The sequence below is a fragment of the Vipera berus genome (genome assembly GCF_964194415.1).
Source record: "Vipera berus genome assembly, chromosome: 3".
Classification (NCBI taxonomy): domain Eukaryota; kingdom Metazoa; phylum Chordata; class Lepidosauria; order Squamata; family Viperidae; genus Vipera; species Vipera berus.
The window spans coordinates 124,508,321-124,580,409 of NC_138204.1; the positions used below are offsets into that span (position 1 = coordinate 124,508,321).

General features: G+C 40.9%; 3 protein-coding genes across 3 annotated transcripts in view; all 3 read right to left on the minus strand.

The window, feature by feature from the left end:
- Positions 1-9,375: 9,375 nt before the first annotated feature.
- Positions 9,376-23,876, minus strand: CD93 (CD93 molecule; the record flags this gene model as incomplete). The annotated part of the gene is made up of 2 exons (XM_081325574.1): positions 9,376-14,475; positions 23,585-23,876. The coding sequence occupies 2 exons, from the start codon at positions 23,874-23,876 to the stop codon at positions 12,557-12,559; spliced, it is 2,211 nt and encodes a 736-aa protein (XP_081181700.1). The 3' UTR covers positions 9,376-12,556.
- A 21,077-nt stretch (positions 23,877-44,953) lies between these two features.
- Positions 44,954-55,234, minus strand: LOC308664868 (cystatin-2-like). Its single transcript, XM_081322413.1, has 3 exons — positions 54,950-55,234; positions 53,034-53,147; positions 44,954-45,895 (listed from the first exon to the last, which is right to left on the minus strand). The coding sequence occupies exons 1-3, from the start codon at positions 55,166-55,168 to the stop codon at positions 45,818-45,820; spliced, it is 411 nt and encodes a 136-aa protein (XP_081178539.1). The 5' UTR covers positions 55,169-55,234; the 3' UTR covers positions 44,954-45,817.
- A 7,041-nt stretch (positions 55,235-62,275) lies between these two features.
- The window catches only part of CCT5 (chaperonin containing TCP1 subunit 5), a 20,085-nt gene continuing 10,271 nt past the window's right edge, over positions 62,276-72,089 (minus strand). The window contains exons 5-11 of the mRNA XM_081322768.1: positions 70,695-70,887; positions 70,379-70,528; positions 66,911-67,030; positions 66,640-66,825; positions 64,894-65,031; positions 63,979-64,159; positions 62,276-62,516 (exon numbers count right to left, since the gene is read on the minus strand). Of these exons, the coding sequence (XP_081178894.1) occupies positions 62,389-62,516; positions 63,979-64,159; positions 64,894-65,031; positions 66,640-66,825; positions 66,911-67,030; positions 70,379-70,528; positions 70,695-70,887 (1,096 nt within the window). The 3' untranslated portion in view covers positions 62,276-62,388. The remainder of the gene's footprint in view (positions 62,517-63,978; positions 64,160-64,893; positions 65,032-66,639; positions 66,826-66,910; positions 67,031-70,378; positions 70,529-70,694; positions 70,888-72,089) is intronic.

The following is a 72,089-nucleotide window of genomic DNA, read 5'->3' on the forward strand; positions in this document are numbered from 1 at the left end:
TGGGGTTGCTTTTAAAACAGTATTGTAGAAATCACGCGCTTGCTTCACAGTAATCAACCGATACCTTTTGCCTTCATACATCACCATCAGCCCATCTGGAATCTCCCATCTGAACCTTATATCTCGTTGCTTGAGCTCTTGAACAAGAAATGTGAAGTCTTTCCTTCTCCTTAAAATCTTTGGAGGGATTTCTTTTAAAACCAAGACTTCTTGATCAGCAATCACAACTTTAGCATCATAGGCAGCTTGTATAACTTCATCTCTAATTTCTCTTTTTGCAAAGTAAACCACCACATCTCTAGGCAACTTTCTCTGTCTGGCAATCCATGAGTTAACACGGAACACTTTATCCATAGCTGCTCTTATTTCAGATGCTGGCTGGTTCAACACCACTTCAAAAGCCTCAGAAACCAGCTGCTTTAAATCTTCCTTAATGTTCTCTTTTAAACCTCTGATTCTAACAGCAAACTGCATCTGGTAATATTGAGCAAGGCTTAACTCCCTTTCCATTTTGTCTCTTAAATTTTCATTCTCCCGTACTTTAACTTCTAATATTGCATTCTTTTGAGTCAGATCATCCACTTTTTCATCTAAATCCTCCACGCATTCCGCCACTTTATGCACTGAGGACAAAATGTCTACCTTCATCACGCTGCACTTCTGTTCCATCCTCTCTTCTAATCTCTCCTCCAGTTTCTCCAATTTCTCCTCCATCTGTGCAAATTTATCAGCCATTGATTGGTTAATTGATTCCAGAATTACCTGGGCATGTTTATCCAGCGCATCTCGTAAATCCTTCGGTGTCAGTACATCAGGAGGATGCAGCACCTGTAACGATGATTGTTGCACCGGAGAAGATCCACCACTCCGAAGAGTTTTAGGGGGAGGTTTAGCCGCCATCTTTTACTTTTCAATTGTGACGCACTTTCACTTAAAGTTTAAAAAGTCCATCAAGCTCGAGAGTATAATAAAATAATCCTCTTCACCTTTGCCTCTTGTACCGCTCTGCCTGCTCCTTTAATCCATAGTCCTTTCTTCAGGCAGGGGTGGTCGCAGACGGCTGGCTCTGCTCCAAGAAATCCGGAGCAGAGACGCTGGCCAGCTGGGAGCAACCCAGGCTTCGGGGGAGTTCAATCCTTCAGCCGCCCAAGCTCCAAGCTCAGGCGGCCCCGGAGAACTCTACCCCTACCTGGGGCCTCACCCCCTCCTCTTCTCCCGAGGAGGGGGCTTCTAATTCGCCCGAACAGCTGATCGGCGCTGTTTCGGGCGAAAAAACAACAGCTGAGCCGCGGGCAGCCCGGGAAGGCTGTCTCCGTCGCCGCGGAGCCACCGGAAGTCCGTTTCAGTAATGTTTTGTTAAGTTTTGTATTTTTAAGCTCTTTGTTTTCCCTAGATTGAGTAGAAGTACTTCTTTGGAGAAGTACTAAACAACCCTTGGGAAGTCTCTCAGAGAGAATTGATTGCTCCTGGTTACTAACCATAACCCTAATCCCACCGTTGCCTTCTGAAATGAGACAGAGGGGACCTTCCAGAAGAAGGTTGGGTGGAGTTAAAGGGCTGAAAACTAAACTCCGCCAGATACGTGTATTCATGTGCTCATTGGCATAGCAGAAGATATATACTGTGAGGGTATAAGATGTAGATGAAGTAATGGAACTTTGGAGGATAGAAATTGGTGGTAGAGCTTTACACTCTTTTAAAGTCTTATTTTATTAAGTATGTAACCTTATTGTTTTCACTCAGGACATGATGAAACTATCAGTGACAATGAGGAGCAATTCCTGTCATGATAGGTTAATAACGTTTGCACCAAGAGAAGGGGGTTACGATGGCCCTTCCCAAGTCTGATGAAATCAACTGTTGGAGGCTAAGCGTGGAAAGATTAACTTCCTTATCTTCCCTTTAAAAAAACTCAGGTTTTAAGTTAATCAACTGGCTATAATATCTTGCAAAACAGTTTAATTCAACTGTTAAGAATGAGACACTGAGAGATGATGCAGAAGACCAAATGGTAAGAGCAAGTATTTTTCTCCCAAAATTTCCACATCTTTCCAAAATGTTAGGAAAGAAGTGCAAGGATCACTTTGATTTTCTTACTGGTTTTTCACTTTAAAAATACTTTTTTGGTATAAAGGAAGAAAGAGGTGGGGGATATAAAATAGAAAAAATATACAGTAAAAAGCAATCCAGTTTTTAAATAGAGCATTAAATCTAGAATAAGTGGAATAATATTGATCAGTCTTTTATATTGATGGAGAGAGTGTGTTTATGAGGTGGGAACCAATGATGTCAGTCCTGGGTTGTAAGCCTAGATTGGCCATATGCTAGATATATTATTCTTCATATTGATAAATTCCAAAATTTTGGTACATAATTTATATGATATAATATTATTATAATATATTTATAATGTATTAACAAGCTTACCATTATTTTATCAAAATAAAATAAAATAAAATTTACAAAAGTTGTAAATAACAATATTCGTCTTAGTAATTCTCTTTAATTGTTTATAAAAATATTTGGAATCACCCAAACAATTTTAGTGCTGATTTAATTCAGAAGTTTTAGATGCCACTAATGCATGTGACGGGTGGGGGGGCATGATGGCCGAGCAGTTAAGATGCTGAGCTTGTCGACCAGAAAGTCGGGAGTTCAAGACCAATTGTCGCACGATACAGTGAGCTTCCATTATTTGCCCCAACTACCAGTTTGAAAACATGTAAATGCAAGTAGATAAATAGGTACCACTTTGATGAGAAGATAATAGTGTTCTGTGCGCCTTAGTGTATACTCATGCTGGCCATATGACCATGAAAGCATGTTTGGACAACTCTTCGGCTGTGAGAATTGGACATAACTGGCAGGGGAAACCTTTACTTTTTTAACGCATGTGGATTTTGTAATTGAAAATGTTTTTAATTGTCTGCAGTTTTCAACAACTTGTTAAAAGTTTGATTGAGAGTGCAGTGTAAAATATTAATAACACTATTATTAACCCATGAATTCCTTCCAAAAAGCTTCACCTGAAATTTTCAAACTGTCCCTAGTATGATATTGCTGACAATATCAAATCAAATCAAATCTTTATGAATTTATTACAGTCACAGACCAATATATGCTGACAGTATGCATCCCAAAGGTGCTTCTTCAAAAGGCAACTTGAGTTTGTTTTTCCCTTGAAGATGTTTCGCTTCTTTTCCCAGAAGCTTCTTCAGTTCTGATTGAATGGTGAAGCACGGAAGGGTTCTTCTCTGTCCAAATTTGAAGAGGGCAAAGTCCACATTATGGACAGAGAGGACTGCTGGGTTGAAAGAGGGGTCAAAGGGGCCATTGTGTTAAGATTGAACAGCCCTCTCTCAACAGAGGGGGAGGGATCTGACACCACCTATCTCCTGTTTACAACACGGTCCTTTCAGCAATTCCCCAGAAGGTTCCACATCCATTTGCACTATTCAGGTAACGCAGAGGGCACAGATAAACCTCCGAGCGGTCTCAATGACTCTTAACAACCAGGCAACTGCAAGTAATATAAATCCTTCCATTCTCCACCAACCAGTCTGTACAGAAGAAACTTCTTGGAAGAGACACGAAACATCTTCAAGGAAAAACAAAGAAAGTTCAGTTGCCTTTTTGAAAAAAGCACCTTTGGGACAATCGTGGCCTGGCTGACTGAGAATCTCCATAAACAGTATGAATATTCTGAGGCTAAGTCTGTCAAACTTTGAATTCAACACTCCCTCTTCTGTCCTCCCTGCTGAAGCATTTTAGGTAAACAAGGTTCAGAAGTTCTTATTTAAACAGGCAAAGTACTATAACACTGTTTAAATACAGAAACTAGGGTAAGAGCAGGCAGGTTGGAGCCATCCATCCTGTCTCAGATAAGTAAACATCTGCTCCCATTCCCCTGAGCTCAGACATCACCCTATACAACTATAGCTTTTAGTATGAGGATAGCAGAGGCAAGTACCTTTTTAGTGCGTACATAATGGTGTCTTGACGAATAAAATGTCAAATGCGAAATTGCAATTTCGTTTTTTAATATATGTTTTGTTCTTGGTCTAGAAATCTATCTGGACTCCTGTATAACGTGTAAAACACTGGGGACAACATCTGGTTATTGTCTTTCTATATTCTCATTTCTATATCTTTTCGTAGAGGAACTTCGGAAGAAACGGTTGAACGTGCCGCAATTTCCTTTTTTGCTATAATATGTATTGTATTAAGCTACGTGTATTATATCTGGCTACCTAGATTCATCTGAAGGGGCAACGGGCATGATTTAAATGCATTAAACTTTGAAGGATGAGACTAAAAAAAATATATTTAACTGCTCTTTTGTAACCGTGTTACAAAAAGCTCAACTCCCAGAGCCAACCAAATAATTTCCTTGATCAATATATAAAAGTGATTTTCCTTTTCCTTCTCCTCCTCTTCCAACTTCCCAGTCTACACTCCAGTGTGTCATGGGGAGATCTCCGAATACAAAAGCCAAGAGGGCTTAGCTTTTGGGGAGCAACTGAGGTGGGTGATGTACTCAAACCCGACTGGGAAGAGATTAGAATAGGACGGTGAGTAGTTCTTGACTTATGACCACAACTGAGCTCAACGTTTCTGTTGCTAAGTGAGACAGTTGTTGAATGAGTTTTTTCCCATTTTATGATCTTTCTTGCCACAGCTGTTGAATCAGTGCAGTTATTAAGTTGATAACATGGTTGTTAAGTGAATCTGGCTTCCCTGTTGAGTTTGCTTGTCAAAAAGTCACAAAATGTGATCACGTGGACCCCCAGGACACTGCAACCGTTACAACTACAAACCAGTTGCCAAGCCTTTGAATTTTTATCATATGACTACGGGGATTCTGCAGTGGTCGTAAGCAGGGAAAAACGGTCATAAAGTCTCTTTTCAGTGCCCTCGTAACTTCAAATGATCACTAAACGAACGGCTGAAATTCGAGGATTACTTGTATAGCATTTGGCTCATTACAATAAAGAATGGACGTTCTTGAACTTGCAAATTGTTTATATGGAACTCACCAGAATTTTGTCTAGAAATACTTAGCGCATTGGCATCCAAAGACTCAGCGAGAAGTATCATAAATCTGATGATTGCAAAATACAGTATAGCGTTCCTCGATGTCTGTACACGTTATCCAGAAACCTTTTCATTAGTGTTATTCCAGGGAAAAATGCCTTTAAATTTGTTATCATTTCATAGTGGCATTATATGGAAATTAAGTGTGTGTCTAAATTCGTGTTCTGACATTGTGTAAAACAGACATTAATAGTGAGCAGCAGATTGCCAGATGTTGAGTACCTTATTTCTGTTATAACCTTCTGTAAGACATAACACATAATTAATTCATGAGAAGGATATGTAATAAATTGCCAGAACAATAATTCAATACATAGCTAGGTGTGTTACACTTTAATACCTGATACTTGAGCAGAAACAAACTGTAAACCAGAAAACAGGATTTACTGGGATATATTAGACATTTCTTAAGGAATTTTTTTCCGTACAATTCTAGGTTACTAATCATATGGATGACATTGCTGGCCCATGCCATCTCAGGGACTGTAATTTTATGAGGCAAATCCAAATTTCTGATTCCCGGATGGGAAGTGATTAATATTTTTTCCCCCGTTCTGAATTTCACAATGTGCAATTGATGCATAGTTGAAGGAAATTATAAATCATATGAGATTGAATTATGTTGAATCAACTTAAATATTCCAGGTCAGATCTTTCAGCCCATTCGCTCCAGATGTAATGGCTTAAAACCCATTATTGTCAGCTGCTAGCATATTGGCTGGCTCAGTCTGATGAGACTGTAATTAAACACATCTGGTGGACATCATATAGGTGTGGTTATACTTGCCTAAAGCTGTCTGCTACTACACTACCGCTCATCAAGATTGCCTAACAATGTCTGCAGCTATACTACCACTCATCAGGATTTTCAGCAGGAATGTTTTTATAAAACCTAGTACTTGGAAAACCTATCTGAAGACCCTAGGCATTGAACAAGGCATGTACTATTTAGTAATGGGTTGTTTATAATGTTATCTGTTCCATTGGTTTGAGGAAGTATATCTGTATTGCTGAAGCTTCAAGGCGGCTAACAGCTGCAAATACAACAAAAGAACAACAAATAAACTCAACAAACGAAAATGTAGAGCACAAGGTACACACAGCTGAAGGTTAGTTAAAATTCAGAATAAGAAGGATTTCACCTGTGTTAGACATTTTATTGAATGTTGTATGGGTGACTTACCAATCTAATAGTAAAATACATATATCATAGTAACTAATATGAAACAATTGAGAATGTGATATTTTAAACTGAATCACTGAAGTTAGTTAAAAGTTAAAAGGCTAAAAGCTAAGAAAACTGCAAACAAAGGAGCTTGTTCTAGCATATACTGTAGCTATGTCACTTCATTTGGCAGGGAAATTTGGAACAATTAGTCAAGGGATTGCAGACATATATGGGAAGAGATAACATACAGGAAGGTTCAATGCTGTCGAACGCTTGTAAGTAATGTATGTGCAGGACAAAATTTCATACTCTGAACAGAAGCTCCTTCTTTGCAAATGGGAATGTTGCCTAGAGATGTTGATAATCTGATGTTGCTGTGCTGTATTTCTAACGTCCCTCAGAATTCATGTGTAATGTAACACTCACTTTTATAGGTCTGCTCCAATGCTTCTACAATATAGTAAGTGTAATCTCTCACCACTAAAGAGGTGCTCACCTTGACTTGGCCAATGAACAGCCTAAAGAAGATGGGGGGGGGGGGGAAAGGGAGCAACACAAGTTTAAAGAAACAATCTTAGGAAAAACAGACAGAACAGTTTTATATGTAAAGAAGCTGTATGTCTGTGAAGAACTTCATGTCCTTGAATGTTGAAATACTGTTGAAAACATCTGGATAAGATTAACAGGAGTGAGGAAAGAAATGTGGTAGCATTGTGGGAGTTTACTGTAGGTTACCTAGGAAGGAAAAGCTTCAGGAAGGCTTTTTCTAGGCTTAGGCAAGCATAGAAAGCCATACCTAGATTGGGAGGTCTTGCAGAAAATCTCTTGGGCCCTTGGAGCAGAGATAGCATAGTAGGAAATCCAGTTATGCTGACAGAGAGCCAATAACGCTGGCTGACTGAATCCTCAGATCTCTGAATTAAATGAATATTTTAAAAAAATAATTTCTGGCGATATTATTCAGGCCCTTACTAGAAAAGAATTTCATTCCCTCTTCTATTTAGTAAACCAATTTCCATTTTTCTATATGCTGACTGTTGCTATTCTGTGGCTCTACATTACCTGCATTTCATTATCAATCCAAAATGCTGGAAATCAACCACATAAAAACCAAGGTGACACATTAACCACCCCCACATTTGGAAAACTGACAATCTTTTCCCGGAAACTATTCTTCAAGCCTCACCCTACATGCCCAAATAGCTTGGAATGCAATAATTAGACACATAGCCTATGGGGGCAACAACTATCTTCCTGCAGCAGTTAAACTTTTAAAACCTCAAGCGCTAAGTATGGTGCACAGTGTTGGGCTTATAAGGACACATATGCATTAGAAGCAGTGCAATTTACATTGATGAGATCTCAAGTCCCTGCTCTGTTGCCAAGGGATGTCTCCCTCTAGAGTCTGGTGCATTTCCATCAAGAGCCCAGCTTAGCATGCTGCAGGTTGAAGTATTAGCTTAAGTAAATTGTTGAGGGTGGCTCTTTAAACCAATTAGTATTGACAGATAGACATCAGTCTCATTGGAAGAAAGAAATGCTGTGGGCTCAACCATCATTTTACTTGTGTTTGTATTTAATTTAATTTAATTTTATTAGATTTATATACCGCCCTTTCCCGAAGGACTCAGGGCGGTTTACAGGGCATTTTAAAATCACACCAATACAAAATACAAAAGTTAAAAAACAAAAAGATTAAATTATCCCTGAAAATAAAAACCCCAGTTAAAAATTCTCAGCCTGGGCCAGAGAGCTCAAAGAGCCAAGTCTTCAGGTCCCGGCGGAATGAACGCAGGTCAGGGGCAGTCCTGAGCTCCACGGGCAGCTGGTTCCAGAGGGCAGGCGCACCCACAGAGAAGGCCCTCCCCCTGGGTGTTATCCGCCAGCAATCTTTTACCGGCGGCACCCTGAGAAGACCCTCCCTGTGTGAGCGCACTGGACGAAGGGAACTTGATGCTGGCAGCAGGTGTTCCCTCAAATATCCCGGACCCAAGCCATTCAGGGCTTTATAGGTCATCACCAGCACCTTGAATCTCACCGGAGGGCAACCGGAAGCCAATGCAGCTCGCGGAGTAGAGGTGTTACATGGGAGTATCGGGAAACCCCCATCACAACTCGCGCATTCTGCACCAGTTGAATCCTCCGAGTGGTCCTCAAGGGCAGCCCCATGTAGAGAGCGTTGCAGTAGTCTAAACGGGAGGTCACAAGCGCATGAGTGACTGTGCGTAGGGCATCTCGGTCCAGGTAGGGTCGCAACTGGTGCACCAGGCGAACCTGGGCAAAAGCCCCCCTGGTCACGGCTCCTATATGATCTTCAAAATTGAGCCGTGAGTCCAGGAGGACGCCCAAGTTGCAAGCCCTATCAATGGGGGGTAACACCTCACCCCCCATCGTTAAAGGTAGAATAGTTTGGTTAGCCCGAGATGTATCCATTTGTTCTGGGGGAAATAGGAGGAGAAAAGAGTGTTATATGTTTGTCACCTTGAGTTACAAGTAGCCCTCGATTTACGACCGCAATTGAGCTTAACATTTCTGTTGAGACTGAGACAAGTCTTTAAGTTAGTTTTGCTCCATTTTATGACCTTTCTTGCCACAGCTCTTAAGTGAATCACTGCAGTTGTTAAGTTGGTAACACTGTTGTTAAGTGAATCTGGCTTCCCCATTGACTCTGCTTGCGAGAAGATCGCCAAAGGGGATCACGTGACACACACACCCCGCCCCGGGACACCGCAACTCTCATAAAAATGAGTCAGTTGCCAAGCATCCAAATTTGGATCAAGTAACTGTGGGGAATGCTGCAACGGTGTGAAAAATGGTCATAAGTCATTTTTTTCAGTGCCATTGTGACTTCAAAAGGTCACTAAGCAAGTGGTTGTAAGTCGAGGACTACCTCTGCTTGTGAAGGTAATAAAGCCGAGATTTTTTTTAAAAAAGCAAACAAACAAGCAGAGAATCAATGAGGTTCAGGTACCTGAACATATCCCTTTACTAAAAAGAAGGGTGCGGACCTTTCTGAATTTAGCCCAGGAATCTTTGGCTGTAGCTCAAAGCTGGGTGGGTAAGAAAAATAAGTATGAGAGTTACAGACACCGTAGTCTTCAAAGCAGGGGAATTTTTATTGTTTTTATTCTGAAACCACGTTGTAGTAGCCACAAGTAAAAAGGCGAAGAACAGAAAGAAAAGCATTTAAATCACAATATTTTCAGGTTTCATTTTCGATGGAATTTCCCCACACCAGATGAAACTAAGCAGGCAGGTAGGCAGACAAATTGATAAGACGTGAGCAATATACAAGGCAAGATAGGGATGGCATATGTAGCACTCATTTTTGTGTCTGCGTTCATGCCCTAAGTGAGTTGCCGTTGCCTTCTGCTGGGTATGTGGCTGTTTTAATTTCTTCAGCATTCGTTTTACCATTGGAATTAGGAGTCCCTTCACACCCACACACCCCATTCATCAAAGAAGTTTATCAGGGCTGACTCCGCTTAGGTTATGAGACCAGCATAGGTTGGCTAATTGCTGCTATCGGCTGAGGCTTTTCCTGATGTTCTCCTGTTTCATATAGGGTGAACAGCTTGCGGTGTTCCACATTATCTTGGCCTCGAAATCATGCCATCTCTGAACATTGATCATGATAGCTAGGGGCTTATGAGAGTTGAAGTCCAGCAATATCTAAATAGGTGCAGCTTACCAGCCTTTAGCCTACATTTATTTCATGGAAATTAATCTGGAGAGACATCTATGTTACATGTTTTATAATAGAACACTGACTCCACTATTACAGTTCATATGCTTTCCAAGACTGCCTACATACAATCCCTCCTTTTAAAAGGAAAAGACTAGATGACTCAGATCTCAGTGTCTCCAAATTTCTGCATAGGATATTAATATTTTACTACACCTCGTACAATCTAGAAGAGACCTATATACCCAGTTTTTCCCAATGGAAAAAGAATATTTCACCATTCAGTGAATGGTGGGTTTCATTCTTTTGTTATAAAAATATCATTATAAATCAGTATGGGCCCACAAATCTAGGTTGTCTATCCTGCTTCCCAACTGAGCATAGATAGGTGTCCTTTATTTGTATCATAATTGCATATATCAGGGCATCTGAATTTAAGTTTTTACTAGTAGTATCATGCTCTTCAAATATTACTTTTCGTCTTCCTCTCTTTCCAGCAACTGTACAAAAATAAGATAAGGAAATTCATTTAAAATATCCAGGCAGTCAGACTTCTGAATTTTTCTATGGCTTTCTTGATTTAACAAAAGATTCAACAGAGAAGATAACTTCAGGAAGAAAGTTTTCCTCTGCATGCTTAGAACAGGATGTGTCTGGTGGGCTATGGCAAACTCATTATGTTAAGCTAGTTTGTGGTAATGTGGGACTCAATATCTTATATGCGTGGTTTAGTCCAGACTAAGCCATTTTATTTAGTCTTAATGGAATTAACAGAAACCAGTGGGATTTCTAATAGGAAGAGTTATTTTTGTTTTAATCCCATTCTTGAATAATGTTATCAGAGTGGAGAGTGATGTAGATTTAATACACAGAATATCTGCTTAAATTAATGTATATCTACTTAGACATTCAATTAGAATGTCTAAGAAGGAATGGAGGATATTTTTCAGTGGAAAATCTTGGCCAGCAGCTGCAAATCAGGTATTAAAATAGCCACTCCTAAAAATTGTTATAATATCAAACACTTCTGTAAATACTTTTTGCAGAGGGAAGGAATTATGGAGATGTTCACAATTTATTTACCTCATCTCACCAGATGTTTGTGAATATATGTTCTAAGGCTGATTTGTGGAATTCAAGATCCCAATCACCCTAAATACAGCCTTTAAAACCCTGCAGAAAAGGTGATTTGAATAAACTACTAACCCACCCTTCTCTATGCACCCTGCACTTGTGGGAAAATGCCAAGAAGAATATATATTTCACATTTCTAGCTGTCACCTAAGCCTGATGTTGTGAGCTAGGAGAGATCGACTGGCCTCAAATCATCCAGCCAGCTTTTATTACTTTAGACATCATAAGTCCTAAGAAATGAGGAACATAAGCTGAAAATGGAGCTTCTTTAAATGGAGGGAACAAACCTTTCTCCCTACCACAACCCTGCATTTTCAGTCTATATACTCTGCACACTGAAAACCAATCAAATATTAAAAAAATGAAATCCTCTTACATTTTTGACTTTCTCCCCATGGGTGATCACACAGACTGACCAAGCTATTTTTAAAGAAATAGCCTTGAAAAAGAGAAATTTCAAAACTAGATGTACAAGATGGAGACAGTCTGCAACGTTTGCTATTACCACCTTTATAAAATGTTGCCAGAATGAGGCATAAAGCACATTTTATTGAACAACCTTCAGCTTTTAATACAGTTAAATTTGAAAGGGTTTCAAATTTCTGCTGTTCTCCAGAACTGTTTTCCTCAAGCACCCAGTCATGAAATACGTTTGGATCATAAACGGCCTCTATATTTTTGTCCTCCTCCTCATGAACTGATACGGAAAGCATAGAGGACGCTCGGACGCAGCTGTTTCTGCTTCAGTAAGACTGAGTCATTCCCAAACAATGTGATAACATTTAGCAAAGCTTTGGGTGAGCAGCAAAACGGCAGAATCTGGAGTCTAAGCGGGCACGCAGTACCTTTTTACTGAACCAAGTACAGCCAATTCAAGACAAGTTAAATTTCAGTTCTGTGAATTCAATTCCTCTGATTGCATTCAAACTGATTTCCATGGACCACAATTAGTTTAAACCCAAGGGTGAAAATGGACATGACTTCACAATTAACAAAAGTAATTTGAAAGACAATTTGACTGTGCTGTTATCACAGTGGTTCTATTGGAATTAGTTTAAGGAATAGGCTTTCTTCTGTTCATAACATTTTTTTTAAAAAGGGTTTGATATAAAGTTGGCATTGGAGTAGTAAGGTAAAAAATGGGTGGATGTAAATGCAGATGTGCTGCTTATAAAAAATTACCACTTGCTCCCTAGGCAAGAGAGGAAGGCTGATCTAACAACTGACCATCCAGCATGTACGTAAAGTGTATTGCAAAGTCAAATCTGTCATTGTTGTCAGAGATACAAATCTTGATAGAGTTACTCTTAAAAGATTGTGTTTCTAGTTTCACCCTTGTGGTTTTGATGGTGCAATCGTAGCAGTCCTCTTGCAAAATGTTACATGAAAAATTATCAGTGTACAGCTTTTAATAATTTCAGTTTCAACGTATATCTTCCCTTTCCTTCCTTCTCACACCAAAATCACATCTCTGACTACAAGCCCTCCTTGCTTCCTGTTGCCCTGGTCTCTCCCTGACCTGGTACCCAAGAGTAATTATCTGTGACATTCTTAGAATTTTTCTTGACTTCCTTGGCTTTTATTCTCCTGTAGATGACCCAACCTAGGGCAAAAGACACCAGGAATAAAATGCCCACACCACCCAAGATATGATATAAAAAATGCTTAGAGTCATGACTCTTCTTATCTATCCTCTGATCTCTGATCTGGGGTTTGTTCTCCAGTCCAGTGCTGACCACAGCTGGTTGAAGGGTGGAATCCTGGGATGCAAAGACTCTTTCTAGCTCGGCTTGAAGTGAAGGCTCAGTCAGCAGGGCTGGTAACTCTGAAGCAGGATGAATGTCTGTTGGGATCCATTCTCCTCCCTGAGTGGGTGGTGAAGAGGTGCTGCTTGTCGGATCCAAGAGACAAGAGATCCCATTAGGTGCCAAAATCCAGCCAGCCATACAAGAGCACCGGTAGCTGCCAACTTGATTGATGCACATATGTTCACAAGGTTCTTCCTGACACTCATCAGTATCAAGACAAGAAAAACTATTAATACCTTCCAACTGGTATCCTAAGTGGCAAGAGCAGTGGAAGGAGCCATGAGTATTTACACAAATCTGGTCACATGGTGAGTTCCTCACACACTCATCAATGTCTTGGCATGCCTGGTGGTCCAACTCAGCAGGCATATAGCCTGGGTTGCAACGACATATGAAGGACCCTTTGGTATTCACACATATTTGTTCACAAGGACTTTGAGGCGCATCACACTCATTCACATCAATGCAGCTCCGCTCATCATCAGCCAAAATATAACCAGAAGCACAGAGGCATTGGAAACCACCAGGGTATGGTTTACACTGTCCTTGACATGGATTGGAGCTGCAGTAGTCCACGGGGACACAGGAAAGGTGATCCCCTCTAAGTTGGTATCCTGAGTGGCAGGCACATTGAAACAAACCCTTGCCCTGATCCAGGCACTCATGTTCGCAACCCCCATTGTTGTAGCTGCAGCCATAAGTGGGTGAAGCACAAAATGGGCCTGGGCTGCTCCATTCAGAGATATTGCTGTTTGGCTGTGGCTTGCACACAAGGAAGGTGTTAGGTATCTCCTCTCCTTGGGGTTCACATGTTACTTCAGCTGCAGAGCCAAAGGGTACAGTGACAAGGAAATCAGTGGCTACACCAAAAGGGGTGCTGTAACTGACCACGCCTGGCCCTGCCAGTATAAGTGGACGGCACATCCCCTGGAAACTGAACTTGCACAAGAAGCCTGACAACCCGGCAGTTGCATTACCACAGTGGCTGTCTACCCAGGACAGTTCCCGAGATGAGAGGGGAGTCCCCTGAAGGGTCACACACATATTTGACACACATGTTTCCCGGGGTTCCTGTCCCCATTTAGAGTACTGGGTGTCCTCACCGCCTGTCACCCAGCGGAAGCCCTTCAATGGCCGATGTTTCTCATAGCATTTGCCTTTCTTTCGGTGAAGCCCAATCCACAATCTTACCTCCATAACTGTGCCAGCTTCCCCTTTGGGCATCTTGGTGAGCAGCTGTGGGACAAGCAAAGCCTCCTCTTGGCTTTTCAGAGTCATCAGGTTACCCCCATTGTCTTTGCACTTTTGCTGAGCTTCGATCCAACTAAACCGTCCTAAATTCAGTGTGTAGCAAGTAGTCCCAGAACACAAAGCTTCTACCTCTTCACTGGGCTGAACTGTCAGTCCCAAAAGCAGCAGCTGCCAAAATACCTGCTGAAGAATCCCCATCTTTGCTGCACGAAGGAACAACGAACGGAGTGATTTCACTGTGAGCTCAAATTCTATAAATGTCTGAAGAGCATATGCTAAGACAATAGAGTACAGCTTGTTTGCCTCCCATATCCCTTTGGCTGTGTGTCTGCATCCTGTCTTGGTTGAGAGTCTTTATTTGTTATCGGAGACTTAAGTTTCCTGAGAGAGTTTCATTGTCAGCTGCAGCCCTAGTTGTTCAGTTTGTTTTAACCTATGGGTATAGAAAATATCCCTTTTATACCCTCTCTGTTTTCTTATTTTTAACCTAGTTCTTTTCCTTCATGTGAGAATCTTGGTGGAATGTACACTGCCTCCCCGTTCTCCCCCCCCCCCCTTATAAAACATCACTGAACTTTTAAACAAACCAAATAGGGCCTTTCAGTTTTGGAGTGGTATTTTTTAAAAAAAATTGTGATTTGGACGTAAGATGCCACATCTAGCTAGAAAAACATTGTACAGTCCTTCGTGATATTAACCTCTCATATTTATGATCTTTAAATAGAAATAAAACCCTTAAATAGAAATTGGGTCATGGGAATGTCTTCATTTTAAAGGCAGCCATGCTTTTTAAGGGTTCAGAACTGATTCCTATACAGAATATGAAATCCACATTCAGCCAAAACTGACAGGCCAGTTTTGTTTCTATTGAATTTTTAGCAAATTTGCAATGTAAATGCTCCCAAAGAATTTTCTAAATTCAGAGTCCTTAACATAACATTTGAGGTAATGCAATTACAAAAAGCAAGCACTAGTTCACTTTTGAGATGTGTGAAATTACATCCAGGGTCCAAACTAGATTCCTAAGTACCGCAAAACTGACAGTATGAATACCAGCACAATACCGCCTTAAAGTGACATAGATTTTTAGGAAGTTGCCTTAGTATTGAATTAGGCTGTGGATAAATAATTGTTATCGACTACAGTCTTCTGAATGTGGGTCTACTGCAGCTGTGTTAGATTACAACTCCCACCATCTCTAGGTGTGTACAGAATGGGAATTGTAGTTCAAAACATGACGTGGGAACAATGTTTGCAATGGCTGCTCTACCTTAATTGGCAGAGTTTTCCAGAGACTTAGACAGCAGTCTTTCTCAGCTCTGATCCATTCCGCATGTGAAGAATGACAATTTCAGAGATACAACAAAAGATTATTCTCATGATAAAAGATGCTTCCTGGAAGAAAATAAATTTCCCATGTGAAATGGGTCAGGCCATGCAGTTGGATGGCAGTATCAGGAAGTATAAGAAAAGTGCCAAAGGAAATCTGGTCAAAAACTAAAAGTGCATGAGAATTGTCATCCTTTGGAGCCATTATAGAGAATCAGATACATATTACACATCTGGTAGTTGGGGAAGAAAACAAGTTATGGTTTTCTCCTTTGTGTCCGCAGAAATTTATCAAATGGAGTTTTTCAGAGCTATTGGTTACATATGTCTTTAATGATCCCAATAGATATTCTGCTAATATTATGAATAGTTTGCATAATTCTTCGTGGATTAAAAACCATGTGAAATCAACAAAGGCCTGATGTCCTTCTCCCTTGTTTTGAGTTTTCTATTTGAGTGAGAAGGTATCTTGATTTTGTAGATCAGAGGTCTAAGGATTTTACCCTGCCAGTGATTTCTGTGATTACTGTATACTCCTTTTGTCAGGAAGAATTTTCTGAATTCCTAAAAAAGTCAGTGGTGCCTAAAAAGCCTTATTTGAATCTGAAATAATATAATAAATATGGGCCCAAATCCAACATTCCACATTTAGCATTTGATGATACTACAGTCCCAGAGGCCCTGATCCTTAGATCCAAATTTGGTATGGAAGTCACCACAGTGATCTTGATGGATGATCTGTAAAGAACGTTGATCCTACTGATACATGAAGAATTCTGTATTTTTAATACTACTGACCATAGTGTTCTATTGGACTTTAATTGTTTCTACCCATAACCTCAATTGACAGGTTTAGAAGACACAGAGAATGGCCTTAAAGGACAGGAGGAAGAGGAAGAGACTACGGACAAATAAAAGAGTTTTGAGCCCAGGCCAAGCAAATAATCTGAAACAAATATCAAATAAATCCCTTCTGAATTCATAGACATATAAAGTGAGGGGCCCAAGGGACACATCCAGACTTGCAAGTTTCTGTTACTGTAGCTGTTACAATATGGCATTGGTTTCTGAGTCTGGTCTACCTTATTGGGCTGATATCAGCTCGTTTTCCTTAGCACTTTCAGCGTCCCAATCTATTGGAATAGGATGTTTCAACATTCTCTTTGCCAGATCTTTTTAGTTAGAATTAGTTATAACCTTGCTAACTGTTCATATCAGATATTGTTTATGTTTCCATTTTTTTCTTGTTAGCTATCTTGAGTGCCTTCTAGCAGAAAGGTGAGGTGCAAATTGAAAGAAGAAATAGGATCAGTAAGGGCTAAAGTAAATGTAACTTTTATTGTCCAATTGGCTCTCATCGGTGCCAAAAAGTACACCTTTTTCTTTGTAAGCGGAAGTGTTTTTTTTCTTAATAAAAGGATTACAGCCAGGGAGAAGAAAGCTTAAAATAGTAACTCAAATCAGTATCAAGCTAAAGTTGCTTGCTAACTTGCTTCAGATAGCACAGTAAGTGAGGATGTCAGTAAGTGAGCTTACAAAACCTTTTTTTAGGCTGTTATTTTTCAAAGGGAGTTTTGAATCACTGTTAAGATTCTAACTCCAAATGACGAATGAGGCTGGGATAAGACAAGGGGCAGATCAAAACTAAATGACCTTTAGAAGCTATTAAATTTCATTCTGGCTTATGTAATTACTCCCCATATATTTCATTATTTACTCCTTTAGGGTTAAGGTTCAGGGCAAGGTAAGAGTAAGAGTAAGGGTACCATATGTTTTGCAGCTACCATACTTGGACTGTAAAAATACAAATGACCCTCAGATGGCATAAGAGATACAGAAAATTGACTGTAGCAACATGGCACCCAGCACCCCTGGACAAAGTGCCAGTCTAGGAGGATGTCCTGGAGAGGCCCTGGGAAGCATATCTTGTGTTTCTACATCAATAGGAGGAGCTGGATCTGAATAACGAACCAACACCGTTCAAAGAGTTAGCTGTACTGTGCTGATCATCATCTCATCCACCAGAATTTGTCAAGTTCTTCCAAATCAATTTGCCAGTTCTAAGGGACAGCTAGGCAGATAAGGGCAGATAATGAATCTTCAAAACTAGCAAACCCAACAAAACCAGCATCATGATTTCAAATGTGATGCATCTTTAAGATTACATGCTTCTTGCAACACAAGTGTGTGTAAATGAAAACTATGGTATACATGTGATTCCATTAATATGTTTAGCCCATTCACCATCCCAGAGGGTCAGTAGAGAACTGCAGAGAAGCATAGTGATTGTTGCAACAAGACCAAAGATGCATGTCTGGGTGTATCTCTGGGTTAATACATGAGTGGTCAGTGTGCAAAATCTAGAAATGTTGCACCATAAAATACATGATTCATTTGTAGATAAAAGTTCTATTAATAACATGATATATTAAATCCTGATGACTCAGAATATAATTTCAGGACAGACACTACAATCAACATTTCTTCCCTAACACTCTCACTGAGGGATTTGTTTCTCTTTGGCATTAACCTGAAATGTCACTGCTTTCTACATCATGGAAATATTTGAAAAGAATCAAGCATATCTGGGGCTAATATTTCTGTCTCCCGGCTTAGCATATTTTTACTCATATTCATACGCTTGGTGGTGTTCTTGAATTAGTACAACTCTTGGGACAGTTATTTCCTGAATGATCTCATATATGGATGCACGAAGAGGTTTTGTAGAATGACAATGATGACATCTCTGCTGGCAACTTACTTGAGTTTTTTCTGAAACCTGAACAATGTACCGAGGCTGTTATGGTATGATCCTAATGTCTCTTCAGTTTCTTATTTCTTAATTCTGACTTGACATGAGAAAGATAGCAATCGTTAATGTTTTTGTGTGTTGCATATATGTGATTGTTGTCATTCCACTAACACAGGGGTAGGCAACCTTGGCTCTTTTATGACTCGGGGACTTCAACTGGTGGGAGTTGAAGTCCACAAGTCATAAAAGAGCCAAGGTTGCCTACCCCTGCACTAACAAATATGAAAGGGGATGAAGGAGAAATCTTCCTTTCTCGTGCCCAACTCAGTAACATTTCTCTGCCGCCGTACTGAAATCTGGAGAAAATTCCTTCACCCGTACACTGTACTCTTCCCTGGTCTTTCTCTTTTATAAAAGATGTAAAAGCAAAGAAAATGTTCCAGGGTAACCTTAAGCTCTCTAATTTACGGTAAGTGCCTATAGACAGTATTTGCGCTTACCTTGGGAAAATTAACAACATTTTTTTTTCTATTGGTGAATTAAATCTAGCTCTAAATTAAAATAAATGTAAGGTTTACCCCAGACAAAGACTAATCTAGCTGATATAAGATTCTTCCTTCACAATCCTGCCTTGTTTCAGCGGAATTTGCAACAGGGAACTTCCTGGATTGTGCCCCCTTGCTTTATCTTGGGGAGACAGCAAATTCTCTGTAATCCAAATATATTCGGTATAGTATTGTATTCTATACTTTAACATCCTGCTGGGATATCCTGTAGCAATCGTTTGTTTTGACTTAAATGCTTATCTACAGGATCATATACAATCTCCTCAGTCACAGGAAAGGCTCAGAATGTACATTATTTATAAGGAGAATAGAGTTGTAGAGACAGTTATGAATGTAGTGGTGGGGTGCGGGTGAGACTGTAAGTTATGATACATTATAAACTAACCTATATATTAGTTTCTTACGTCTCAGATTAAGCTAGGGATAAGTTGGGCTTCAGGATCGTCATTAGACAAGGTGATTCTGTCAGGGCACCAAGGATAATCTGATAAACAGGTGAGCTGGTGGGACAGCATCCCCCATGTAAGCAGGTGAGTTACGGGAGGCACCAGGCAAACCACATTTTGCATTGCAAGAAAAGCTCTGTTGCTTAAAGACCACCTGGGCAAGAGAGAAAGCTGTAGGAGGAAATGAGATAGCATTCCTTTCACTAGTTTCCAAAACAGTGTGTCTGTGGCCTGGAGCACAAAAGTGGAGAAAAAGAAAGAGATGGATTTATCCTGTCTCTTATTCATTTCTGCATGTGAGCTTTTGGCTGGCTGCTCCATGTAAACAGAGTGAGGCTAGTGATTCCATCTGTGCTCAGCTATACAGATGGAATAAATTTGCAATTTGCAATTATTTTCATTTCTTGAAGGCTGAGGCCATCCACTTACGCACAATTAGATTAAAACTCCAACGCTTTGCACAACTTACGATCAAAATTGACCTCAACATTTCTGTTGCTAAGCAACACAGTTGTTAAGTGAGTTTTGCCACAGTTGTTAGCAAATCACTGAAGTTAAATTAGTAACACAGTTGTAAAATGAATCTGGCTTCCCCATTGACTTTGCTTGTCAGAAGGTCTGAAAAGGGGATCACATGACACACACCCGGGGACACGGCAACAGTCATAAATGCATAAATCCAGTTGCCAAGTGTCCAAATTTTGATCATGTGACCACAAGGATGCTGCAATGGTCGTAAGTGTGAAAAAGGTCGTTAGTCACATTTTTTCCAGTACTGTTGTAACTTCAGATGGTCACTAAACAAATAGCTGTAAGTCGAAGAATTGCAAGCAGCCCCTCATGGGAATCCAGACATTCTCGCTGCATGCACAAGCTATGTGGAACCCTCCTTTCATGCATGGTTTATCTTTTTACAAAAATCTTTCTGAAGCTATATAGAAAAGTTTCCATTTCATCAAGGCAACTTTCCACAGGGATGACAAGAGTCTCTGAATCAAACTTGACATTCCACAAAGTTCTTTTTTTCTTTCCTTTTTTCTTGCTTGCTTGCCTTATAATTCTTATAGTTTTTGTAATGAAGTGCAAATTATTGGACTTCTAAGAATGTTGTCAGTTTCCTACCCATAGATGGATTTGGTACTTATTCTTTTTCAATTATAATAAACAGACAAAAAAATTAACATAATGGAACTTTAAAACCTGTCTCTAAAAGAAAGTCATACTTACTATGCATGTCAAAAACAGTCCTTAAGATGGAACACTTGGATACACATTTTCATGCAATATTCCAAGAAACAAGAGCTGATTAATTTCATCTTGATATGGCAACCAAGATACATCAAAAATTGTTCTGTCTCTCATTTGCATACGATTTGTCCCTACAAATTTGCAGAGGATTTTTTGTATGAATGATCACAACTAAAAAACATGAGAATTGGGCTGAAATGTACTCCAGCTGGATCTCAATTGCAGTGGTATACAGCTTCACAGCTACATACAGTGCTACTACTGTGTAATTTTTATTTGTGATTTAAAGCCCTCTTCCTCTAAGTCAACTTAGCCCTTGCCTTATCAAACCATTCTCATACATCCCTAGTTATTGTCCCAAAGGTGCTTTTTCAAAAGAGAACTGGACTTTGTTTTTCCTTGGAAGATGTTTCGCTTGTCATCCAAGGAAAAACAATGTCCAGTTGCCTTTAGAAAAAACACTTTTGAGACCACTGTGACCTGGGTCACTTAAAATCTCCATAGACATTTGTTTTTATTAGCCCCACAATATGACTATTTGTCAATAGGACTACTTCACTATTAGCAGGGCTTTTTTTCTCATAGAACGCTCAGAATGGAGTTCCAGCACCTTTTTTGGATGGAACCTTGTAGGGTAGGCAAGGCGGGTTGTATGACATGTGTGAGTTCCGGCACCTTTTTCTTTTACAAAAAAAGCACTGACTATTAGTAATAATTTTTTTTAAAAATTGCAAAACATTTTTTTTAACTTAATAAAAATAGAACGCTATCAGCGCACAACTAAAGCAGAGTTTGTATCTTCTGACCTAGTAATAAGCATATTTATCTCCAATCTACCTTGTTCTGTTGTAAGAAAATGATTGCATATTTCAGAAGTAAAACACTGTAGTGCAATGAGCATTTAGAATAGTGTTACCGCAAAAAGCCGGACGCCCCCTAGTTGCAGCAAAATCAGGCAGCCAGAGAGACAGAAAATATATATATATATTAAGATGGCCGTTCCACTCCTTTTCATGTGTTGTTGGCAGGGTTTTAATGACATATTTGTGGATGGCATTTTGACGTTTTGTCCTGTTCCAGTGACTCCCCCGCAAATGCCCCCCTACCCCAAGCAAAGTGCTAAGAGCTTTCTGTATCATTCCGATTCCATTGAAAGTAGTGATGGAATGTGGATTTATGCATCCTGAATCTTTTAGCACTAATTTATAAGTATGTTTCAAATTGCATTTGCCCCAGCATTTTATAAGTCAGGGGTTGTTGGGGGTTTTTTGGTCATTTCTTGCCACTTTCTTGATTATCAACCAGAACAGATATTATACGCTCTGCACTTTGGCCCCTGGGCCAGCTTTAGATACCACACACTCTTCACGCAATCATTTGTAATATATACCTCAAAAACAGCTATAGACAGAAAAAAATATTAAAAATAGGAACTGCTTCAAGGACAAACATGTGGAAAGGGAACAGAAAGAATAACAAATTCCATTCTGAACTGAAGAAGCCTATGTAGACTCAGAAAAGAAAAACAAACGGCTGTGCGTCACTTCAAAGATTATCCAATTTGTTCACTTTTTAAAATGGACTTTTTAAAACAGACTTCTTTATCAGAGGCACCCAATGCCTTCCAGGGAAGTGAGCCATGATCCACAAAAGCTTATTCAATGACAAATCAATTAGGCCTTGACCATTCCCTCCCTAATGATTTGAAGGGTCTTTCCCACTTGTGAGTTTAAGTGTTCTCCACCCAGCCTTGAGGGATCAAACATTTGTTGTCGTCAGACAATTCCTATCCTATCTTACCTCAACCGTCTCTGGTTCCAGTCATCACCACTGAGTTAACTTCTCTCCAAAGTAATGGGTGACAAAGACTTTATACTCTTCAAGGGGTCTCCTTGGACAGGGCCAGCATAAGAGAGAAGTGCTACTTTAATGTCAGTATAATTGGAAATGACTTAAGACTGTCTCACTCATGGACTGGGAAGAAAATGAAGGCAATTCCATGGAAACATGACAGAAACTGATGTTGCCAAGGCATACAGTATTTCTGCCCTGGATAGGTGTAAATGGTGAAATGCCAATGTACTGTATGTGTAAGCATCTTCCATCTATTACTGTGCTGCTGTTAGAGTATTCAGGAAGTGATATATGGCTCATTCTTCTCTCATTCTTCTACAACTCGCAATCAACACTGCTGTCTTATAACATTTAACCTTCTCTGTGGTTATCTCCAGGGAAGAGATCCAGATAAATAGGGTGGAGTGAGCTGAGCTAAACAGTGGGAAGCCACTCAAGTTTGAAGAACAATCTGAAACTGTACATAGGAATAATAGATGTGGAAAATCAATGCCAAATATGACTGCTGTTCATGGTTAAGTTGGGAGTGGCTGCATTTGAAATCAAATCTTCTGAAGAATTGAATAATTTAAAAATGCAGCATTTTTTTTCCATATTTGGTGGGCTGGAAAGTCCAGAATTCCCAGCTAACATGCTGGGCCTTGTAGTCCCATAACATCTTTGGCTTCACTTTGGAAAGATTTACTGCTTCTCAGTAATTTGCTGTAGCAATTAAGTCTGATCAGCTGCAGCAAAGGCCACATCTGCACATGCCCTTATCTGGGCCTCAATATCAATACTTTTCCCCAAGTGAAGGAAAACAACGAGTGGATTTGCAGGCTTTGTATTCTTTTCCCTCAAGTATCACTTGCTGGTAGAAGAACAATAACTAACCACTCTTTCTTTTGAGATATGGTAGGGTTTGACAGGCATGTGTTTGGAATGATCTTCAAAGCTGCTTGATCCACCAGTCAGGCAATTTCTGGATGTAAGTCTAGCATTCCAGCATAGTACAGGTAGTCCTCGAGTTACGAGTGTAATGGAACCAGCCCATTTCACTCGTAACTCAAAAACTCATAGAGTGAATCTCGTAACTCGAACGAGATTACTTCCTTGCTTGTTAAAATGCACGGGGCTGGTTGAGCAAACGAGGTATCTCAGGATGGGGAAGGCCATGGAGGGCCTAGTGATGGAACAGGCTCCCAAGGCCTCCCCAACCCACTAAGATACCGCATACTTTCCCCCTCCCTTCCTGCCACGCCGCACTCACCTTCAAAAGATCCATCTCTTCTCTGCCACGGTTCCTGCTGCCACCCGGATCTGAGCTTGGGGAACGCTTCCATTCCCCCTCCTCGCAGCCCAATCTGGGCTCCAGAAGCCTTTTCCAGGCCGCTGCCACCCAGATCTAAGGCCAGGGGATGCTTCCACACCCACCACGGCCCAATCCAGTCTCTGGAGGCTTTTTCCAGGCCGCTGCTGCCCGGATTTGAGGCCAGGGAATGCTTCCATGCACCACCACCACCACATCCCAATCTGGGCTCTGGAAGCCTCTTCCTGGCCATTGCTGCCCAGATTTGAGGCTGGGGAACGCTTCTGCAGCCCCCCTGCAGCCCAATCAGGCCTGGAAAATGCCTCTGGAGCCCAGGTTGGGCCGTGGGGGTGGCACAGAAGCATTCCCCGGCCTTAAATCCAGGCGGCAGCAGCCTGGAAAACACCTCCAGAGCCCGAATCAGGCCGTAGGGGAGGGTGCAGAAGTGTTCCTCAGACTTAGATCCGGGTGGCAACGGCCTGGAAAAGGCCTCCGGAGCCTGGATTGGGCCATTAGGGGGGAGGGGGGAGGAAGCATTCCCCGGCCTCAGATCCAGGCTGCAATGGCCTGGAAAAGGCCTCCGGTGCCCTTATCCAGCCTCTGGAGGCATGTGGAAGCGTCCCCAGCTTTGGTTCCATTCTCTGTTGCAGAGAACAGAGGCCTAAAGTACCATGAGATCACACAAGATCAATAGCATGAAATCTCACCCCACTGATCTTGCGTGATCTTGCATTACTTTAGGCCTCCATTCTCTGCAAATGCACTGAAGGCCTGGAGCAGCCAAGAAAGCGAAGGATCTCAATCTTCCCAGGGTGAATATTGAAGACCTGGTGCTTAGGGACACTGGGGGCAGGAAGGAATAATCAGGGTGAATGTTGCAGAGCCCCTGCAGTCACTCATAAGGGCAAATGACTGCCATGGTGCTGCAATATTCATGATTTCAGGCCTTGCTTGTAAGCACTAGGGGACGCTCATCACGTAACTTTGAACGAGTGTTAAGTGAACGCTCGTAACTCGGGGATTACCTGTACTATATCTACTGTTAAATGTAGGTTTAGTGCTCTACTGTAAAGTGCTAAATCCATGCCTCCAAATGGCTGAAATAGTCACAGGTATAGAGCAGAGGAATAGGGTAAAGGAAAAAGGAACGATTGGTGGTAATGAAGCACCATCTTTAACTAATATTGTAAGAGTGTGGTAATGCTAGTGGTGAGTCTAATTCTGTCCTTGTGTCAAGCAATGCTGGAAGTAGCCCAGATGGTTATGAAGCCAGAATGGAGCAGGCAAAATTTAATTTAATTTAATTTAATAATTTGATTTCTATACCGCCCTTCTCCCGAAGGACTCAGGGCGGTGAACAGGGCACTGTCCCACCCCACCAAAGTAATAGAAACAATAAAATGTACAACTACATACAAGCAGTGGACAACCTGACATGCAACCAAGGGAAACAGGACTAACATCACACATCTAGCAGAATCTTTCTTTCTTTCTTTCTTTCTTTCTTTCTTTCTTTCTTTCTTTCTTTCTTTCTTTCTTTCTTTCTTTCTTTCTTTCTTTCTCTTTCTTTCTTTCTTTTTCTTTCTTTTTTTCCTTATAAAGTAATAAAGGAGGGATAAAAATCTAATAAATACTTTTGTGCAGTTCATAACTAGTCTCAATCTAATTTTCAAACAGGGGTCTGGAAATCTTTAAAAAGAGTGCTAAACGTGTTTATAAGAAGGCCACTTAAGACCTAATAAACACCTTGGAATGTGCTAGACAAGTACTATCAAGGCAAACCCCTGAATGGAAGGCACATATGCATTCTCTCTCCAGCTGAAGCCAAATGAACATCAAGTGATAGAAGGGAGGGACACACCTTCAACAGTCCAATAGAAGCTGAGCAGATCCTATAAATGTGACCATACAGTAGCAGCAACCACAGCATCAATGAAATGCACTAGATCAGGGGTCTTCAAACCTGGCCCTTTTATGATTTGTGGACTTCAACTCCCAGAATTCCTGAGCCAGCCAGCATGGCCGGCTCAGGAATTCTGGGAGTTGAAGTCCACAAGTCATAAAAGGGCCTAGTTTGAAGACCCCTGCACTAGATGCAACTGATGGCCCACATTTCATTGGGGGGTGGGGAATGGGAAAATCACTTCAAACCTGGACTAACTCAGAATGACTTCTTCAGCTGAGGGCTGGGGATGAACAAAGACAGTTTCACAAGGAAATGGCATTTTAAAAAAGCTGCTAGATCATGCTTGTGCCACAGTTTGGGCACATGAAGATGACCTCTCAGTAGTCAAGAAAAACTCTAAGCCTAAACTGAAGTTTCGCCATCCTACAGTTTTCAGCAGATTTTCTTCTGAGGATAAACCATTTGAAAACGAAGCCGGCTTAAGAGATCCTTTGCCAGAGTTCAGCCTTTTCCTCTACTTTGGTCACAGGGATGGCCAGGTATTCTGTCTTGATTGCAGTTGATGTGCCCTGATTGATGAACTCCCACTTCCTGTCACTTGGGCTAGAATGGGAAACTTGTCAGAACCCTTGTCAATTTCCTCAGTGGAAAGCAAAAGCACCATCCTGATACTGAACCTGTAAAAACAAAAATTACATAATAAAAAAAAATCTGAATTTTCATGGCAGGCAGCCCAACCTGAAATGCCCTCAGGGACAGTGTATGGGGATCAGAAGTGGGGGCATGCTTGCCAGAATACGTCTTGACCCATCAGAGCGAGGGCCGTTGTGTAAAGAGGATGAAGTGCAGTGGGCAGACCAGAGTGCCAGACTTGTACCAGTAGAAAGGGCAAAAAACACTCTCTGGTATGATAGAATCTCCTGTTGGGGCAAAGCAGGAAGGGTGGACTTCCCTCTTAAAAAAAATTAACAGGGATGGAGAAGATCTTTATATGGTGCTGTTATAAAGTAAGAAAAATGTAATTGCAGATTGTGCTTACAAGGATCTTAAAGATCATAAAATTAAATGATATTGCTGGCAGTCATCACACACATCCAGGACTGCTTTCCAATCTTTTTAATTTTTTTTACATATGAATGCAATAGATTAAAATACCCATCTTGGTAGATTAAAATATCCCACTCTAAATCTACTAACAAAGTAGTAAGAAACATACTTTGGATTCCAGCTACTCTACAGTATTTAGTATTTTAGCCAAATGGAAACTAGACAAGAGTTTTAAAGGAGGAAGGGAGGACCAATCTAACATGAGGCAATAGTGCAGCGGCTCCCAACTTTTTCTATACTCCGTACCCCTAGAACGCTTCTGATATATTCTCACACCCCTTACAAAAGTTTGAAATAACGGCAATGATTTATGCATATACACTATAATTTTGAAAACCCAAGTTTTCGCACCTCCTGGAATATCGTCTCACACCCCAGGTTGGGAACCCCTGCTATAGTGGCTGATGAAGAAGCAGTTGTCTTATTAGGATTCATTTCTTTGAATATGTCCCTTGTCTAGCAACCTTCTAAGTTAGATACAATTTTACACAAATATGTTTTGAAGTTCTAATAAGAATTCTGCTAGAATACTACCCGCTCTGCTGTATAGTTTTCTTCCTTCCCAAAATGATGAGACTGGCAACTGTTTATGGACCTAAAAAAATTAAATAGCCCTGCTGGGGGCCATCACAAGATCCTTGGACACTGTAGCCATCTGAGCTGAATGCTTGGCTCTTAACAGGAGGAGTTTAACATAGTTCACTATCCTAGCAGGCTAACTTGTTGACATTCTGGATATCTCTGTTGGGTTGGTAGTAAGCCAACTGGTCTTGTTTTCCATTTGCTTTAAGGCCACATTCAAGATTTGATACAAAATGTATCAATAGTCTCAAGAAAATCATCAACACTGCAATAAACATAGCATTAATTCTTTTTAACAACTGTTCAAAATGCTATATTGAACTTTCCATAGTCACTCAAGATCCAAAGTCTTGGAGAACTGAGAGTGTTAAGACCAGTGCCACGACAAAATATTTAAGGACAGATGTGGGTATGGAATTCTATGATGCCTCCCTGCCATAGAATTGAATTGTTGTTGAGGTACGGTAGAATAGTAGACTTAAATCCCAGATTTGTCTGCTTGCTGTTATGAGTACAGAGAGTTGGTGCAAATTAAACTGTTTTGTAACTGAAACTGCAGTTCCAAACTCCAAAGTATTATCTATGTGGAATTTGTCAGCTGGAAATATTGCTAGTATTAGAACAGCTTGTCACAAAGCAATTAAAACTGCTGTTTTTCATCAGTTTTCAATATCCCCATAACCTGGGTCTAAGAAACCAAGGATCCCTTAGTCTCTCTCATATAAACTAGGCAGAAAAGCGATATCACTTTTTTGAGATGCTTCCTGACAAGTTAGAGGGAGATTAGATAGGGGGTTTTTTGTGTGTGAATGGCAACCTAGGTAGTTTATCTGCCCTTCAAGCTGAGGTTTGGCATTGACTAAAAATGTATCATATATCAATGCCTTTGATGAAAATGTCAGTTGAGAGCTTGGATAAAAATTAAATGATAAATAATCAGGATGGAATAATAATTGCTATAAAAGCACTTGTTCTTGCATTGGTTAGCATTTAAATCAAACAGGCCACTAACAAAGGTCTTTACCTTCACTTAATCCATGAGGTAGGCTACCTGCATTCTGGGGCTTCTAACTATATGTGGATTTGGCAGGTAGAAAAACAGGTAAATGTATGCACACATAGCAGCAAAAACAAAGGACAGCCTCTTCCATCACTAACTGCAAAGTTTGCTGTTTAAATGAAATCCTACGTCATAAAAAGAAAGCAACCCCCCCCCAAAGAACATTGAAATTTCCACCATTACTTTGTTTTTTACATGTTTTTCTGCCAAGAAAGCTCATAAGAGAGTAATTAAATAATGCTGAAATAAGCAATATAAATAAACCAGATGTACAGCACATACATATTAAAAACACATGATGTTAATACTATTAAAAGCTTCAGTGTGATATATAGACATATAGACATATGCCATTAGTTTGGTTTTGGGAAGACTTCACAACCTAGTAGTGCTCACTTTTAAGTAACAGTTACATTGCATGCATGTTTACTTAGAGCAGGGGTGTCAAACTCGATTTCATTGAGGGCCACATCAGCATCGTGGTTGCCCTCAGAGCAACCACAAGACTTTTGGAAGTGATTTGTTCTTGCTTTCTTCCTAAGGCTGAGAGAAAGTGACTGGCCTAAAGTAACCAAGCTGGCTTTGTGCCCAAAGCAGACTAGAATTCCATTTCCCTGTTTTTAACCTGATACCTGTTACTATGTAGAAAACATGTCTCTTGTATATTAAACAAAACCCATTATCTATCTATCTGTCTGTCTATCTGTCTGTCTCATATTTAGAAAAATTCTTTTCTTTAGAAAAAAAAAAGAAATTAAGCACATAATCTTTTATCTTCAGTTTAATTTTAAAACATCATCCTCTAAATGAGACCTCTGCTGGTAAAACATTTATTTAATGTAGAAAGAAAGAAAAATTATTCAGAACACTTAACAGTTGATAAGAAATTGATAGCTTTCTGTTTTGCAGAATTCATTTTTTTGCAAATTTAAAGGCAGGTAATATCCAATTCCATTGTCCTTTTGTTAGCTTTCATTACATTAGCATACAGTTTGAAAGAGCCCAAGCAATTACAAAAAAACATTTTGTGTTCCAGAACTAAATATGTTCAAAAGGAAGCCGCTGCAGCACATGACCACATCATACAAAGCAATATTTTCAGCACCAGTCTCAAACAATTACCGTAGTTTCCGGCGTATAAGACGACTTTTTAACCCATGAAAATCTTCTCAAAAGTCAGGGGTCGTCTTATACGCCGGGTGCTGAAACTTTAGGGACAGGGCTGGCTGGAAAACCTGGAGCAGATCTTCCATTTAGTCTGCGCAGGGAAAGCGGGACCAATTGGAGTAGAAGCTGCAGTCTGTGATTTTTTACAGGCTGGGGTCTGGGCTTCTTTCCTTCTAAAGTTGAAGAGCAGCTGTAGGCAGGTGGGGAATGCAAGAGCAACTTGAAAGGCAGGTGGGGAATGCGTAGCCAGAGCAGCAGCTTAGCTCTAAGGACACATTTGACTCAGGAACTGGGCGGGCTGGCTGGAAAACCTGGAGCGGATCTCCCATTTGGTCTTTTTTTTTAAATCCCATTTATATCCCGCCCTTCTCCGAAGACTCAGGGCGGCTTACAATTTAAAGCACAAATCAATGTGCTTAGCAATAGCCTTCATTCTATGTATATGCCTGCTTATTAGAGCTTTCACCCCCCCACAAGCAGCATTATTACAAAGTCAGCTTATTGCTCCCAACAATCTGAGTCCTCATTTTACCTACCTCGGAAGGATGGAAGGCTGACTCAACCTTGAGCCTGGTGGGAGGAGAACCTGCACTAATTGCAGGCAGCTGGTGTTACTTAAGGCTCTGTGCAGGGAAAGCTTTAGAGTGAATTAGGAAAAGTGAAAAAGTGAATTAGGAAAATAGGAAACGGTTGCTGGAATTGGGTATGTGTAGTTTAACGAAGAGAAGGGTGAGGGGTGACATGATAGCAGTGATCCAATATCTCAGGGGCTGCCACAAAGAAGAGGGAGCCAAGCTATTCTCCAAAGCACCTGAAAGCAGGACAAGAAGCAATGGATGGAAACTAGTCAAGGAGAGAAGCAACCTAGAACTAAGGAGAAATTTTCTGACAGTTAGAACAATTAACCAGTGGAACAACCTGCCTCCAGAAGTGGTGAATGCTCCAACACTGAAAGTTTTTAAGAAGAGACTGGACAACCATTTGTCTGAAATGGTATAGGGTTTCCTGCCTTAGCAGGGGGTTGGACTAGATGACCTCCAATGTCCCTCCCATATATTATTATTATTATTATTATTATTATTATTATTATTATTATTATTATTATTATTATTATTATTATTATTATTAAAGTTTAATCCACTTGCACTGTTTTATGTTTACATGTTTGATGACAAACAGCCTTATGTTTATAAGTGACAGTTTTCCTACTAAGTACCTACATGTCATAAGCATTTGAATTAAAATTACCATATTAAAATAAAATCTGATGTTTTTTAATTTTTATTTGGTGTGCGTTGGAAGAGGGGTAGTCTTATACGGCGAGTATAGCCCAAACCCTATAATTTAACAGGAAATGTAGGGGGTCGTCTTATACGCCCAGTCATCTTATATGCCAGAAAATACGGTAGCTGAATCTACCAAAGTTTGCACCCAAGAAGCTCCGTTCTGCAGAAATACCTTCCGTGGCTTAAATATTTTATGAGACAATGAGAAAGATGTTTTGAGCTTCTTCCGTAGTAAATTTAACTATCTTTACATTTAACTATCTTTAGGTGGCAGAATGAATCTCAGCAAAAAAGAATAAAGTTATAGTGAAAATCCAATGCTGTTGCAGCCCCCAATGAAATTGAGTTTGACACCCCTGAACTAAGCCATTAAGTGTAACCCCTGTGATACTATAACAAACTTGAAATTCCTGGCCTGATAATGCCTATTCATGGTGAAAAATAGAAAAGATAAAAATAGAACATAGAATTTTATTTCATAAAATATTTCACATGCACCAAAGAAGATTAGGCCTGAAGGGTAGAAGACTCCAATTTGGGGACAGAACTGCATCAAACTAAGGCGAAGATCCAAACATTTCCTTGTGGTCCTAGTTGAATCCAGACTGAGTTGATGTAGTAAATACAGGGCTTTTTTTGTCATAGAATGCTCAGAACGGAGTTCCGGCACCTTTTTTGGATGGAACCTTGTAGGGTAGGCAAGACATGTGTGAGTTCCGGCACCTTTTTCTTTTACAAAAAAAGCACTGAGTAAATATGAGGATAATCTCTGCTGCCTCTAGAAAGCAGCCATTTAGATGACATGATTAAGACAGCATGCAGTTATGAGATTGTTTTCCCATTTTCATATGGGGTGTTATGAATTTGGGATTTTAAGCTAACCTTTTTTCTTTAGTTCCCCCTCCTTTTTCAGTTTTTGCTATCCATTTACTCTGAGCAAGAGACTAATTGTTTGACTGCTCAATGAAAATGAGGGCCAGCAATAGTTTTGGCTGACTGAAAAAGTGGGAGTTTCACCATGGATGACAATCTCCTGCTCTCAGTTGAACTGGGTCACTTATGCTGTTTTCTGCATCATGAAATTCAGACAAGTATAGTGATCCAAGGGATTATGAAATTCTGGACTCTTGAGACCTACTTATTTTCTACCAAGAAATGAGACAATGGTTGATGCAGAAAGCAGCAAGGAATGTTGGTATTAATGTGAAACTGCATGGCTTCCCTTAGTTGATTCTTATTTAGAAATTCTCCTTTTGTTGGATTTTCACTTGACTAAGGGATTATTGCAAAACCAAATGAATCAAGCTGCTACTTTCAGCATATACTGTACTTGACAACATTGTTTACCCTAACATAGTATTTTTCAAACTTACTAACTTTTAAGATGTGTGGACTTCAACTTGCAGAATGGAAGTTCATCAGCTCCCATGACTGGCTAGGGACTTCTGGAAGCTGAAGTCCACACATCTTAAGGTTGGCAAGTTTGAGAAATGCTGCCCTAACATACAGTATGAATTGTTCAGTTTCCTCCTTCCTTTGAAGCAGCTGCATTTGGGGATTTCTCTAGAGATCTAATTAGCCAGGTGAGACTTTTGAACAATACACTGCAACATTGCCTAGTTCCAGAGCCCGGAAACCCTGTGGCTGACCCGTTTCCATAAACACAAAGGAGTGATATATTTTTATTCTGAGTCTTACATTTTGGTCAGGGTTTACAAAACAACAACAACAACCACCCAGTAGGAAGATAGTTCTCTTAAAGAAGGGCCTGGTACATTTACACTTAGAGCTTGGTCAGAGCACTTATATGACAAACCATAGACCACAAGCCTATCCTCATGCTTCCTAACCATAGCATGACTATATCATGGTAAACATTTTTATATGATATGGAGTCATGACATTGCCTTTAATTTTATCCTTAGTTCACATCAGAGGGAGTTTGAAGTCATTTTTAGCTGTACTAGCTAGAGTGTTTTTCTTTTTCTCCTAATGCAAATTATATCAGTGGACACATTCTAGAACAGTTCATCCGTCAGGAATGAGGAATTCTCCAGCTCTTGTTGGCCCAATTGTGGTCATGTTGCCTTTCCTTTGGTCACTAAGCCCTGCTGTCCATGGGTGTTTTGGCTTGGGCTGTGTTCTGTACCAGCCTACTACTGGCCCTGCAGAAAAGGCAGGGACAACCCCTTTACAAAAAGGCAAGAGGCTGGAACTAAGCCTGCCAAATTTATTGACACAAAACAGAGCAAACAGAGCAAAACAAAAACACGAACCATGAAACAGGAGCTATTCAAACGGTTGCCTTCAGCAAACCAGCCCTCCCACACATTCCCCTTTTAAACAGTTGCCTTCCTCTGTTTACTCCTGATTGACTGCCTCCTGCGTCGGGCGTCCTTGAACAGGGCCAGCTGTGGGTCATCTTCATCCACACTGTCAGGCTCACACAGCTGGGTCTGCGTCGTAACCAGATGGGAGGGGCCTGGCTGAGGGCTCTGCGAAGCCTCAGGGCTGTTCTCTGCAGGCTCTCCAACACCCCCCTCCTCCTCCTCTGAATCGTCCGACCCAACTGCCGAACCCACAGGCTGACCCTGAATTACAACAGGCTGCAGGAGGGATGAGATGCCACTTTCCACCTACGTAACGACAGATTGGTGCTTATTGGGTCTTGCATGGGTTCTTTACATACTTGGATTTAGTGCTCATTTCCAAATGCACTGGATCTGTTTGTTATACATAGATCTAGCACCATTTTACAAAAAGACTAGAGCAGTGTTTAAAAAACAGTCCTGTCTCTCCCTTTGCCAACTCCACATTGCTGCTTCTATCCCCATTAGATGTTTTCTTCTGCTTCTGCTAAAAATGTGCTTCAGATAATAGTGCTTTTGATGCCTCTATTTCTTGGAGATGGGGTGAGAGGCTATTTTGCTTTTCCTTGTGCCATTTTCCCTATTCCTTGAGCCACTTCCAAGTACTACCAGCCTCACCACCCCAACACTAGTCAACAAGAGAATTCACTTATTATCATCCACTTCCACCCACTTCACTCCATATCTTTTCTTCAGGCCTGTTATCACAACTGACAAGTTGTGAAGAAGGGGGTGAGCACAAGGAAGTCCCTTCAGTGTCCTGTTATTCAGAAGCCAGGCAATTTCTGGACAGAGATTTAGTGCTCTTTTAGAGAATCATCAGACCAATGTTCAGAAGCAGCCTGATTGACAGATCACAGTTGCCTTGACAGGTGGTTAAGCCTGCCTTTCTCAGCACCTGCCTCTGCTTGTCTAATCCTGCCCAATTCAACATTAAGGAAAAGGATTGGTGGTTGTTTTCCCACCAACAGAAGAGGCTCAGTGGAAGCAGAAACAAAGTCAAAAGAATCTACTAACTGCTTTCTGTAACTTGTTACTACTGACACTGTATAGACAGCATCATCTTGTGACTGAGATAGAATAGAGCTAATACATCAAGACAGTGAATTTTATGCTGGCACATTTTTCTATTGGCTCAAGTCTGGTGGGTTGCACTTGAATAGGGTGGACTAGCTCGGCCCCATAGCTGCAGTCTCTCCCCATGGATACAGTTTTTGGATATCACTGAGTGCAATGGGACTACTTTCTAAGCAAACAAGCATAGCAAGATGCTTCACAAGAGTAACATTGTGGGTATAAATGCACATCCAATTCTACTAACCAAAAAGATCAACAGTTTTACAACAGATGAGCAAAATCTTCTTTTGATTGTAATGTTAAATGTGACTAGGGAAGTCCATCTGCTCAGTTGCATGCTTGTATCAGCTATGACTGCATTGCTCAGTCATTTCAGAGAAAGGGAGGCAGCAGCAAAATGTTCTTCTCTCAGAGAGGCCCATCCCAAATAGTGAGGTCTATATGAGATGCTTGCTCCTGGGGAGGAAAGCCATGGCAAATCTAGACAGCACACTAAAAAGCAGAGACATCACCCTGTCAACAAAAGTGTGTATAATCAAGGCTATGGTCTTCCCAGTTGCAATGTATGGCAGTGAAAGTTGGACCATAAGAAAGGCTGAGCACCAAAGAATTGAGGCCTTTGAACTGTGTTGCTGGAGAAGACTCCTGCAAGTCCCTTGGACTGCAAGGCGATCAAACCAGTCAGTCCTAGAGGAGATCAACCCTGACTGCTCTTTAGAAGGTCAGATCCTGAAGTTGAAACTCAAATACTTTGGCCACATAATGAGAAGAAAGGACTCACTAGAGAAGAGCCTAATGCTGGGAAAGATTGAGGGTAATAGAAGAAGGGGACGACAGAGAATGAGGTGGCTGGATGGAGTCACTGAAGCAGTAGGCATGAGCCTAAATGGACTCCAGAAGATGGTAGAGGACAGGAAGGCCTGGAGGAATGTTGTCCGTGGGGTCGCGATGGGTCGGACACGACTTCGCAGCTAACAACAACAAATATGAGGCCCAAAGGATCTTTTCTTAGGTAGTGTTTTTTCTTTGAGGCTGGTGAAGTGAAGAACACCTCAATTTGAACATGTCTCGGCTTTGGATACTATAGCCAGTCATCATAACCAAGTGAGTGAAAATTTCCAGCAATGTATTACATAATTAGACATTATGAAACCCTTATTTCATTGGAGAGTAGCTTTCTTGCTGTTGAAAATAATTACCTCCTTTTATGTTCATAGTCCTCATGCAAGTTTTTTGCAACAGGTTTCTTGCGGTGATGGTAGCTGAGAATTATTATAACCAGTGGTAGACTTAGGTAATTTTAAAATACAAGTTTAATTGACTTACAAAGGGATCGCCTTTAAACAACAATGTATATAAAGTAGCTCTGTAGCATTCAGAATGCCCTCTTGCTCACTTTGCAAGTGAAGCTAATATGTCTGCCTAAAATCTTGCCTTTGAGTGCTCTACTGGCCACCCCATTGCTAGAATCGGTATTAATTTAAATATGTTCAAATTAGGCGCCATCCAACTCTGAACCATTTCTGGACAGTGTACAACAAAACCAAACAGAATTTTTTTAAAAAACAGAATACAGTAATTATAAATGGAATGAGAATGAAGTAAAAAAACAAGAACCAAAGGCAAATCTAGCTAAACCCACCCATGCCCTCAAGCAATATATCAGGGGTCCCAATCACCCTCCCTCAAAGGCTGGGAGAACAATCAGGTCTTCAAGGCTTTCCAGAGTGCAATCCAGGTGGGCACCACATGCATATCAGAGAGAATCTTATCCCAGTGGGCAGGAACCATAATTGAAGGGACATTTCCTGAACCCCAATAGATGACCTTTTTTTTTTACTCAGAGCACACCAACTCTATTGGACCAAATTGACCAAAGTGATATCACAGGAGGTAGGGGCTCCCTTAAATAACCAGGCCCTATGCTATATCGGGCTTTTACAGAGCATAAGCAACGTCTTCAATTGCACCTGGAAACATACTGGTAACCAGTGCGGCTCCAGAAGCTTCCTGCACTGCTGCTCTCTGGACCAGTTGAAAGTTTTGAGTGATCTTCAAAAGTAGCCTGATATAAACTGCATTGCAATAAACAAACCATGAGATGAGCAAGACACGAGTGACATGTCTGCAGGACTTCCCAGTCAAGAAAAAGCATACCTGATGCACCAGATGAACTATGCAAAGGCCTTCCTGGTGACAGCTGCCACCTGTTCATTGGGCAGGAGCTATGAATCCAGGAATACCTAAGATTTGACACACACACACCCAAACAGAACTAGGACTCTTTTATAATTATTTTTTTGCCATTTCTTGATTTTTGGGCCTTCCATAAATTCTGTTACAAAATGTTACATTTTTATTATTATTATTGGAATATATTGTGGGGCCATATCTGCACTGCACCCTAGAGCATGCTGCCTTGTTTCTAAGCCAGTTTAAGAAAACCTGGTCTGGACTGAGATGTTCTGCAACAGTTTACAAGGTATTCATCCAAACTGTAGGCTACCATGTCCTCCAGTTCTCTTACACCTGTGCTTGTCCCCCCACATTTCTGTTCCTGAAAAGCAATGGCCAATAACTTTTTTTCCCTGTGGGCAGGTCTTCCTGATCATGCATACTGTGGTGAGTATACCGGTATGTGTGTTTGTGTGCATATATATGCAAAAACACAGTAAAAATCTTTTCTTGCCAACTCTCCTAGGACTCTTTAAGAATAGTTCTGCAATAATTCAGTGGTTGTAACAATAGTCTAACTACAAAGTATTGCTGGTTTGAAACCTAGCAGATTTTCTTTTAAATTATTATTTTTTCCTTCTCTGGGTTACTTACTTTTTCCTGGTTTTATTTTTTAAATAAATCCATTTCATTTCATTTCATTTTATTAAATTTATATGCCGCCCTTCTCCCTGAGGACTCAGGGCGGCTCACAACAATAAAAATTAAAAAAAAACAGAGAGTAAAAAATTTAAAAGAGAATTAAACAATGAATACGAAATTACAAAACAATTTAACCCAGTAAAAATCGTAGTCAGTCCAGGCCCGCTTGTTCGAACAACCAGGTCTTCTATTCTATCATTTCACCAATCACTTGAAGTACAAATTTCTTTACAGGAGCAAAGTAATATTGCACCACTATACCTTTTTTTGATTGACTGATTTTGTGCCACCAACTTGTTTTTACTCCAAGCGACCACATAAAAGTAGTTTAAAAGTAAAGCAAGAAAACATGCCAGAGGTTGGGGGGGGGGAAGAGATCACCTTTGTAGTGGATAAAGGGCGATGTCTTCTGTTCCTGCCATCCAAAAATGATTGTTGGCCCATACTGGTGACAGGGCATCTTGGCAGTGCACAGAAGCCCATAGGAAGCCATAGAAATAAGCGGCATTGTGGATCTAAGTCGCCATGAGATGCCATTTTAAGGTGCCACGGAGACTGTTGGATAGGTAATAACAGGGCTTTTTTCATCATAGAACGCCCAGAACGGAATTCTGGCACCTTTTTTGGATGGAACTGTTATGTATCCAGGTGAAGGGAACACAGAGACATGTTCATAGCAGTCACCACCAGGGGGCGTTGGACTTTTGGCAGGAACCCAGTTTCGGCGGGAAACAGAGGTTCAAACTGATTGGCTGGCTGCTCACCTGGCCAGGTATAAAAGGAGGGCAGGTAACCCCTATTCCCCAGTACAGTCACTTCCACCGAATAAAGATCTGCCATGCTGTACTCATCGTCTCAGCGTACTTCCTGCTCTCCAGAACCCACGACACAATAGGAACCTTGTAGGGTACATAAGGCGGGTTGTAAGACATGTGTGAGTTCTGGCACCTTTTTCTTTTACAAAAAAAAGCACTGTGTAATAACAATTCTTTCACGGCAACACTTCCATCGTGGTAATCGTAACTGCATCACAACTGCTCAGAAAATGTGGACCGTTATAGAAGGGGAGGAGTGGAACTTCAGCTTCTCCTGCATTAGCCAGTTTCTTGAATTATACTGACAATACTTAGAGAGTCTTCTTCTATAGCCTCCTTGGCATTGGTGTGAAGGGAGAAGAGAGGGAAAAGTAACTGTACAAAATATACAAAATGTTTTGCCCTTGAAGTGGTTGCTTGGCGTCTTCCAAATTTATAACCAAAAAAAGAGAAAGAAAATAAAACAAAAACAAAGCCCACGTTCCAGAGTTAAGTCTGTCTCGGGGAAGAAAGACATTTTGCTCCAAGCTGCTTCAACAGTTCTGACATCAGATAGTTGGAGCCAGGATGCAGCAGACCCTCAGGAGAGAAGAGTCAGTTAAGGACATATCTGGAGACTCAAAAGGTCCATTCTGGAATGCTGCTTTGTCAGCAGAAGTACGTTACTGCTGCCCACTTGGTGCATGATGTTTATTGCTATTATACTTTTTTTCCTCTTTGGCAAAGTCACTGCTTGCAAGTTGTAATGCAATGTTACTGTGCTTGCCTGTTCTATATTCTGGTGGTGCCTTCCTTGTCATAAAGGTAAAGGTAAAGGTTCCCCCGCACATGCGTGCTAGTCATTTCCGACTCTAGGGGCTGGTGCTCATCTCCGTTTCAAAGCTGAAGAGCCAGCGCTTGTCCAAGGATGTCTCCGTGGTCATGTGGCTGGCATGACTGGATGCCAAAGGCGCACAGAACACTGTTACCTTCCCACCGTAGTGGTCCCTATTTTTCTACTTGCATTTTTACGTGCTTTCGAACTGCTAGGTTGGCAGAAGCTGGGACGAGTAACAGGCGCTCACTCTGTTACGCAGCACTCGGGATTCGACCCGCCAAACTGCCGACCTTCTGATCGACAAGCTCAGCGTCCTTGTCATACAAACTGCCAAGTGTGAAAGAGTAAACTTTTGTGTATTGCAGATAACATGACTATGCTATTGACATTTGAGGTTGCTCTTTTTATTCAATATGCTTGGTAGGAATTTCCAAATAGAAAATAGAAAAACGTAGACTGTATAGAAAGAAATGTCCAGCCTATGTCAACAAATAACATTTTGGTTATGTTCTCCATGGATTATGTTGAAGTACTGTATATTCATTATTTAACTATTTGGTGTGCTACGTTCCGTGGTTATTGTGCAAGAGCAACTGCAGCACACATGCTTAAATGTTGCTTCTATTGTTTGCTCTGGGAGATTAGAACATCTCTGTTTTGTTAATCATGGACACGTTTTCTCTAGAATGGGTAGTTAGTAGTACTCAATATAGATTAGTACCTTACCTAATTTGGACCCCTAATATACAAACTGAGGGAACAGAAGACTATTTCAAACTTCCATTTCCATATGGTGAAACAATGAAAGATTCTGAATTTTACTCCAGCAGAATACATTCCTCTTGCAACATTTCAATATTCAAAGTACAATCAAGTTGGAACAAAGTGTGTTTCTGTATTCATTTCATGAATGCACCTAGATCAGGGGTTCTCAACTGGGGGTGCGAGATGATATTCCAGAGGGTGTGAAAACTTGGCTTTTCAAAATTATGGTGTATGTGCATAATTCACTCGTTATTTTGAACTTTTGTAAGGGGTGTGAGAATATATCAGAAGCGTTCTAGGGTTGCAGGGTATAGAAAAGTTTGGGAGCCGCTGACCTAGATAATAAAATCACAGCTGCAATTCATCAAAATAAGGAAAGACTATGTTAATCCTGCCTCCCTAATATGTGTATTTACTATATAAAATTTTAAACTGTATTACACTGCATTTTTAAAATATTCTGCCACATCTGCTTTTTTGAGGGGGTCTGGTCTAAAATTTACTGCTTTAGGTAACTGTTTCATTTTATGTAATATGTAGAATGACTCCAATATGGTTAGCCATACTCCAAGAGTGCTATATAAAGACAACATAATTAATATTAATTCAGCGTAGAATTAGCAGGTGGAGAAGGAGAGAGAAACAATTTGTGGACAAAACAGGACTATAACGAAACTCATGAAATACCTTCCATCTTTAAACACCACAGCATTATTGTTCAAAATTTCTGCTGGCCTTGGGTTTTTCACTCTTACAGATAGCGAGCCTTATGTTGTAAACCATCTCTGATATTTACTTAAGGAAATGAGACACTGGGACATTTCAATTGCAGGAAGGCTGGGAAACAGAGTCTGCTAAATAAAAAGGGGTCTCCTTCAACAATATTGTTGGTAGGAAACGGAGGGCCTAATGGCTGGCGTTGCCCATTATTAAGCAGCTTGAAACATTTACTAATTAATCCCTTGAAGTATTACATATTTACATTTAGTTAGGGGGAAAGTAAAAAAGTAGCTTAATGTTTTGATAATAGAAGCTATAAATCCCATTGTTCTAAGCCAACGTGTTGTGACAAGGCTTTGGCTAGAAAATGCAGCAAGGAGGGGCAGTTAACTGAGGGACACCATTTGCCACAGCAGACCATGTTTTCAGAATTTCAAATACGTCCTCTGGAAGATTGCCTAAGTTATCATCTTTGTTGCTCTTTTCTGCATTCTTTCTAGAGTAGTTTTCTAAGTGTGGTCTAAACTAAGGCTTTATAAAGGGGTACTAGTACTTCATGTGATCTTGATTGTATCTCTCTATCCATGCAGCCTGCACTGGCATTTTTGGCAGCTGCAGCACCCTGCTAGCTCATATTTAAGTGGTTGTCCACTAGGAGTCCTGGATCCCTCTCACAGTTACTGCTATTGAGCCAGGTACTGCCTATTCTGTATCTGTGAATTTGGATTTTCTTGCTTTAATTGCTTCACCTATTTCATATTTTTAATACTGTAAGAAGGTATTAATTTCAGCTGAGCATTTAGCAAAGTACCCAATGACATTCTGATTAGCAAGTAAATTAAGTGTGGAGTGGACTGCATGACATTAAGGTTGGTACATATTCGAACAGTATTTGAATTCCCATCAAATGGAGTGAGGTATCAAGAGAAATACGTTAAAGTTTGGCAGTGGTTTGCTCTCCAAGCTGGTTTCAATTTAATTTCTGAACATTTCGTTACCAGACTAGGTAACATCAGCAGCAGGATTTTCTTGTCCTATTTTCCTTAGCTTATAAATGTCTTGTGTGCCAGTGTGATCAGTTGATTGTGTGATTGTTTGTTTGGAGCTATATTTAAATTTTGAACAGCTGATTGGTCTCTTGTTGATTTGATAGTTCAACAAGACAACACAGGAGTGGCTTAGGGACAACTCTGTGAATGTCCTAGAATGGCCTAGACCAGGGGTAGGCAACCTCGGCTCTTTTATGACTCATGGACTTCAACTCCCAGAATTCCTGAGTCAGCTGGGAGTTGAAGTCCATGAGTCATAAAAGAGCCGAGGTTGCCTACCCCTGGCCTAGCCAGAGCCCTGAATTTTATTGAACATCTCTGGAGGGACCTGAAAATGGCTGTCCACTGACGGTTGCCATCCAACCTGACTGAACTTGAGAGGATTTTCAAGGAAGAATGGCAGAAAATCCCCCAATCCAGGTGTGCAAAGTTTGTTGCATCATATCCAAAAAGATTTGAGGCTGTAATTGCTGCCAAAGGTGCTTCAACAAAGTACTGAGTGAAGGATCTGAATACTTATGCCAATGTGATGTTTCAGTTTTTTCTTTTTAATAAATTTACAGACATTTCTAAAATTTTATTTTATTTTTATTTTATTTTAATTCCATTTATATCCCACCCTTCTCCGAAGACTCAGGGCGGCTTACAAGTTTTCACGTTGTCATTATTGGGTACTGAGTGTAGATTAATGAGGAAAAAAATGAATTTCAACAACTGCAGAATTAGGCTGCAGCAAAAGTGAAAGGGGGGGGATCTGAATGTTTTCTGAATGCACTGTAAGTATTATTGCTACAAATGATACAAGGTACATGAAAGCAGACTTCTATTGGGAAAAGATTACATATTCTTAACAGTAAGAGCAGTTTGATAATAGCATTAATTGTCCACAGAGGTAATGTGTTCTAATCAAGAGTAGGCAACCATCTGCTGCAGATACTTTAATCTGAACACCCCCTTTCAAATTTGAATTTTAATAGGGAGGCACTTTCAACAGCATGACTTGCGCTTTACTTTTTATTGATCAGCCTAAATTACACATTATCTACCTAACAGATGTGTTATCTTATCAACAGAATGTCAGCTCTGAATGCACACATTACTGATTCCAGACATCAGTTCAGCACTTCAACCATATCTTCTGAATATAAGGTCTCATCCAGATGAGTGGAATACAGGATTCTTATAAGAATCAACAGTATGGGGTCTCTCTCTCTTTCTCTGTGTGTTTGTGTGAAGCAGCATTTACTCAATACCTCTTATGAAACTGTCAAGGGCTTGGCTGGAAGTCAGGTTGAAATTGATCTAAAGGACTCAGGCACTCTGATCAAAACAAGTATATGAGAGCTTCATTTTTTTTTTAACTTAGGAATATCACAACTGGGATAGCCTGACTAAGACTGGCTGCTGTTTGGTTCCTTGGTATTCCTCTTTCTGAGGCCATACAATAATAAAAAGTTAACAATGCTCTTCTATCAAAGAAAAAGTTATTTGGTGCCATCAAGTGGTCAATTAACATATTTCTATAGGATTGATAATTATTTTATAGATTAAGCTGAACTCCATCACTGCAAAGCATAGAATGAGAAAATTCAGGGCAAGTTTCAGAATGTGAAAACTTGTTCTACTTTTGATTTGTAATTTGTGATCTATGTTCCCCAAAAAGGTTTTTTTTAAAAAAACAAACAGTACTTACTCAAGAAAAATGTTTAGTAGAGTTCATTAATTAGCTTTTGTTTTTATTATGTAAAATTTATTTATTTTTATCCTTCATTTGTTCTTTTATAAGTAATTCAAGGTAAGAAACATACTTAATATACCTTCCTTCTTCTATTTTCCCCACAATAATCATGTAAAATAGGTTGGGCTGAGAGAAAAAATGACTTGCCTGAAGTCAGTCTAGGCGCCTTTCAAGAGTCTCCTGGTTTGAGATTATTGGAGTTTTCAGAATGATGCAAAACAATTTATCAAGACTTGATACCTTTAAAGACTTCAGAGTTTTTTTCAGCGCTGTACAGTGATTTTTACACAATGTGATGTGTGGGTGATTCCCCACAACAAAATTTGTCACATTCTGCTAAAAATGAAACACTATAGATATTACAAGACTTTTAAAGGTTTTATTATATAGGTTCTTAATTATTTTTAGATCCTAAAATACTCACTGTTTTTCTGTTGTATATGTATGTAACAGTTCTATTATATAGTTTAGTGTACTTGGCCTTATGGCTGTAATAAACTGATTTTATTTTTTTTTATTTGAGCTGAGGCTGTGGAAGCTAGGCTGAAAAGGCCAGTGTTTTCCAAACAAATCTTCTTTCATTAAAAATGAAATTGCAGATATGACACACACCATGCATTTCTCAGCAACTGAAGATTAAAATAATTATAAGATCCAATGTAAATGATTTGTATTATCTTAGAAGAAAATAGCCTTAAAATAGTGGTACATAAGATGTTAACCTGCAAGCTTAAGAAATACAATGGGATGGATGGACCAAAGTATTTTATGTTCAACTTGTATTGAGGGATAAGGATCCCAAGGTAACTCATCATTTCAAAGTTTGTTCCTCCAGCTTACAAAACTTGCACGTTGCTGATAGCAAGCATGATCGTTATCTTTTTTTCATTTTGTATGCTTTATTTTGAATGTTCTGTTCTGTAGGTTGTTATTAAGTACTGCTAACCCATGACCCATTGGGTCATCATTAAAGTACTAACCCATGACCTATTGGGTCATCATTTCAGAGATATTTCTTTATCTAGAGAGAGAAATACAATAAGCCTGGCTGGGCAAAAAAAGCACCTGATCAAACAATGAAATAAGGTTGATTTGGCATTATCTATTTTTAACAAACCTGTGCTGGCTTCTAGTTATAACTTTCTTTGTTTCTAGATGTTCGCAGATCTGTTTTTTTATTCTTTTCCAGTATCTTTCCTGGTATTGATGTTAGGCCGATTGGTCTGTAGTTTCCTGGGTGTTTTTCCCCCTTTTTTTGAAGATGGGAACCACATCAGGTCTTTTCCAATCCTTTGGTAGTTCCCCGATGCTCCAGGATTTTTGAAAGATATGGTACAGTGGTTCTAAGATGACATCTGCCACTTCCTTCAGGACTCTGGGGTGTAGTCCGTCAGGTCCTGGTGATTTATGTTTATCAAGATCAGACAGGTGTTCTCTTGCCATTTTTTCCTTTATTTTAGCTTTTATTTCTAGTTTGATAGGATTAGGCAGAGAGATGAACTGGGTTTGACTCTAGTCATGTCTAAAAGACAGGGAAGAAAAGGATGCAATCTCCATTTTGTTTGTCAAGATTTTCTCCACTACAGGTTTTACTAAGTATGGGTCACTGATCTGTAAAAAAAAAAAATTGTACATGGAGAAGTGTTTTGCACCTAGCCTCAAAATTGTAGGATTAGTACAGAACTCAGCAGCCAGCTTAGTTTTTGAGAAAACTCATGAGTGACTCACATGATTGCCAAATTATTTTTGTGAAATACGGATTATTTTAGAGATTTTACATGATCCCCCCACCCCCAACTTTTTTGTTGCGATAACCTGAGGGTGAAATCTTCTCTGCAGGCCCACCAGCTCTGAAATGCACTCTCTTCAGAGTTGACAGGATTGAGTTTTTGCCAGATTTTTGAATGCTTTTAAAATACTCACTGCAAACAGACTTTTAATTACTTCCAACAATTCTGATTTGTTGCTTGGATGGTAAACTGCCAAAAGACTCCGTGGCTGAAATAATAAATTTAATGAACAGAAAAACCAGGCGCATTAAAGACAGAGCCATCAGTATTAAAAGAACTGGACGTGGTGCACGACCACAAGGGAGATTCAAGTTCAACTCTACCCCACCCCCTCCCTCCAGGTTGGAGGAGATAAAAGGAAAATTCCAGTCAAGTCTCCTTAAAGCCATCACCTTTAAGCCCATGGCTGAAATTGGTTTAAGTAATTGTTAACTGCACTGGGATTAAAAATAGAGCTTCCCTCTTGTCCCCAAACCTCAGGTTTTGTCACCCACCACAACAGTAGGCAGTGGGTGATACAGTAGGGAGGAAAGGCAATAGGATAAGGAGTGACAATGAGAAAACAAATGCCACGGCAGTAGTTCTCTGCTGATTCAGATATAGGTGGGGGGGAGGGGGAAGATCCTCACACCCTTACCCATGAACACCATTTCCATGTAAACATAAAAAGTGCCACCAGACAGTTTGTGGCTTTTAGATCGAGAGTGCTCTGCCTTGTGAAATACACAGGCAGCACAATTTTAGAGATCATGTGTCTCCAGTAGCTAAATCTTTGTAATGAATATTAAGAGAATAGGCATCTTTAAAAAAAAATCTTAACATTTGACAAGAAAACCTTTAATGTGATTTTTCTCTGCTGACACAACTCATACTTGCAAAATAAGATGATGCTTATAAAGTACCCTAAAAGGGAAATTACAGGAAATAGTTTGCTTTAGGAACTCAGAAGCATTGCTGAATTAGCGGCAACAATTCTCACTTGGAAATGTGTCTGGATTGTTAGTCATTTTAACTAGAGACATAGGATCAGAATAGTAGAAAGCTGCCTTGTAGGAAACCAAGTATGTTTTTAGTTGCAGGTACTTTTTTCCAGGGAAATAATACCTCTCCAAGGAACACTGTAAACCTTAAAAGTGCAGGTCACGGTCTGCAAACAGGAGAAAGAAAGAAAAAACATGAAGTATTTCATATCACATTTCATAACTGGCAATCATAATTAACTGGCAATAACAAACTTTTGATAAGGTAAATCTGACCTGATCTCACAGAGCACCTGAAAGTATGGATACTTTAAATCAACTCAATTTCAGTCAATTTGAGAACTGGAACTTTAACCTACGTAGGATAGGCTTCTCCCTCTGCTTTCTACATTTTCATCTTAAACTTGCAGGATTCTCACAATATGACCTTAGCCTGATTGCAGCCTATTAAAGATGCACATGCTCTTTATGACTGTATGCGTCTGTTGGATTTTATCAACACATCAAAAATTGTGGATGCGTAGGTGGGGTGATGGAATTAACTAATTAACTTCATGCAATATTGAAAAGGTGTCAATCTACAGTTGACTCACAGCAGTTGATTATTGAATCATCAAATGTGAATGAATACTTTTTGCCAGATGGTCAAGAAAAGCAACATGGTCAAATTTGAGCTGTTCTATCCCTGGCGTATATTTTGAATAACTTTTTCTCATTTTGAAATTTCATATTAAAAGTGGCATTTTTAATTATTATTTTAAAACAGTAATATTTAAAATGTATCAAATACCCCCAGCAAATGCTGATGAGCTTTTTTATGAAAACCACTCATCCTGGCAGGTTGGTAACTAACTAATAAAAGTAATACTAAATATCTGCCATAGAAATGAATGCCTTCCATATACTCTCAGTGGAAAAAAAATCAATGTGAGGTTGGCCTGCTTAACCTTACATTCAATCTTTTCCAGATCACCACTCAAGAAAAAAAGTCATTCAGAAATCAATGGAAGCCCCGTCCATTATTTGCATATTTTCCCAAGTTCTTAGACAAAAGAAACCGATGCTTCAAATATTGTTGTACAATTCCCCTCCCTCCTGTCACAGTAACTAGATTGATCATTAGAAGCACTAATCCCCATTTCGGTCTTAATGAATAGTTTCTCTCTCTACGATGAGTTGCCGTGAAATTATGTTTTTGAATCTTATGGATTCTATCAGTTAGCTAGTATTATGTTATTATTCAGGACTTAAGGGTAACATTTGGGCTCTTTTCCAGAGTGAAAAAGCAATAGCAAACAGTATGTTTTAAAAGTAAAAGAAAGCTTCCATCTCCTCCTTTGGGACAGACTGATTCATTGACAATGTGCCATCAAGTCATGGGTGACTCTTGGCAACCATATAGATTTTCTCCAGGATGATTTGCCCTTGTCCTGGGCCTCCAGCAATGCTCTTTTGTTGCTACCGTTAACTGTGCCTATCTACCTTTTCTTCTCTTTCCTTCTACTTTTCCTAGTGTTAGAGCTTTCCCCAGAGCTAAAACTTTGCACGTTTGTGTCTAAAATAGGATCATTTTAGCCTGCTCATTTGTGCCGCAAGTGAGAACTCTGGGTTGATTTCTTTGATGATCCTTTTTTTTTGGTTTATTTGTTTCTTGGCTGTCCCGTGGTATTTTCAGGAGTCTTCTCCAAGGTTCAAAAATGTCAATAGTTTTCCTATCCTGCTTCAAGTCCAACTTTTCCTTCCATAAAGCGTCACTTGCAACAGTCTGATCTCTACAGGTACAGCAACCAGAATCGGGACCAGTAGCTTCATCACTGGTTGCAAAGCGGAAAACCAGGTGATCACGACTGTGCTTTCTCTTCCCCACTCAACTTCCTTGCCCTTTGGAATGTTCCCTCTGGGACTGGGATAATTACCAAGAAGGGAACTGCATTTACATTCATTGGAGAGGAAAGGATGGTAAGAGAATATGAAGGCACACAATGAATACATATCAAAAGGAATGTGGTGGCACCATAAGCATGCTACCCAAATATTGCCCATTGTGTACCTGCTGATTTCTTGTAAAGCCTTTTCTCTCCAATCTCTCTGCTCTACAAAGAGACAGAACAGGCCAGGCACAGGAGATTGCCCACAAAAAAAAAAGAACCCACTTGGATCTTTATTTCCCCTTGCAGGGATTACAAGAGACTAAGCAGACACACAATAGGGAATACATTGGCCTGATTGTATAGTGCACTCATGGCTCTTCAGGGCTGCAGAACCACCACATTCCTTCCAATGAATATTCCTGATTGTGTGCCATCTTACATTCTTGTAATCTCCAATTTCTCCATTCTGAAGATGAGAGAAGAAAAAAAAACAAGTCAGACACAGGACAATACAATACTGACTGTAATGGCAATCACTGCACACTACGACGTCGTAAATTTGGGCATTGGTCGTAAAGTTATTTTCTCAGCACCATCATAACTTTCAACAGTCAATGAATAAGCAATTGCCAAGCAAGGACTATCTGTGTACACCAGGGGTGTTAAACTGTCGGCCCACAGGCCGGATGCATCATAGCAAAACTGCGCCCACCCCATTGCCGGCAATGGAAAAAAAGTCACGACATGTCACACGACATTGCGAGTTTGACACCCCTGGTATAAACATAGAATGGCATTTGGTATCTTTTCTAAGGCCTTCATGACTGCTCTACCAAGTGCTAACCTGCAGCATATTTCTTGACTGCTTGTACCCCTATTGTTGATGGTTGATCCTAAAAGGCAGAAGCTATCTACCACTTCAATATCTTCATTATCAATTGAAAAGAAAAATTCTTAGAGCTGTTTAAATTACCGTATATACTTGAGTATAAGCCGACTCGAGTATAAGCCGAGACCCCCAATTTCACCCCCAAAAACTGGGAAAAGTTGTTGACTCGAGTATAAGCCGATCCGCCGTTCTGCAAGCCTCCGCCACCGGCGGAGGCTGGATCCGCGCTCTGCAAGCCTCTGCCGCCAACAGAGGCTCGATCCGCCATTTTGCAAGCCTGAATACACAGGAATACCCTGTGTGGCCGCGGCTCTCGGGGAAGCCCTGGCTGTCCGCTTCCTCGCTCCACGCTGCCATTCGGGGCCCGCGCGTTCCCCGGGCAAATCGCGGCGCCCAGCAGGCGAGGAAACACGCCCGCTCCAGTCGCCCCCCCTTCCCTCAGGAGACGCGAAGCAAGTGACCGCCCGGAGCTTACCGAGGACTTGCTTCGGTGCTTCCAGGATCGCGCGCACCTCTCCCAAGCCGCCGCCGTCCGGAGACCTGCCGAAGTTTGGGGAGGTTTGGGGAGGTGCGCACGCACCTCCCCAAACCTCCCCAAACGTCGGCAGGTCTCCGTTCCTCCTGCCGACGTTTGGGCGCCTCCCCAAACCTCCCCAGGTCTCCGTTCCTCCTGCCGACGTTTGGGGAGGTTTGGGCGCCTCCCCAAACCTCCCCAGGTCTCCGTTCCTCCTGCCGACGTTTGGGGAGGTTTGGGCGCCTCCCCAAACCTCCCCAGGTCTCCGTTCCTCCGCGCAGACCTGCCGACGTTTGGGGAGGTTTGGGCGCCTCCCCAAACCTCCCCAGGTCTCCGTTCCTCCTGCCGACGTTTGGGGAGGTTTGGGCGCCTCCCCAAACCTCCCCAGGTCTCCGTTCCTCCGCGCAGACCTGCCGACGTTTGGGGAGGTTTGGGCGCCTCCCCAAACCTCCCCAGGTCTCCGTTCCTCCTGCCGACGTTTGGGGAGGTTTGGGCGCCTCCCCAAACCTCCCCAGGTCTCCGTTCCTCCGCGCAGACCTGCCGACGTTTGGGGAGGTTTGGGCGCCTCCCCAAACCTCCCCAGGTCTCCGTTCATCCGCGCAGACCTGCCGACGTTTGGGGAGGTTTGGGCGCCTCCCCAAACGTCGGCAGGTCTGCGCGACGTTTGGGGAGGTTTGGGGAGGCGCCCAAACCTCCCCAAACGTCGGCAGGTCTGCGCGGAGGAACGGAGACCTGGGGAGGTTTGGGGAGGCGCCCAAACCTCCCCAAACGTCGGCAGGAGGAACGGAGACCTGCCGACGTTTGGGGAGGTTTGGGGAGGCGCCCAAACCTCCCCAAGCGTCGGCAGGTCTGCGCGGAGGAACGGAGACCTGGGGAGGTTTGGGGAGGTGCCCAAACCTCCCCAAACGTCGGCAGGAGGAACGGAGACCTGCCGACGTTTGGGGAGGTTTGGGGAGGCGCCCAAACCTCCCCAAACGTCGGCAGGTCTGCGCGGAGGAACGGAGACCTGGGGAGGTTTGGGGAGGCGCCCAAACCTCCCCAAACGTCGGCAGGAGGAATGGAGACCTGGGGAGGTTTGGGGAGGCGCCCAAACCTCCCCAAACGTCGGCAGGTCTGCGCGGAGGAACGGAGACCTGGGGAGGTTTGGGGAGGCGCCCAAACCTCCCCAAACGTCGGCAGGAGGAACGGAGACCTGGGGAGGTTTGGGGAGGCGCCCAAACCTCCCCAAACGTCGGCAGGTCTGCGCGGAGGAACGGAGACCTGGGGAGGTTTGGGGAGGCGCCCAAACCTCCCCAAACATCGGCAGGAGGAACGGAGACCTGGGGAGGTTTGGGGAGGCGCCCAAACCTCCCCAAACGTCGCCAGGTCTGCGCGGAGGAACGGAGACCTGGGGAGGTTTGGGGAGGCGCCCAAACCTCCCCAAACGTCGGCAGGTCTGCGCGGAGGAACGGAGACCTGGGGAGGTTTGGGGAGGCGCCCAAACCTCCCCAAACGTCGGCAGGTCTGCGCGGAGGAACGGAGACCTGGGGAGGTTTGGGGAGGCGCCCAAACCTCCCCAAACGTCGGCAGGTCTGCGCGGAGGAACGGAGACCTGGGGAGGTTTGGGGAGGCGCCCAAACCTCCCCAAACGTCGGCAGGAGGAATGGAGACCTGGGGAGGTTTGGGGAGGCGCCCAAACCTCCCCAAACGTCGGCAGGTCTGCACGGAGGAACGGAGACCTGGGGAGGTTTGGGGAGGCGCCCAAACCTCCCCAAACGTCGGCAGGAGGAACGGAGACCTGGGGAGGTTTGGGGAGGCGCCCAAACCTCCCCAAACGTCGGCAGGTCTGTGCGGAGGAACGGAGACCTGGGGAGGTTTGGGGAGGCGCCCAAACCTCCCCAAACGTCGGCAGGAGGAACGGAGACCTGGGGAGGTTTGGGGAGGCGGAAAGAAGCAGGCAGGCAGGGCGCGGAGGAACGGAGACCTGCCGACGTTTGGGGAGGTTTGGGGAGGTGCGCGCGCACCTCCCCAAACCTCCCCAAACTTCGGCAGGTCTCGGACGGCGGTGGCTTGGGAGAGGTGCGCGCGATCCCGGAAGCACCAAAGCCTCGGCCGCGCACAAGTCCTCGGTAAGTTTTTTTGTTGACTGGAGTATAAGCCGAAGTGGAATTTTTCAGCCCAAAAAGTGGGCTGAAAAATTCGGCTTATACTCAAGTATATACGGTACATCCTCAAAACCTCCATTAGTCGCAACTGCCTTACTTTAGTAAAGAGGAAATAATAATGTTGCAGCTATTGTATTGCTGAATAAGATCTTGTGACTATTTAAGGAAGAAAAGAAGGGTGCTTTTTTCTGCTTTATTTAGCTATAACCTTCTGAGTAACTAGGCAGCTAATTCAAGCAGCTTTGGCATGGCAACATTTCTCCCTAACAAAAACACTGAACTCTTTGTACACTGAACAGAAAACCTGTACACAAAGATCCACAGTTGCCTTTTTCTGTATATGACTGTTGCTGATAAAAGTCCAGTTTGTCTGAGCAATCACCCACTATTTACAATCCTCCATAACTGGTTTTGTTAAGATGGGATAGAAGAAGGATACAAGGTGACCATGTGATCTGAAAAACATTGGTCTGGTGCAAAGATTTTCCTTACGACTCTGGTTAAGTGGGCATTAAAATCTGACTGAAATCTACGACGCAAGTTAGTAATAATGACTAACATTAAGCACCACATACTTTAATGAATTACATAATAGATTAGGGTAAATACGTAGCATAATTTTTGTTTCCCTTATTAACATATTGAGGGCAATCCCTTTTCTGCTCTTGAGGATTACCGTATCTGAGCTGCCCCCCCTCTGCCCCCATCTAGTGCTCATCAGGATTTCTGCAGGTCAGATACAATATTCCTAGTAAACATCTACCTGGGAGGTGAAATAAAACTTACTGAAGGCATTTTTCTTTAACAGACTACATGTTAAAAACTAATACTTTAGACACTTCAGAAGAGTGTCAGGTTTGAGCCCCAATCTCACATTTGCTGAAGTTAAAACAAACTCATCTGTTGGGAAAATCCGAGCCAGGCAAGGAATCAAGCAGAGAGCTAATCTTGAGTCATTGTGCGGTAGCAAGAGACATAGGACTGATTTCTCTCCACACCCCAATAATAATAATAATAAATCCATGAGATTTTATCCATTTGTTCCCAAGGGAGGATGAGCAGCCTGGAGAGATTGTCAGGCACAGGCAACCATATCCACACTGTGAAAGTTAACTACTTTACAATCTTGTACTCTTTTGTACAAGAATCTTCCTTGGGAACAAACAGATATAATTCCACGGAACTTGCGGGAGGGGGGAGAGGTCAGCCCTAGGTCTCTTGTGGCTACACTACTCAAGGCTAAGTACCTGCTTGATCCTTCCTCCTTGCCCGGTTGGTAGTTTCCCAACCTCATCTTACGTATTTCTTCCTAATATTTTTGGGAGTAGTTGTGCAGCTCGTTTCAGCGAAGGTTTGTAACAGAAGTTCTTGGGATATCATTCGTGCCCAGAGAACTGAGTAGCTATATAAAGCAATCATCACATTAGATTTTAAAGTGACGTTACAGAACCCAGAATCACATTATGCAGACTGTCAAGAGCTTTGCTTTTTGGCATTCCCCTACTGTGGAGCAAATTAGGTTGACGATAAGCAAGGCTGTTGATAGAGGAACAAAACCTAGAGTAATACAGAAATGGATTTAACTCTCACCTCAATGATATATTCAGGTATTGCCTTGCCCACATCTTTTAATTCACTGGAAAATTAACAACAAAGAAGACAGTACTATACTGGGATACCACTTTCGGTGCTCAGTATTACATAGTCTGGACTTCTCTGCAAAACCACCAAAAGGGGAAGGGAATACAAGCTACTTTGTTTCTCTTCCTCCAGTTTAACATATTATTTCTCATATATCACCCCACTTCATCTCTAAGATTGAAGGGAGATCAATCATGTCTAATTCTGCTTAGTCCTTAAAACATTGTCCTTTTTTCTGCCACGTACCTTTGCCATTTCAGGTGCAGTATGAAATGCACAATTTTCAAGATCAGGTGCTCTATTACGGCAAACTGTTCGTCCAATATTAACAGTGAAGTAATACATAATTCCACTGACAATCTGCATGGTATAAAAAATTGGAATATGGAACATTATGGCACTACCCAATACATGTTTGAAAATATTTATCATTCTGACTGCCCAAGATTGTAAAGGATATTGAGTGATAGGCCTGACTGCAAGAATGTTAGTGAGTGAAGCTATTGCCACCTATGGAAACAAATATGAGACAAAGGACATTTCTTTTCAGATAGAGTGATGGGGGGAGGTCAAAGGATCCACGCCTGGAGAATCTAATTCACCCAAAGGAAGCATCACAATATGGTGGTCTTACTATACTTTTCAGCCTATGGCAAAAGACGATACCCATCACCTATTCCACGCTGAATGTGACCGATTGATCACAAGACAGCAGTTGCAGCAAGCTTAGGAACTGGGCAGCTCTGTCCTCCACACAACACCATCATTCTCCACCCCCAATATTTGACATTCAAAGTTGCTCAATCCTGCTTAATGGTAGAGCCAGCTCTAACTGGATGTAATTGATGACAGTTTCATCTCTGCAGGAGTGAAATACCCTTTAAATATAGTGAACTCCTGTTCTCCAAAGGCATAAATGCAAAACTAACATTGCCAGAGTGTCTTGATGGACCTAAAAAAGAGTGAGAGTTTGAAACAGATGAAGTTATCTCAAAAGCTTCTTTGAGGCTGGAGTGGATCTGACAATAGACATATGCCACACTAGAAAGAGTGAACGAAAGTAGTTCAGGTGTTGTTTCAACCACGCATAAGCTGGTGGCACTGTATTAGATAGCTATTTTGGTAGATTGAATGGCTCAACCCCTGCTGTAAGCAGCAATTCTTTCATTTTGCATGGTAGGCAAGTAAGAAAGAACAGTATGATAGTACTGATAGCAAAATTATGTAGGAAGCTGGAGCAGGGAGCCAATAAAGAAATGAAGGTGGTGATCTTGGAGATAATGTTGTTAGAATGAAAGTATTAAGAAAAATAAGTAGGATCTAACCGCATTGTTTGTAGGGGAGGGGTATATATATATGCACATAAAGTGATCTCTTTGCCCACATCTTCCTTTTGATGATACCAGCTAACAAATGGCAAACAGGTAGCTGTCTAAGATCAAAATCAGTAGGCCAAGTGACAATATGTGCTAGTTCTGACTAAGAAAGCGTATGAAACACCCACAATGTTTTATCTGAAAATTGGATATATCATACTCCAAAAAGTTAGAAGGGTAAGGGCATTTGTAACTCATACTCCTGTGCAGTTTTTATTTCCAGTTTAAATCTCCAAAAGAACTACCAACTGGATTATACCCAAGGACTGCAAACAAAGTTATCTAATCTCTGGGCTGGGAATTGCAAAAGTGATGGAAAGGAAAAGGGAGGCACTCTCTGACCTAATTAAACCAAGGACATCCTAGTCAACAACAGCCCACATTCTCACTGGCTTCCCTGCCAGATAGGCAAAAGAATGCTCCTTGCCCCAAATTACTGTAGCAAACCTGAGTTTGCCCTGGTTTTGTCTGCAATTAACTCTCCATCCGCTTCAATGTATATCAAAGGGAAGCAGGGATAAACATCCGAACTCTGTTGGGGTTAAATTGCTAAACTGCAGAATGAGCGCGGAGGGGTGGGGGGGGGGAGAAAGGGGAGGATTTACAACCCCACTTAAAAATATGATGCCCCTTTTATTAACAGCGTAGAGGCATCAGTGTCTAATTTCACAGCTCTCCGAAGGCCGCACTCGCAAAACCTATTACTGTAAATTAATGTCTTGGAGCCTGCCCGGCTGACACCCACTCCCACCCCGGAGTCGCGCCTTCGCCTGCTTATTCATTTACCTGCTTTTGGGCTGTGACCACTTCTGAGACGCGACTACTATACATATCGTTGTTGCGGCTGTTGTATTCGTTCATGGCAAATTGCAGGGCCCTACCCACGTCCTGATCCCCCAGGGAAGCGTTCTCCAGTCCCCCGAGGAGCCTCTCCCCGAGCGCCTCCTTGCAGATACAACTGAGGAAGAGTAGGCTACACACCAAAAGCCCCTGCAACAAGGCCATCTTTACTCCGAGATGTCTCCTAATCTATTTGCAGCCTGCTGCCTTGCGCTTCTTCTTTCATAGAGCCTCCCTAGACGGAAAGGAGGCGGAGTCTCGCCCCCAGCCAATCGATGCTCCTTCCTCTGGAAGGCACCGCCTCTCAGCTCCGCTTTTGTTTTTGTTTTTCCAAAATATATACTGCTCAAAAAAAATAAAGGGAACACTTAAACAACACAATGTACTGTATTTAATAGTAGGATGTCTTATTTTCTGTTCCCTTTATTTTTTTTGAGCAGTATACTTTTTTTCTTATAAGAAAAAAATGATTCATTCATCTTGTGATTCCCCCCCCCCAACTTTCTATTCTTTTTTTTCTCCCGATAAACTAGGAAACCAAAGATTCAGGCTCACCAACCTCTCTAAACGGCCCCTTGGGGTTTGCAATCTTTAGAAGAGCAATAAAAAGCTCTTTTAACTCGTTGATTTCCTGATCTCCAAAAGCAGGGTCAGATCTGATTACCGTAGTGTTGGATGGGAAACCATCTGGCAATCCAGGACTGCAGGAAATCTGAAAAACATGCCAGAAGGTGGAAATGGAAAATCATTTCTGCACTGTGACCAAGACAGTTGCATGGACTTGAATTGTGGTGTTTTGTGTGTGTGTGTGTGTGTGTGTGTGCAAAGAATGGGTTGAATATGAAAATTAAAGTATATAATGGAGGTACCACATACATGGAATACTTAGCAAATGGTCCAACGTTGATTAGATACATAGTGACAACGACATTGGATGTCCAAATAAAAGGATGTATGATGTCCTTTTTATTATTTAATATATTTGTTAACAAATGCGTAACAAAAACTTTGCTTTTGAGGAAGGGCATAAAGTAATCTTTGTGGGAAAAACTTTGGGCTTTCTTTCTTTGTGAATTGCTGCTAGCTACCTTCTGTTTAACCTTGAATGCAGTTTGGAGCAGCTAGATATAAATTTGTGGTTACTTTCACATCATATGTTTCTGCCAACTGGAGACTGTTCCCAGAGGGGGAAAAAAAGAGTTTATATAGTACAGGGGTAGGCAACCTTGGCTCTTTTATGACTTTGTGGACTTCAACTCCCGGAATTCCAGAGCCAGCCATGCTGGCTCAGGAATTCTGGGAGTTGAAGTCCACGAGTCATAAAAGAGCCAAGATTGCCTACCCCTGAATAGTATATGTATTTTGAGACATGAGGAATGGGAGGAGACTGAGGGAAGGAGAGACCATATAGCAGGACTAGACAGTTAAATAACCACCCAATAACCAGATGGTAAACTCACTTTTTATGACCCTATACTCCCTGCATAGAGAGAAACCCCAAACACAGATGCATCCAGGTTTACATGTGAACAGTTGCAGTTTTTTCCTTGCCTGAACCAGATCTCAAAATAACAGGATGATGAAGATGATGATCATGTTATCCATTCATTTATGTCTGACTTTTGGTGATTCTATAAGCCAGGTGTCTCCACGTCTCCCAATCCTGCATGCTTAAATACCGTAATAGAATACAGCAGTATTCACCTTTCTACAACAATCTGTAATTTACAGTGAACGGCTAGGAGACCTGTAAATAAGCGAATAATTTATTAACATTGAATTAATTAAAATAACACATTCAGAAAAATATCTAAAAGATACCAGTAAAAGAAGCTGACCTCAAAATACCACCAGATATCACCCCACACCAAGCTTCCACTTGTTGGATGTGAGTGTTGCTCTTTACGATTCAGCTCATACTTTTGCAGGCTTAATTCCCAGATAGAGTTGGTAGCAAATTCTGTCACAAAATTTGGAAAGCTGCTGCCTTCAATGCATATGAAGAGAATTAAATGGATCACAAGTCAGATTCAGCATAAAGCAGCTTTTTGTGTTTCTTTGGTTATGTCTGAGGCTTTTTCCAGTACTTGGATTCAGAGAAATATGTGGGTCAGTCTCATTTTTTTCCAGTCTTAGTCATCCACAATTATGTGGCATAACCATTGTGACTCAGCTTCCTCACTGTGAATTGGCTCAGTGAGCCATTTCTCCTTATTTTACTTTAATTCTGTATATTTTTTTTTTATAAAAATAGCTTTGAGGAAGTTCACTGTTCAAGTTCTGTTCTTATGCAGGGTGTTTTTCTGCAGATGTTTGCACAGAAGGGGCAAAAACAAGGTTTCCTATCCAAATTAACATTAATTAATACATTAACAAATTTAAGTTTTTTTTTTAAAAAAAAGTCTTATTTTTTGGATAAATTGAGTTGAGGCAAGTTCCTACCATGCTATAATGATAAATACAATTTTACCATTAAGGCCCTTTAATATTTTCTCAGATGGTGTCATTTTTAAAAAAATTCCATCTATATTTAGACTTTGGCAACAACAAAAAGGCAGTTTGAACACTTTTTGCAATTCCTAATTTCAAGGAATCAAACAATCATAATCTTAAAATCTATGGCCTCCGTAACAGTGTCATATGTAATGAAACTTCCTGCAGATGTATGGAATAATTTTCAGTATCACGGAAAACTCTGATCTTGAAATATTGACTCATTGCTTTATTTCATAATACTGTATAACGGAATCAAGAATGTAAGATGAATTTGTGTTAAATGTTGTGCCTGCAATATTGCTCCTTCCTGAAAAATATACAAAATGAATAAGTTGTCCATCCTGAAAAGCAGAAACATGCAAACTTCCATTACTCATTCAGGTAACTTAAGGTACCTGCGCATTATACGAGGGCAATTCAGAAATAAACCTCCTTTTGAACATGTGTGAGAAATTGGCGGGGATAGCGACATCCGTACTATGGCGCCGTGCACAATTCAGTAGACAGTAAGGAGTGGAAGTTAACTCCTCCGCTAGGTCAATTGAAAATGAATCCTGCCATAGAAAATCCCTCCAAATGTGAAGTGCATGCAGTAATACGATTCCTGTGTGTGAAAAAACTTTCAGCAGCTGCGATTCATTGCGAACTGTGTAATGTTTATGGACCAAATGTGATGAGTGAAGGTGTCCTACATCAATGGTGTTGTATGTTTAAAGATGAATGAACTGACGTGCACAATGAGGCAAGAAGTGGCCATCCATCTGTAGTCAGCGATGAACTCGTGCAGGAAATTGACAAAAAGGTCTGTGAAGTCCATCAGTTCATGATATTTGAACTTTCTTTACACTTTTCCCAAATTTATCAGACTGTTTTGTAGGAGGTAGTGATAGAAAATTTGGGATACTGCAAGTTCTGTGCTCGTTGGGTACCAAAACTCTTTTCTGAGGAGCACAAAACACACTGGATGGGTTTACAATGCTGTTACAGGGTGGCTTCATTCCCAGGCAGGAGATTTTTTTTGCAGAAGGAATTTCAAAACTTGTAAGGCGTTATGACAAGTGCCTCAATTTGAATGGTGATTATGTCAAAAAGTAATGTAATGTAGTTTTCTAATGTGTATAATAAAAGTTCTGTATCTGCGAGTCTGTCATTGATAACCAAACAGAGGTTTATTTCCGAATTGCCCTTGTATAAAACATTTATTTTATTTTTTATTTTAATTCCATTTATATCCCGCCCTTCTCCGAAGACTCAGGGCGGCTTACAAGCTTAGCAGTAGCCTTCATTCTATGTATATGCCTGCTTATTAGGGCTTTCACACACCCCCAAGCGGCATTATTACAAAGTCAGCTTAATTGCCCCCAACAATCTGGGTCCTCATTTTACCTACCTCGGAAGGATGGAAGGCTGAGTCAACCTTGAGCCTGGTGGGACTCGAACCTGCACTAATTGCAGGCAGCTGGTGTTACTTAAGGAGGCATTAGACTGACCATTTTTGCACGTCCCGAAGCATTTCTTCCCAAATGAATCCAAAATTCTGCACAAATTGCCCAATATTACCCATTTTATTTCTGTACTCTGATATGACTATATGCACATATTCAAAAAAATGTCTAGCAGAATAAATTTTGTATGGAGGTGGTTGGATGGATGGTGAGGGAAAAATATATCAAGGATACAACTAACAATTAAAGAACGTATATATTCAGTTAAATATGTCACATACAGGCAAAGATTTTACAGGTAATTCTTGAGTATTTGTTTAGTGACGGTTTGAAGTTACAACAGCATTGAATAAAGCGACTGGCGATGGTTAGCAGCATCCAATTTCTGGATGTGCAGCTAATGAGTAGGCTGGCTTGGTCACTCAACAGTGAGATACTGGTGAAGCGGGCACAGCAGCACCTGCATTTTCTGCGTCACATGAGAAAAGCACATCTTCCTTCCCCTGTCCTTACCACTTTCTATAGCGCGACATTCGAGAGCATCCTGTCATACAGCATCACAGGGTGCTTTGAAAGCATCACTGCTTCATACAGGAAGGCAATGCAGAGTGGTGAGGATGGCAGAAAATATTGGCAGTTCACTCCCTTCTATCTAGGACAGGGGTGTCGAACTGCCGGCCCTGGGACCAGATGCGTTATAGCAAAACCGTGCCCACCCCATTGCCGGCAATGAAAAAAGTCACAATACGTCACGACAGGTCATGTGATGTTGCAAGTTTGACACCCCTGATGTAGGGCATAGTATATAAGTGATGCTTGAGCAAGGACTGTAGGATTGTCTGTGACACTGCACACCCTCTTCACAACCTGTTTTCCTCGTTACCTTCTGGGAGGAGGCTTTGTGGTATCTGAAGCAGAACATCCAGATTGTCAGCTTTGATCTAGACAGTATTAACCTTGTAAACTCTCAAGCTTCCTCTTTCTGGTATATATTCAGGATGGACAGCGATTAATATTTATATGTATTTATATGTCAGGGTGTAGGTATATACATTTGTTGTATATAGCATGTTTACGTGTACACTTTTGAGAGCAACAGAATTTCATTTTTAATGTGTGCCAGTGTGCCCACAGTAAAAAAAATGACAATAAACTTTATCTTATCTAGAATTAGCCCTCGTACTTACAAATGTCACAGCATCCCTGTGGTCATGTGACTATGGTTTGGGCAATTAGCAATTGGTATGTATTTATTGGTTGCAACATCCTGGAATCGCATAATTACCATTTGCTACCTTTCCAGCTGGCTTCTAAGCAGTCAATGAGGAAACCTGGATTCACATAATGACCACGGCAAAAATGGTCATAAAATTGGTCATGGTCACGCGATGACTCACTTAATGACTGTATCGCTTAGCAATGGAAGTTCCAGTGCCAATTATGATTCTAAGGCAGGACTACCAGTAACTGCACGAACTGCTACGAAGGGCACTATTCTTTTGTAAATACAGCATAGTGATTCAATAGTGGTGTTGTGATTCAGGGTCAGCCTGTGGGTTCGGCAGTTGGGTCGGACGACTCAGAGGATAGCCCTCAGGCAGGCCCCTCCCACTTGGTCACCATGGAGACCCAGCTGTGTGAGCCTGACAGTGTGAAGGAAGATGACCCACAGCTGGCCCTGTTCAAGGACGCCTGACGCAGGAGGCAGTCAAGTAGGAGTAAACAGAGGAAGGCTGTGGGGCTTCTCGGAAGGAGGCAGAGAGAGGCCACGCCCTGAACTCTTTATAAAGGGAATGTGTGGGGAGGGCTGGTTTGCTGAAAGCAACCGCTCAGATAGTGTTTCAAAGCTCCTGTATCTTGGTTCCTGTCTTGTTTGTTTTTTGTAGTAATAAATTTGGCAGACGTATTCCAGCCTCTTGCCATTTGTAAAGGGGTTGCCTTTTCTGCAGGGCCGGTAGCAGGCTGGTACAGAACAAGTGGGGAGAAGACACAAGTGTCTATGGAAGAGAGAATGGAACCAAGTATACTGAAAGAGGGCCTTTTTATCTGGAACACTGAAGATAATATAAAGTTAAGAACTTGTATCAGATAGTAATTCTCTGCTGCAGGCCTCTCATGTTCTCTATGATATAAATTATAATAAAGAATTTATAAAGCAGTCAAAAATAAAAAAACCCTCTTGTTCCTATTCAAAGCTAGAAATTTCTTACCATATTTTTCCATCTGTAAGACGCACCCTTGTATAAGATGCTCTGGCATGTGAGTTTCTCCGCGCTGAACAGGTGAGCCGGCAAATCTGGAAGTTCAGCCGGCTGACGATCTTGCCCCCTGCCCCCCCCATTAGTGGCAAGCCCACAGGGGCTTGACACCTACACCAGGCAGCATGGCAACCCACACAGGCATGCCCTGGGCTGAGGAGGTTGCCATTATTTTTCCGTGTATAAGACACTTGTATAAGACGCACCTGATTTTTGAACAGGGTGTTTGCAGGAAAAAAAAGCGTCTTATACACGGAAAAATACTGTGTATTGGCTTCCGCCAACCCAATGCCTTCTACATCTGTTACTTCAACTCCAGAGTTTCTAATCTGCATTTCTTTGGATGAACTATATTTGTGAAAGGCTACAGTTCAAATCAATGTTTAAAAGCATACTGACAAAAGTCTAATATAATTAGGGCTAAATAACAAAGGTAAGTGAATCTCTCTCCCTCCATTCTGAGAAGCCAGGCTACCGCTATTAACTTAGATTCAGAGTTTATTATTCTATCAGGCAGCAACGAAAGTTGTGAATCTTGACTAAATTTCAGCAAAATTAAATGGACCAAAAGAACCGGCATTTATAAAATCCTACTGTACTCCAAAGCAGTACTTGCCAGAGTGCTCTGCTTTTCTGAATCCACTTAACTACTCTGATTACTGCAGCATTGCAACTATGCTAAGACTGTTTACAGCGGTTGCCAACTTTTTCTATACTCCGTATCTCTAGAACACTTCTGATATATTCTTCACCCATTACAAAAGTTCGAATTTTGTAATGGGTGAAAATTATGCACTTACACCATAATTTTGAAACTTCTAAATCCAAGTTTTCACACCTTCTGGAATATTGTCTCGCACCCCCAGTTGAGAACTCCTGGTTTAGTACATTCCCTGCTAAATCCCAAACTTCAGAAGAAATACAATTTATACAAGTCACATTAACTTCATAATAAAAGGAATTAGGGCTGCAAATAATGTATAAGTGAGGTTTATTCTTTCTACAGAAACTCCGTAGAACAGAAGGTTAAATACAGTATAACTTAAAAAAAATGCTCAATGATACTTCTGAAGGATTGAACTCTCATTAGTAATTTATTGATCCAATAACATCAAACAAAGCCAGCCTGTGGGAAAAATTCTGTTGATGTGACTACAAAATTTATAACTCTTTAGCTTTTACATGTTCATTCTTCAGTTTCACCAGGCTTGCGAATGTCATCTATCTTCAGAATCATTCTAACCATCTGAGTGGCAAGAGAGATCTGCTGCTTTTTGCCAATTAAAGTTTCTATAACATTTTGTTCCTTCATATCTGTCAAAAGAGAAAATTTAAATGCATTGAGTTCATTAAAAATGGCAATTACTTTATTCTAAAACAATGCAAAATAAAACAAAATATAACATTCAAATCCCATCTACCAGCTATTTACTTGTGGCTCTTATATTACATTTTTGCCATTATTTTCAAGCAGAGCTTAAAGAAATCATAGTCGATAAGCCACCATTTCTGTAAAATAATTACCGGTTGTCTTTGCCAGATGCAGTACTGACTCAATTTGCAGACCTCTGAAGCATTTATTAAACCAGTTATCAGTCTGAATTTATCCAAAGGCCAGTCTACATGACAGAGTACTTTCCCTGCTTATTACTGGTCCTAAAGGGATCTAACTAAACGGCTTTTTTATCTAATGGCAACAGTAAGACTATAGTTTATGTATCACAACATAAAGACACACAAGTAGTCCGGAACTTACAATCATTCGTTTGAAGTCACATCAGCACTCAAAAAAGTGACTTAGAACTGTTTTTCATACTTATGACCATTGGAACAGCCCCATGGTCACATGATCGAAACTCAGCACTTTGCAACCGGCATGTTATTTATGACACACTGTCCCAGGGTTGCGTGATCACCATTTGTAACCTTCCGACAAGCGAAGTCAACGGGGAAGCTATATTTCCTTAACAAAAATATGATTTGCCTAACAACTGTGACAAAAAAAGTGTAAAATGGGACAAAACTCACTTAACAAATGCCTTGCTTAGCAGCAGCAATTTTGGGCTCAATTGTAACCGTAAGTCAAGGACTACTTGTATATAAATTCATATTAAAGCTATTATGTTGATTGAGGCTTGTCATGGAAAAAACCCAATGAAAGAAACACAAGACAGCAACAAAAAAAAATAATTCTTACTTTTAAGATTCAGAGGTTTATTTTGCTAATAATTTGGAACATCGCAAGCCTAATAACACAACTTCACTTACATTAATAACCCATTGCAATGAGGTCCACTGACATAGCAATTCCAAAGGACAGCTATAGGCCAATGGCCCCGAACTGATCTTGAGCTATGACTTTTATGCCTTTATTCCAACGACCACCCATCATTGATAGTCATTATCTTGCAAAATCAGCTCCTTGTTCTTACTTGCTGACCAGCAGCTTCCACATACACCCGTGTACATCTGAAACCTTCATCCCTGTTACTTTCAGTTCCTCATTTCCCACGGTTACAATGCTCGTGTTCTAAATATACATATAAAACTATTTACTTTGCAATTTCATATCGTGCACATGGCAACAGCTTAGCAAATTACAAATAGTTCGTCTGTATTATGAAACTGCTTCAGTTAAAGCTTTTAAATCATCAACGTGGGGCCTATCTGATTTGATCCAGGCCTTATTTTACTCTATGGGTGGTGGGCTATATTTTCACCTCCCACAGGCTTAAATAAGGACAACGCCAACCCATCTAGAAAAGTTAGTTCTTACCATTTGTTCCTTTACGTAAGCAATCAATACCCAGAGCAGGGTTGTTTTCTTTCACCTGTCGAGCTCGTACTGCAGTCATTGTTTGAATGGGATTCATGCCACTATTCTCAGAAAGTGCAAATGGAATGACTTCTAAGGCATCAGCAAAAGCTCTCATGGCATACTGCTCCAGGGACGGGCACTAAGATCAAGTTAGCAGATTTAGAATAAACAATTAAAATCATAAACTATCAGTTGAAACATCTTGATGCATTATTGTCTGAAAAAGTAGAGATGCACCAGTTCTATGCTAGAATTATTCTCTTCAGCTTTAAACACTATTGTAATCCAAGACATTTATTTTGATTAAATTACCCAAGGTGGTTAATTTCATTCTGATGATCAACAGCAAACTGTATTGCTCTTAATAGACTATCCAAGGATAATTAATACTCCAAATCAAAGTACCCTATAAGTTTGTTTGTTTGTTGGCATTGCAGGGTTTATTTTTATCAATGGGTCGAAAGACATGGACATCTAGAGATTAAACACCATTTAAGAATTTCTTTTGAAAATTGTTACTAATAAATGATGCTTTAATAGGAAACATTTTTAATCATCTGAATGTTCTTTTTTTTCAGCCCAGGAAGCAATCCATTCCATCAACTTAGGAGCATGTAACTATTCCAACTACACATATGCTGATAGAAAAATGTTTATAGGTGCTCCCTCAAAAACATTAGGTGTAAGTAAAATTAAATCTGCAGCATAGTATTTCAGCCTCTGTAGTTTTATTTTATTTATTTATTTTAATCCCATTTATATCCCGCCCTTCTCCGAAGACTCAGGGCGGCTTACAATTTAAAGCACAAATCAATGTGCTTAGCAAGTTCCAGAACTGCAAATAAAAATATTTAATGTATAAAATGTTTTTACCTTATCTGCAGCTTCACTAACAGCCAGCGCACAAGAGATCTCAGAAGCACCTCCTCCATAAACAATACGGTTATCTCGAACAAGATTCCTGATTACACATAATGCATCATGAAGAGACCGTTTGGCTTCTTCAATTATCTTTGATTATAGGAAAAAAACACAAACATGTAAGAAAATGAAGTTCTTTACCTATTACTTTAGTCTCCTCTAGCTGCATATATCCTAATATCTTTTAAGCTAACGAACTTATTATTTATCTGAGCACTGTAATCCAAAAATCCAAACTAAACTCTGTGGAACTCGTAAATTCATAGAGAAATACAGGTAGTCCTCAACTTACAACCAACACGCAACTTCGTCAAATGAAGTTTGAAGTTACGACAGCACTGAAAAAAGTGACTTATGACTGATCCTTGCACTTATAATCATCATAGCATTCCTGCAGTGCCACGATCACTGTATCATTCACTTAAAGTCCACGGCAAAAAAAGTCATAAAATCAGGCATGACTCAATGACTGCGTTGCTTAGCTAAACTGCTTTGATTAAAGAAAAAAATATATAAGTACTTTTGTTTCTACTTGGAAACCACTTCTGGACTTTGTGCTTGAGGTGGGGAAAAATGAAAGTTTGATTTTGTGTTTTTACTGATTTTGTTTTATCTAGATTTGTTGCTATAAAAATGGCTAGTTTATACTATTATGTAAAAGTGAAACGTTGATATCTGATGTTACTGCTTTATTCTATTACACTAGAGCAGTTGTGTCAAACTCAATTTCATTGAGGGCCGCATCAGCATTGCGGTTGCCCTCAGGGAGCTGGGTGGGTGTGGCCTGGGTGGGCGTGGCCTACTGGGTGGGCATGGCTAAAGTGCGTATGGCCTACTGGGTGGGCATGGCCAGCTCTACATCATTTGCATCAAGGGTGCCTGTGGGGGCCTGGGCAGGAGTGGGACAGATCTGAGGGTCTCTGGCAGAAGGAGGGTCTCTGGGCCAGGGCCAGGGCCAAGGCAGTGGGGGCTGTTCCCTCACTGTTTCCAGGATGGCTTCGCGGGCCGCATGAAACCACTTCACGGGCCAGATCTGGCCCCCGGGCCTTGTGTCTGACATGTCTGCACTAGAGGGAGTTGGATGTCAACACCGTTTTTTCTTTTCTCCCTTCTTTTCTCCACTTTTCTTTTCCCCTTTCCTTCCCTTTTTTACTTACTATTTGCTTTTCCATTTTATATTATAAACTAATAAAAACTGTAAACCTCATCATTGACTGCATTGCTTTAGCGACCAAAGCTGCAGTCCCAATTGTGGTTTAAACTGAAGATTACCTATATTTCAGCAACGCATATAAACATTTTTCAAATTATTTCTGTCTAGATCAAAAGCAGAAAAATTTGATTTTCCCCTGCTCTCAAGCAATTATGTCTAAACCAAAATCCCTGTATCTCTAAGAGAAAGAGTATGGGAATACTGCTATACAGCTTAGATCCTTTTGCTAATGCGCAGCTGAAAAAACTTTCTGGCCAACATCTGTTCTTTTCTTTATTTGTCCTGAGGGACAAAATTTGTCTTATTTTTTAAAGGTATGTATAAAGCATATCCATGTTAAAAGAGTAGCAAAATATGTAAAATAAATGCAATCCTTTTGAGAATTTTGCATTTATTAATAATTAACCGTCTGAAAGACAGCCTGTTATTTAGTATAATCCAGCCCTGAAATAGTGCCCCTCCATGAACTTTACTTTTGAATTTACCATTTTATTTCCACCTCTAATGAAGATCGTCACTGCTCTGGAATTCTGGCATTGTTCAATCACAAGCATTTTGTCTTTTGTTGTTCCAAATGAGATTTCTCTGACTATGCCAGCAAATCCTAATTTTTCAGGTGTCAGCTCACAGAAACGAGGAACAATGCGTCCTCCAGTTGCAATGGCAATCAACTGAAGAAAAAAAGAAAAAAGACAGACTCGTAAGAACAACATCTTAAATGTAAGAAACACAAGTAATAAACACTTTAACACTTACTTCTATTTCTGGGCCACCAACCCAACGAACAGCAGGCAATTCATTCTGGAGTAATAAGTGATTGGCCTCATCATCAAATCCCCACTGGCAGATAGCTAGGTTTGCACCAGTATCTTTGATCTAAAAATACAAGTATTCCTTTTACTTCTATTTTAACTTCTTCCTTTTAAAATATTAGCAGTGCACATATAGTAAACAATAGCTTTAATTTAAAATCAACAAAGCTACTCCCAGATCAAAACCATTACAGTGGTTATCATATATCATATTATTATCATATAGTAGTAGGGAAATCTTGGCTATTTCCCACAAAATGGCATCAGCCACCTGACTTTCCCCCCCCTCACATTATGAATTCCCCCAAAGCCACTGTATTTCCCCATAAAAATGAAATTAAACAGGCATGGTAACAAATATTCCAATATATTTATGCTAACTAGTAACGTCTCCCACAGTAGTTATTTTGGAAATGGAAATCCCCTTCCTTTCCATGCAACTGCCCCCGACCTTCGCTCATTTCGCCGGGACCTGAAAACTTGGCTCTTCGATCTGTTTGGTCCAGACTGTGGGGTTGTTAATTTAACTGGGTTTTAGATTTACTCTTGGGGCTTGAATTTAATTTAATTGTTTTATTTGTTTTTAATTTTTTGTATTCATGGTTTTAACTGCCCTGTAAACCGCCCTGAGTCCTACGGGAATAGGGCGGTATACAAATCCAATAAAATAAATAAATAACCATTTTGCCAGAAAAGGTGGATGTTCCTTAATTGGCTAGCGATACTAAAATTAAATTTTAAAATAAAAATGTTTCAACAAAAAGTACAAAAGGAATATGAGCCAAGAAATAAGCCAAGGAGTTAGATGCATATGATAAGCAAAATAGCATACAGAAGCTTCTTTCCCATCAGAAGTAAGCAAATATATCAAATTTTATATTTTACATCGATCACAGTGCCTTGCTTTCATTCAAACACACATAAAAGAGACATCAAGATATAAAATATTTTAATATAAAATACAGTGAGGGGAAAAATTGATCCCCTTTTGATTTTATACGTTTGCCCACTGACAAAGAAATGATCAGCCTATAATTTTAATGGTACGTTAGAAAGAATAACAAACAAAAAAATCCAGAAACATGCATTTCAAAAAAGTTATAAATTGATTTGTATTTTAATGAGTGAAATAAGTATTTGATCCCCTATCAATCAGCAAGATTTCTGGCTCCCAGGTGTCTTTTATACAGGTAACGAGCTGACATTAGAAGCACCTTCTTAAAGGGAGTGCTCCTAATCTCAACTTACCTGTATAAAAGACACCTGTCCACAAAAGCAATCAATCAGATTCCAAACCCTCCACAATGGCCAAGACCAAAGACCTGTCCAAGGATGTCAGGGACAAGATTGTAGACCTACACAAGGCTGGAATGGGCTACAAGACTATCGCCAAGCAGCTTGGTGAGAAGGTGACAACAGTTGGCACGATTATTCACAAATAGAAGAAACACAAAATAACTGTCAATCTCACTCAGTCTAGGGCAGGGCTTTTCAACCAGCGGTATGGGTACCAGCTGTGGTACACTGGCACCTGGCAGGTGGTACCAGACCATCCTAGAGAAGTGGTAGTGGGGGAGAGGAATGAGCTGAACCAGTGGCAGCAGCGCACAAGCCTGAGTGAGAGAGGGCTGCAGCTGCAGGACTGTCAGGGCTGAGCGGAAGCACCAGGGTCAGCGCCAGGCTCCAGCTGGAGCTCGGCGCTGATCCCGGCGCTTCTGCTGAGCTCAGAAGCGCTGATCAGCTGGAATGTTGCAGCATCTCCAGGGTCTTGTGGTTTATATTCAGATGCTTGGCAACTGATTCATATTTATGACGGTCACAGTGTCCCAGTCATGTGAAGTGACCAAAATCTGCTGCAACCACCCAGCAGACGGGGGGAATAAAAACCAAACACCTCCCACCCTACCCCCGCTGCCAATCTCAACAGAAATGCTCACAAGAATGAAAACCTCGGACAGGAGGAAAAGCACTACCGGGCGGGCAGGCAGATGTCTTGCTCGGCTGTGACTTGGGGGGCACTTTTTTCAGTGCCATTGTAACTTCGAACTAAGTGAACTGTTGTAAGTTGAGGACTACCTGTACTTCATCACTTTTTTCCTTTTTTTTGGTCATCAAGTTTTTGACACCTTGCTAGGCGACTGGTTGTACTCAGATGTTGCCATATCCTAAAAGCGGTACAATGGGTGAAAAGGTTGAAAAGCCCTGGTCTAGGGCTCCATGCAAGATCTCACCTCGTGGAGTTTCAATGATCATGAGAATGGTGAGGAATCAGCCCAGAACTACACGGGAGGATCTTGTCAATGATCTCAAGGCAGCTGGGATCATAGTCACCAAGAAAACAATTGGTAACATACTATGCTGTGAAGGACTGAAATCCTGCAGCACCCACAAGGTCCCCCTGCTCAAGAAAGCACAAGTACAGGCCCTCTGAATTTTGCCAATGAACATCTGAATGATTCAGAGGAGAACTGGGTGAAAGTATTGTGGTCAGATGAGACCAACATCAAGCTCTTTAGCATCAACTCAATTTGCCATGTTTGGAGGAGGAATGCTGCCTGTGACCCCCAAGAACACCATCCCCACTGTCAAACATGGAAGGTGGAAATGTTATGCTTTGGGGGTGTTTTTCTGCTAAGGAGACAGGACAACTTCATCACATCAAAGGGACGATGGGCGGGTCCATGTACCATCAAATTTTGGGTGAGAACCTCCTTCCCTCAGCCAGGGCATTGAAAAAGGATCGTAGATAGGTATTCCAGCATGACAATGACCCAAAACACACGGCCAAGGCAACAAAGGAGTGGCTCAAGAAAAAACACATTAAGGTCCTGGAGTGGCCTAGCCAGTCTCCAGACCTTAATCCCATAGAAATTCTGTGGAGGGAGCTAAACATTCGAGCTGCCAAAGGTCAGCCTCGAAACCTTAATGACTTGGAGAGGATCTGCAAAGAGGAGTGGGACAAAATCCCTCCCGAGATGTGTGCAAACCTGTTGGCCAAGTACAAGAACCATCTGTGGTTGCCAACAAGGATTTTGCCACCAAGTCATGTTTTGTGAAGGGGTCAAATACTTATTTCACTCATTAAAATGCAAATCAATTTATAACTTTTTTGAAATGCGTTTTTCTGGATGTTTTTGTTGTTATTCTGTCTCTTACTGTTAAAATAAACCTACCATTAAAATTATAGACTGATCATTTCTTTGTCAGTGGGCTAACGTACAAAATCAGCAGGGGACCAAATAATTTCCCCCCTCACTGTAGATAATAAACAAAATAAGAATGGAAATAATTTCACATTTAGTAAGTAATCACAACTGTATTACTACTCAATTATCATTAACATTAACATAAAGTAGATATTTAAAACAAAATTTTTATAAAACATCTGTTATTGTCAAATGCATCTTCTAACCTGTTTCACCATCTCATCAAATTTTTCTTTTTCATACTGCTGCAATGCCTTGAAGTCTTCTACACAGGTAACATCAAGCTTATGTTTAGTTTTTGGTTTAGGAGGTTCAAATGGACAGGTCAGTATTGCAATTTTAGCATCTTTAACTTCCTGAAGAAAGAAGGGTAGCATTTTAAGAGGCAGTTAACTGATTTCTGTATCTAATAAAATTAATTATTCTCTAATTATAAAGGAGATAAGGTAATAAAATAGCAATGGGAAAATTTATTTACTTTATGTACAAAAAAAATGTATCACCAACAAAAAGATTACTCACTTTAGGCATCTGTGGGTGGCTGAAGTCTTTATCCACAACAACCCCTTTTATCAGCTGAGTGTCCTCCAACCTACCACCAACTTTGCCTTGGACCTTTATCAGCTCGAAATCAACATCTCTACGTTCCATATCTGCCACTGTTAATACTGCATTAACAGCTATTTCTGCCATTTGTCTATGGCAACGATTAATTCTAAATACAAAAGAAAGAATTGATGCAGCTTTTTCAGATACTAAAACAAAAGCAAAAACTTTTTTATAGAACAAAATGATTTACCAAGATGTAGAATATATAGTATACAAGATATACTGTAGAACAATGCTGAAGCAAATTGGTAGTTGACATAAGATTAAATTATGTTATTCTATATCTTCTTTTAAAATGCACTTAACTTTGCCACTTTGAAAAAAACCAAACCATTCAGCACTTAGACAGTACGTTATACATGGAAAGCATAATCATCTGATTCTCTCAGTTGTTCACTACCATTAACTCAGGTGACACAGTAATATGCATACATGAATATTTACCAAATTTGTAAGGCCATTTAACTCCATGGCAGCTGTGAGTGGTGTTCATATTAAAAACAAGACCGAAACAAACATGCAAGCAAGAAAAAATTATGAACATCCAAAAAAGAATAAAGCAAACATCTTCTCTGATATAATACCGTTCTCTAAAGGGGCCTACCACTATATGATTTGGGGGGGGATCAGGTTTAAGGCTTGTTTAAATAGGAAAGGGCAATACAAATTTTTGAGGCAAGTTTTTTCAAAGAGGATCTTTGACAGAAAATTTCCAGAGTTCCATTAGTTGACACAATTTGTTTGGACCAAGGCCTATGAACTCTGTAGGATAAAACAGGACAGCAGAAAACAGTTTATTAGATAGGTAGCCCCTATAACATGAAAACCTTTATAGAAGGCACTAAGAATGTTAATGGAAAGAACACAAATGCTGAATCCAAAAATGGGGTACAGTATTTCAATATGTGTAGCAGGTTGCATGCTATTCAGACATTTATACTGATAACAAAGATGGACCCTTTTCTAATGGGGAACCCCCCCAAACTCTGGTAGCAGTATCAAAATTAAAAAAAAACTTTATCCTGAAATTTAGATTCAGGCAGTTGCCTTTCTGCAGAATGAGACACGTGTCTGTATACATTCCAGAGGATCTGGCAGATTCTTGGTTACAGGGGTTGAGAAGTCTGCTAAAATTCTGATTAGTCCAAACCAGGCATGTCAAACTGCCGGGCCACGGGCCGGATGCATCATACTGAAACCATGCCCACATCGTTGCGATGTTCCGCACGATGTCACGTGACATCGTGAGTTTGACATGCCTGGACTAAGCTATCTCATCTGCTTAGGAGAGCTTACCCAGACCACTAA

Coding starts and splice junctions, on each gene's coding strand:
- LOC308664868 (XM_081322413.1), bottom strand. CDS start 55,168: ATGGCCTTGTTGCAGGGGCTTTTGGTGTGTAGCCTACTCTTCCTCAGT. Junction 53,148..54,949: donor TGGTCACAGCCCAAAAGCAG/GTAAATGAATAA, acceptor TATACCATGCAG/ATTGTCAGTGGAATTATGTA. Junction 45,896..53,033: donor CTGCACCTGAAATGGCAAAG/GTACGTGGCAGA, acceptor TCCTGTTTGCAG/ACCGTGACCTGCACTTTTAA.